The sequence below is a fragment of the Mytilus californianus genome, unplaced genomic scaffold (assembly GCF_021869535.1).
Source record: "Mytilus californianus isolate M0D057914Y unplaced genomic scaffold, xbMytCali1.0.p SCAF_12, whole genome shotgun sequence".
NCBI lineage: Eukaryota > Metazoa > Mollusca > Bivalvia > Mytilida > Mytilidae > Mytilus > Mytilus californianus.
Genome location: NW_026262604.1, coordinates 26932054 through 27004142, shown reverse-complemented (window position 1 = coordinate 27004142; position 72089 = coordinate 26932054). Strand labels below are relative to the sequence as shown.

The 72089-nt window shown below is 33.7% G+C and overlaps 2 protein-coding genes, 3 long non-coding RNA genes and 1 pseudogene across 5 annotated transcripts; 3 read left to right on the top strand and 3 right to left on the bottom strand.

Moving 5' to 3' along the window:
* Positions 1-10685: 10685 nt before the first annotated feature.
* On the bottom strand, positions 10686-16352 carry LOC127721624 (uncharacterized). Its single transcript, XR_007991363.1, has 3 exons — positions 16093-16352; positions 14179-15947; positions 10686-10788 (listed from the first exon to the last, which is right to left on the bottom strand). It is a non-coding gene; the product is annotated as an uncharacterized LOC127721624 (long non-coding RNA).
* A 2994-nt stretch (positions 16353-19346) lies between these two features.
* On the bottom strand, positions 19347-20453 carry LOC127721629 (uncharacterized). Its single transcript, XR_007991367.1, has 2 exons — positions 20117-20453; positions 19347-19430 (listed from the first exon to the last, which is right to left on the bottom strand). It is a non-coding gene; the product is annotated as an uncharacterized LOC127721629 (long non-coding RNA).
* Positions 20454-21123: 670 nt separating this feature from the next.
* LOC127721626 (uncharacterized) lies at positions 21124-22496 on the top strand. The gene is made up of 2 exons (XR_007991365.1): positions 21124-21227; positions 21284-22496. It is a non-coding gene; the product is annotated as an uncharacterized LOC127721626 (long non-coding RNA).
* Positions 22497-31298: 8802 nt separating this feature from the next.
* Positions 31299-32177, top strand: LOC127722370 (uncharacterized; annotated as a pseudogene).
* Positions 32178-53960: 21783 nt separating this feature from the next.
* LOC127722369 (uncharacterized) lies at positions 53961-55301 on the bottom strand. The gene is made up of 2 exons (XM_052229251.1): positions 54276-55301; positions 53961-53976 (listed from the first exon to the last, which is right to left on the bottom strand). The coding sequence occupies exons 1-2, from the start codon at positions 55265-55267 to the stop codon at positions 53961-53963; spliced, it is 1008 nt and encodes a 335-aa protein (XP_052085211.1). The 5' UTR covers positions 55268-55301.
* Positions 55302-56807: 1506 nt separating this feature from the next.
* On the top strand, positions 56808-57718 carry LOC127721617 (uncharacterized). The gene has a single exon (XM_052228401.1). The coding sequence runs from the start codon at positions 56837-56839 to the stop codon at positions 57596-57598; it is 762 nt and encodes a 253-aa protein (XP_052084361.1). The 5' UTR covers positions 56808-56836; the 3' UTR covers positions 57599-57718.
* The last annotated feature ends 14371 nt before the right edge of the window (positions 57719-72089 follow it).

The following is a 72089-nucleotide window of genomic DNA, read 5'->3' as shown; positions in this document are numbered from 1 at the left end:
TTTTATGCATACTGGAATTTTTAAGCCAAACCTTCGATTGGATACTGGGCATGACCTTTGACGCGGTGATAAGGAATCCAACGTAGCGAGGAAGAATATCGAAATATTGATCTATAAACTGAAGTTATCATTTCTGTATCGTGCGGAACTGTTATTTTTATAGGCAATACCGTTGGAAAAACTGTAAATAGCAAACATTACCCAAACTTTAGGAATCAAACAAAATACAGATGTAAATAACATAGGAGAAAACGTATACCGTGACGTTGAAATGAGCCAAAATGCTTCAACTGGAAGGGGATGTCACGAATATGCAGAAATAGACGAGCTAGAAATGTCATATTTCGTTCTATCACCACCTGCACACCGAAATCTTACTAATGCCGACAATTGATTCGTCAGACTGGTTTCGGATACCAAGCGATGGTTATTTGAATCCGCACCTGTCATTGTTGCCTGCATTACAGCAGTCTGAAAACATTCAGGAGGATTCTGATAAAAATAGAAATGCAGGTTAAAAAGAACAGGATGTTTTAAAATCAATACCAATCTCTTCAATCGAGTAGAAAGGAAGAATTAAGACCATATTCAAGAAATCTGTATCAATCTCTAAAAACAATTAGACCTGACGAATTATGACTATATTCAAGACGTACCAGTGCACAGTGTTTAGAATTCGTGGCTGAACCCATCTAAAACAAGAACAATCCTAATAAAAAAAAACAGAGAAACGAAATACGTGTTATTTTTCATTTTTTATATCAATGGGTCGATACAACTGATGGGTGACTATTAGGGTTTCTTCATTTCAGTAGTCAGTGCTTCAGTACTAGCATTCTTTATCATATACCTTTTCTTAAATTCTTTTTTCGATAAATGTAGATAATATTATGACACTCAAGTTCCAACTCATTCAGCCAAAATACAGTTGTAAATAACATCGGAGCTAACGTAGACCTAAACTTTTAAATGAGCCAAACTGCTTGAACTGAAAGAGGAAGTGGTCACGAATATGCAGAAATCGACGAGCTGGAAATGCCGTATTTCGTTTCATCACCACCCGCACAATAAGATCTTACTAATGCCAACAAGTGATTCGTCAGATTGGTTTCGGCTACTAAGCGATGATTATTTGAATCCATACCAGTCATTGTTGTCTGCATTACAGCAGTCTGAAAACATTCAGGAAGATTCTGATGAAAATAGTAATGCCTCTTAAGAGAACAGGATGTATTTAAATATGTATCAATCTCTTCAATCGAGTAGACTGGACAAATTAAGACTCTTTTAAAGAAATCTGTATAAATCTCTTCAATCGAATAGACCGGACGAATTAAGACTATATTCAGGGTGTACCAGTTTAGTCTTTCGAAGTCGTGAATGACCCCATCTGAATCAAAAGAACAATCCTAAAATAAAGGACAAAAGGAAACGGTCGACAAAGTGTTATTTTTCATTTTCTATATCAATGGGTCGATACAACTGATGGTTGCTATCAGGGTATCTTCATTTCAGTAGTGAGTGTTACGGTACAGGCATTCTTCATCATATACCATTTCTTGAATTCTTCTTTGACAAATTAGGAATTATTATGACACTAATGTTCGAACTCATTTAGCCAAAATACAGATTAAATGACATCCGAGCTAACGTAGACCGTGACGTTGAGATGAGCCAAAATACTTCAACTGGAAGAGGAAGTGGTCACGAATATGCAGAAATCGACGAGCTTGAAATGTCATACCCGCACAACGAGATCTCACTAATGCCCACAGCTCAAGTGATTCGTCAGATTGGTTTCGACTACCAATCGACGGTTATTTGAATCCATACCTGTCAATGATGCCATTACAGCAGTATGAAAACATTCAGGAGGATCCTGGTGAAAATAGCCATCCCTCTTTAGAAAACAGGATGTATACACTATCTGTATCAATCTCTTCAATCCAGTAGACAGGACGAATTAAGACTAAATTCAAGAAATTTGTATCGATATCTTCAATCGGGTCAACAGGAAGAATTAAAACTAAATAAAATAAATCTGTATCAATGTCTCCAATCAAAAAGTCAGGACGAATTAAATCTATATGCAATATGTACCAGTGAACAGTGTTTAGAAGTCGTGGATGAACCCATGTAAAACAAGAACAATCCTTATACAAAGTACAATAGGAAACGGTATGCAAAGTGCTTTTTTTATTTCTGTATCAGTAGGTCAAAACAAATGATGGGTGAATATTAGTCCATTTTTTATCATCTAGCTTCGTTCCTTATGAAGGTCAATCAAGATTGATTGTTGGTTGCTTAACGTCCAGTGGCAAATATTTCATGCATATTCAGGACGAGAACAAGTTCACAATAAATACAATAGGTAGGTTCTGTAATAGATTAAGGGATTAAGGTCGGAGAAATTTAGACTGCCACGGGAAATGAGGGTATATTGGACAGGGACAGAAATTTAGCCTTGCAACAGGTCACCTACGGACCCCTCTAAGAGTTGTTGCAAGGGTTCTTAACGTGCAAAGAGCGTGGCACTCTCTTTACACGAGGCATCGGATTTAACGTCCCCATTCTGACCGGACGTGGCTGCAAATTTGTACATCCCGCACAGCCAAACGGACGCCCCACTTAAGCACGGGTTTCACTGCCGGTCGGAGGAAGACCAATGGTGACCATACTTCTATTCCCCAGTCACCCTTGGGGGGGGGGGGGGGGGGGGGGGGGTCAATCAAGAAAATAGCTTCCAAGGCATATTACAACTTATGTAGTATTATTTCTTTTTTTTCAAAATGTGTTGAAATGAATACTGAAGTTATCATGTCTGCATCATGTGGGTCTGTTGTTATTTTGGCTGCAATATCGTTAGCTATTGTGTAACAAAAAAACAACAAACATTACTTAAAATTTAGGAATCAATCAAAATACAGATGTAAATAACCTCCAAGCTAACGTAGACAGACCTTGACGCTCAAATGAACCGAATTGCATTAACTGGAAGGGAATGTTTGTCACGAATATGTAGAAATCGAATTATAGATATGTAATATTTCTTTTTATAGCCATTCGCAGAATGAGGTCTTATTAATGCCGACATGTGATTTCATTTGTCAGATTGATTTTGACTACCAAGCGATGATTATTTGAACCCATATCAGTCATTGCTGCCTGCTTGCATCACAGCAGCCTGAAAACATTCAGGAGGATTCTGATCAATATAGAAATGCTTCTTAATAGAACAGGATGATTAAAAATCTATATCAATCTCTTCAATCGAGTAGGCAGGACGAATTAAGACCATATTCAGGAAATATGGGTCAATCTTTTCATACAAATAGACTGGACGAATAAAGACTTTATTCGAGACGTACCAGTGTACAGTGTTAAGATTTCGAGGATGAACACATTTAAAACAAAAGAAAAATCCTAATACAAAGGACAGTAGGAAACGGTATACAAAGTGTTATTTTTCATTTTCTATATCAATGGGTCGAAACAATTGATTGGCAACTATAAGGTATCCTCATTTCAGTAGTCAGTGCTTCGGTACTGGCATTCTTTATGATTCAGCTTTTTTAAATTCTTCTTTGATAAATTTCGGAATTATTATGACACTAATGTTTCAACTCATTCAGTCAAAATACAGATTAAATGACATCGGAGCTAACGTAGACCGTGACGTTGAAATCAGCCAAAATGTTTCAACTGGAAGGGGAGGTTGTCACGAATATGCAGAAATAGACGAACTAGAAATGTCATTTTACGATCTAGACCTACCTGCGCTACAAGATCTTACTAAAGCCTACAAGTTATTCGTCAAATTGGTAACGGATCCCAGGCGATGGTTATTTGAATCCGCACCTGTCATTGTTGCCTGCATTACAGCAGTCTGAAAACATTCAGGAGGATTCTGATAAAAATAGAAATGCAGGTTAAAAAGAACAGGATGTTTTAAAATCAATACCAATCTCTTCAATCGAGTAGAGAGGAAGAATTAAGACCATATTTAAGAAATCTGTATCAATCTCTTTAAACAAATAGACCTGACGAATTATGACTTTATCCAAGACGTACCAGTGCACAGTGTTTAGAATTCGTGGATGAACCCATCTAAAACAAGAACAATCCTAATAAAAAAACATAGAAACGATATACGTGTTATTTTTCATTTTTTATATCAATGGGTCGATACAACTGATGGGTGACTATTAGGGTTTCTTCATTTCAGTAGTCAGTGCTTCAGTACTAGCATTCTTTATCATATACCATTTCTTAAATTCTTTTTTCGATAAATGTAGATAATAGTATGACACTCAAGTTCCAATTCATTCAGCCAAAATACAGTTGTAAATAACATCGGAGCTTACATAGACCTAAACTTTGAAATGAGCCAAACTGCTTGAACTGGAAGAGGAAGTGGTCACGAATATGCAGAAATCGACGAGCTAGAAATGCCATATTTCGTTTCATCACCACCCGCACAATAAGATCTTACTAATGCCAACAAGTGATTCGTCAGATTGGTTTCGGCTACTAAGCGATGATTATTTGAATCCATACCAGTCATTGTTGTCTGCATCACAGCAGTCTGAAAACATTCAGGAAGATTCTGATGAAAATATTAATGCCTCTTAAGAGAACAGGATGTATTTAAATCTGTATCAATCTCTTCAATCGAGTAGACAGGACAAATTAAGACTCTTTTCAAGAAATCTGTATATATCTCTTTAATCAAATAGACCGGACGAATTAAGACTATATTCAGGATGTACCAGTTTAGTCTTTCGAAGTCGTGAATGACCCCATCTGAAACAAAAACAATCCTAAAATAAAGGACAAAAGGAAACGGTAGACAAAGCGTTATTTTTCATTATCTATATCAATTGGTCGATACAACTGATGGTTGCTATTACGGTATCTTCATTTCAGTAGTGAGTGTTTCGGTACAGGCATTCTTTATCATATACCATTTCTTGAATTCTTCTTTGATAAATAAATTTAGGAATTATTATGACACTAATGTTTGAACTCATTCAGCCAAAATACAGATTAAATGACATCGGAGTTAACGTAGACCGTGACGTTGAGATGAGCCAAAATACTTCAACTGGAAGAGGAAGTGGTCACGAATATGCAGAAATTGACGAGCTTGAAATGTCATACCCGCACAACGAGATCTAACTAATGCCCACAGCTCAAGTGATTCGTCAGATTGGTTTCGGCTACCAATCGATGGTTATTTGATTCTATACCAGTCATTGCTGCATACATTACAGCAGCCTGAAAACATTCAGTAGGATTCTGATGAAAATAGTAATGCCTCTGAAGAAAACAGGACGTATACAAATCTGTATCAATCTCCTCAATCAAATAGACAGGACGAAATAAGACTATATGCAAGATGTACCAGTGAACAGTGGGACGAAATAAGACTATATGCAAGATGTACCAGTGAACAGTGTTTATATTTTGGGGATGAACCCATCTATAACAAGAACAATCCTAATATAAAGGACATAAGGAAAAAGTAAAATCACAAAAATACCGAACTCGCGAGAAAAATTCAAACCGGAAAGTCCCTAATCAAATGGCAAAATCAAAAGCTCAAACGAATGGACAACAACTGTCATATTCTTGACTTGGTACAGGCATTTTCTTATGTAGATTGGTTGATTGATTGTTGGTTGCTTAACGTCCAGAACAAATTAACAAATTCAATAGGTAGGTCCGGTAATAGAGGTCAACTGGGTTGCAGGTGAGGAAAATTTGGACTGCCACGGGAAAATGAGGGTATATTGGATAGGGACAGAAATTTAGCCTTGCAACAGGCCACCTACGGACCCCTCAAATAGTTGTTGCAAGGGTCCTTAACATGCAGAGAGCGTGACACTCTACACGAGGCATCGGATTTAACGTCCCCATTCTGACCGGACGTGGCTGCGTACTTGATACATCCCGCGCAGCCAAACGGACGCCCCACTTTGGCAAGGGTTTTACTGATGGTTGGAAGAAGACCTGTAGTGACCATATTTCTATTCCCCAGTCACCCTTCGGGACTATTCACTTTTGAATCATTGCGGATAAAGTGACAAAGTTGCGTTACTTGCCCTGTGGATTATTGTGTATCAACACCCTATCGATAGTTTCGCAGGGTAAAGTTAATGTGTACATCTTTCTGGCAAATAAAAACATTGTATGCTTGCATGTAATAAATGTCTTACCAAGAAACTTCGAAAAGTGTGGCAACTATTTATTCTTTCTTTCTTTCTACAAGTTTTGATCGCATTTCTATATCGACGCACTTCTACAGTGTTAGATAGCTAATGCGTTTTATACAAATATACACCCGCACCCACTAAAACTTCGTATCAACAAAAAAACATGCAATTGATCACCAATTCATGCATATATATCTATATATATATTATGTGAAAAATTATATGATGATCAGGAGTACGCCAATTGGACAAATAAAAGTGCCTCAGGGAATGATACATTGTATCACCTACCTGTACGAGGTTCGAAATGTCAGTTGTTTTCCCGGTCGTTGGAAGATATGGTCGATTGTTCTGTTGTGTACATGCTGTAATTTCGTACAAATTATATTTTGTACAGGGTTTTTGTTCAATTTGTCAGTAATTTGACACACAACTTCTGTCATCAGGTAATACAAGTTTATCTCCAATAATTATCCAGTTCGATGTTTTACTCACAAATTTATATACTTCAACCTAACATTAAGGACTGTCCTCTATGTCATAAAACTACAAATAAGGACACCTGGTTGGTTTAGATTCTATTATTATTTTTTTTACTACTACCAAATTATATGTTCACAAAATATATTTTAGTGTTTTTATATAAACTTTGTGTCAATTCTTTGTGCCAGACTATAGCATATAACTGTGGAAATAAAACAGTAATAAGCTGAACCAAAACACTGTGCTTAATTTATCTGTTTACGTAAAGAGATTCACAAAATACTGATGACTTGTACAAAAATACTGTATAATTTGTACAATATTACAATTTGTACACTACATATATATAATGTGAATAAACTATGATGCTCAGGAGTCTGCCGATTTGACAAATAAAAGTGCCTCAGGGAATAATACGATTTATCCTTTACCTGTACGAAGTTACAAACGTCGGAAGAAATAGTCGATTGTTTTGATCGGTCAGATAAAATAGTCCTTCTCGCTATACCGATTGATTCTGCTTTCGAAATGGTAAATACATCAATAATGCTTTGATAACAAGTACTTGTTATATAGCCTTAGAAAATGCTATAGTAAATATAATGAATTCTGCCATTAGGAGAATATTAAGTCGGAACGTAATTTGTTTAGTGAATTTTAGTTTAAAGTGAAAAAATGATTGGACACATTCAACGTTAATAGGTTTCTGGTTCACTGTCTAGGCATTCATGAATTTTATTTCATAATTAAATAATTCGTGATCTAGTTTCTGATGAGTTTTGAAAAGCCGTTGCATTTTTTTGTAATTGATGTTAAGCCATTGCAGGGAAATGGATTTAAACGTGCCAATTAATCACTTCCGGGTTCAAGTTACAGTTTTCTTCTTAAAAACACATTAATATTGTAACTACTTTTTCATGCTGTCCGCTACAGAATAATATTGTTTAACCGCCTTATTATATTCATCAAACACCAATAAATTAATTTATACATTCAGTCAAATTTATACACACTTAGAAATTACTTTCGAACCACATCGTCACGACTAATTGAATATAATACTAAGTACTAGCAATGACAATTTTTTTCTGTCTACCTGTAGAAGTTGCTTATCAATCGTATACAATAAGATTTAATTTTCCGTCCAACGATTAGTGTCCTAAGTTTTCCAGCAGGACGTCAAATATTACATTCGTACTAACAGCATCTTAATTTTTAAGAAGTACCATAAAAGAATATAAAGTTTGGATACCGATTTACAATTCGAACACTTCGTACTAATAATGTCAAAAATATTTTCAACTTCCTGTGTGAAGTGGCTAAAAATAAATCATTGCCAACACACGAATGATTGGAATAGTAACGACGATGGTGGTTTTTAACGACCTTGACTTCTCATGAGGGACTTGCACGTTCTGCCAATGACCATTCGACGTTTACGATTATTTTATTAAATTCGTAAGAGGCGTATTGCATTACTTGTACATCGCAAAGCGGTAACTGACAAAATTATTTCTCCTCATTTTAATGAAAATGAATTTTATTATAGAAAATTAAATACAAATGATTTATATTAAGTGATGATAATTCGAAATAAAATAAGTTAATTTCAAGGAATCCTAAATTTTACTTTTAACCCGATCATATGCTTGTATGGTATAGGAATAGTTGTGCACACCACTTACAGGCTACCGGATAGAGGTGTCTGTGTCAGAAATGGTTTTCTAGATAATGTGGACTGTAAAATTTCACTGACTTGATAGACAACCAAGCCACCTTAGTTACCCTGATATTTGGGAGTAAAAAGGGGTCTGGTAAAGAACATTTGAACTTTAACTAAATAGAATTAAACCCTTAATTAATTCCGTAACCTAGACATATGTTGTTTACACAACAACTTTCTATCTGTACACTTGGCTTGGAGCTAAAATAAGTCAACACATAGTTTTTAAAATATAAGTTAATTGTGTAATATATTGATAAGAATTCTACTTTACAAAGAGAAATATAAAGTGACAAATTCCTAAAAAAAATAACTGCTATAATCCTTTTTCTCAAGTAAATTATATGGGAATATTTTACAATTATCTTTGAGAATTTTAACTAAATGAATTTCAAAAATAATTAAGAAAACACAAATTAAATATAAGACTTTAGGTATATCTTTTTATTTTTGCTGAAAACTATATTTTCACAAAATATTTGTTAGGTCTAAATTGACTATGACAACTCCCCCTACTTCAGCTGATTTCGTTTCGAAATTATGAACCTTGTACATCTGGAAAACACTAATATAAACGGTTCTATTTAGTGAAAAAAAGATCACATTATTCGGTTTTATACATCCTTGCAACTAGCTGTCAAATATTCGGCTTTCAGCGTTCCCGATGAAGGTAAATCCAGAAAAGCGCTTTGGACGCCTTTATTTATACGTGTTGTTTTCATTTTTATTAAACTTCACACATGAAAATATATACACATAAATACTAGTATACAAAAATATACAATCAATTGAGTCGTAAGTAATAAGGTCATCTAAAAATATTGCCCATTGCATCATTTGACAAAAAAAACTCGATTTATATCAGAAAAAAATGTATATCACATATAGCGATTATCGGAGATTAAACTTGCTGGGTTTAATACTAAATAGCAAATTATTGATGAGTTACTAGTACATACGCATTGAATGCTTGCATTAAAATCTTGTTGATCTTGCTGCGAGTGAAATATCCAATATTGACAGAAGTAGGTATTTGTACAGTTTTCATGGTTAATTTATTCTTATAACAAATGAGGAACATATAAAAAATAAGTTACTTCGAGGTAAGGCTGACACTGTAATGTCTTCCAATGAAGGTGTTGTAAAATCACAGTATGATGCACATACTGATAAGCTAATTATTGGAATAGTAACACCATCACCAACGGAAGTTATTTCTAAATAAACCTGAATACATTTGGAATTTCTTTTGCGATACAGGTATCAAACAAATACTGATAATAATATAAGTACAAAACAACTTAGTACAACCAAAGCATGAGGCCATGTAAATTCTGATGCCAGAAATTTCTCAACAGCATTGGTTGTAGGTGTTTCAGTAACTTTGTGGTAAATGAATGAGGATATGTTGTCTGATTTGCTTAAACAACTAAAATGGCAGTTGTCATTTGACGAAACTTCTAAAACATGAAAATAAGAAATAAACAATCAAAGTATGACTTAACATACAAAGGATTTTACAGAAAAAAATACGATAACAAGAAAACGAAAAAAAAAAACTTCCCAAAGAGAAAAAAAAAAAATGAAAGTACAAACAGAAACAAATTAAAAGGTGTAAGTAAAACAAAATGATATATAAAGCATTTGTCAAATTTTTCAATATTTTCGCAGAAAAAAAAGTACCATAAAAACAAAATGCTTACCTGAGCGAAACACTGCTTTAAAAATTTCAAGTTTGGTCTCAACTTGATAAGAGCATCTAATTCGTCTAACCCAAGACCGATCTGTTCTGCCGCCCAAACTTTGTTCTGAACTGCATTAGCCCTTTAGAATTTACACGCAGCTTAAAAAATAAAGATTTCCTGATCCATTTTGAATGAAAGTTTTCAAGAAATAAAAGTTTGTTATACAGTGGAAAAAGTAAATTCACTAAAATACCGAACTCGGAGGAAAATTCAAAACGGCAAGTCCCTAATCAAATGGCAAAATCAAAAGCTCAAACACATCAAACGAATGGACAACAACTGTCATATTCCTGACTTGTTACAGGCATTTTCCTATGTAGAAAATGGTGGATTAAACCTGGTTTTATAGCTAGCTAAACCTCTCACTATAGCATGGATTGCAACTACAGTTACCACTGTTACAGGTACAATGACTTTAAAATATATAAATATTCTTTCTCTGTTCATATTTATAATGATAATAGTGCTAAGTTTTATCTTACTAAGTTTGTCAATACATTACATATTTGGAGAAGATAATATGTATTCTAAGTTATCAGTCCGTGAAATTGAAGACATATTATAATCAATGTAACATTTTACAGTGTTTTCTATTTATAGGAAAATGTAAGTTAATAAAAGCCTTCATCAAAGAAAGAAAAGTTCGACACATGTATTAAAATGTCCTGGTTTTCTCTCATTGCTCATATTTGTTTACCCCTATTTAAAAAAAAAAATTCTCTTTCATCTTTCATGTAGTACATTTTCATATATTTATTTCAGTTTTGTTGGGTTTGTTGGTGTGTTTGTGTAAAAAGACTAGATGGTTTTGCAAGAGGGGTGGTAGGGGTCAAAATGTGGAAAGTGGCATCTTTCTTCCTATGCAGGAAGTCCCCAGTCATTTTAAAAATTATTAATTTTTTTCAACTGATTTAGGTCTTCCCTTTTCTTTCTTACAGTTATAACAATCGTATTGTTGATATCTATATGGATTTGGAGAAAAAAAAGGAAAGTTACAACTATAGATACAGATTTTGATGTGGTATATATTCAGACTTGGCAAAATTAAAAAAACTCCATTGAAATAACTGAATTTTAAGAATTTAAATTTCAGACTATTTAGAAGTCGTCCTTATAGTGCTGGTTACAATTATATACAGTGGGCGACAACTGTTAGAAATTATTCAGAGAAACCCTTTAATGCCACCCCTGCCACTCCCTCCTGCACAGCCAGTTCTACAACCAAACCCTCCTGCACAACCTGTTCAACAACCAAAGCCTCCTGCACAACCTGTTCAACAACCGAACCATCCTGTACGACAGCATAGACAGAGGAGAGCACTACAACCTATACCTCAGATAAGAAGGGGCAGCGTGTAAGAAGGCGTCCAGACAGATTTCAAATTTATGAACTGTAATTACAACAGGTTTATGTTTTAAATTGGAAAATTGTTGTTTTTTTTATATTTTTAATTGCTTACCTGTCATTTGCTACATTAACTATAACCTCCATTACCTGACGGCTAATACTGGTATCCATCCTTTTGTATATGGTAAAAAGACTTTCCAAAAACTGGTCGCCTCTCTTAAACAGGTGGAAGAACCACATGTGCCCCGGTGAATGAATTATACAGTGAAAAGTCTCAACTAATGAGTCTATGAAAAGTCTTTGAATGACTAGTGGAACACAGTCTATAAATTTATCCATTTCCTCCTTAAACATATTGCATGAATTACAAAGTTTGCATTGTTTCAATGCATCCAAGTGAAATGTGAAAGGAACAGACATTCTTAAAAAAAAATATTAATGGTTGTTTCAAAGTAAAATTAAAATTTGTCAAGTTATGACATCTTGGTTCCCATGTGAACATTTTTCTATATTAAATAAGATTTTCAAAGTAACAATCACCAAGGTTATCATCACTGTTATCTTAAAGGTAGATAAACAGATTCTACAAATATTAGTAGTATATGATTACTGAACACCCACAACTTTGGGGTCATAAAATATGGGAGGGTTACTTGGGGTCATAAAATATGGGATGGTTACTAAACACCCACACCCCCCACAACATTTGGGTCATAAAATATGAGATGATTACTGAATACCCACACCCCAACAACTTTGGGGTCATAAAATATGAGTTGATTACTGAACACCAACAACACCACAACTTTGGGGTCATAAAAAAAAAATGCATATATCGAAACACCCACAACTTTCAGCGCATGTCTTTTTTTTCTCAAAAATTGCTAAAAAATTTAAAATTTAAAAATTTTTGCTAAATTTCTGTCCCTATCCAATATACCCTCATTTCCCGTGGCAGTCTAAATTTCTCCGACCTTAATCCCTTAATCTATTACAGAACCCACCTATTGTATTTATTGTGAACTTGTTCTCGTCCTGAATATGCATGAAATATTTGCCACTGGACGTTAAGCAACCAACAATCAATCAATCAATCTTCTATTTCTCCTCTTCTGTTTCTTCTTCTTCTCTTTTTTTTCATTAGTTTGCTAAAAAAAAATTCATATACAATATTTAAACTCGTACAAAAAAGAATTTCCTTACTGTATATTTATCTCCACTTGTAAAAAGTTTGTTTTTCTTTTTATTTCTCAATGTTTTCTTTTTATTCTATTTCTCTTTACCCCCTTAAAAAAAGAAAGGAACAGCAACAACAACAAATGACTAAAATATCGATTTTATGATTTTAGTGAGTCCAAAATACTTTTCATGAATAACCTTCATTAGGAACATTCATCCTACGTACAAACATTGATTATCTAAGAGTTATGGGGATTGGGGGTTTTTGCACATGTGAAGAGTTACATATTCGACTGAGGGTCTAAAAAAAAAGGAAAAGAAAAAAACGAACCAACAATAAAAAAGTCATATGAATCAATACTTACCTACCTGAAGGTGGTGTCTTAAATATATTGTCCTCGTAGAATCCCTTTCCACGACTGTAAAAATAAAAAACAAGTTCTGAATATCTACAACTGGTTAATTTCCAAGTTTATTCTCGGAATGAAAATAAACTAAATACAACATTTTTTTTTATACCAACACGTTAACAAAGTGATCATTCTTTCTTTTATTTCTAGTTTTCAGTTTTTTGGAAGATAAAGTTGTATATAGTATTGTGTAAAATCATGAAAATAAGAAATAAACAATCAAAGTATGACTTAACATACAAAGGATTTTACAGAAAAAATACGATAACAAGAAAACGAAAAAAAAAAACTTCCCAAAGAGACAAAAAAAAAATGAAAGTACAAACAGAAACAAATTAAAAGGTGTAAGTAAAACAAAATGATATTTAAAGCATTTGTCAAATTTTTCAATATTTTCGCAGAAAAAAAAGTACCATAAAAACATAATGCTTACCTGAGCGAAACACTGCTTTAAAGATTTCAAGTTTGGTCTCACCTTGATAAGAGCATCTAATTCGTCTAACCCAAGACCGATCTGTTCTGCCGCCCAAACTTTGTTCTGAACTGCATTAGCCCTTTAGAATTTACACGCAGCTTAAACAATAAAGATTTCCTGATCCATTTTGAATGAAAGTTTTCAAGAAATAAAAGTTTGTTATACAGTGTAAAAAGTAAATTCACTAAAATACCGAACTCAGAGGAAAATTCAAAACGGCAAGTCCCTAATCAAATGGCAAAATCAAAAGCTCAAACACATCAAACGAATGGACAACAACTGTCATATTCCTGACCTGGTACAGGCATTTTCTTATGTAGAAAATGGTGGATTAAACCTGGTTTTATAGCTAGCTAAACCTCTCACTATAGCATGGATTGCAACTACAGTTACCACTGTTACAGGTACAATGACTTTAAAATATATAAATATTCTTTCTCTGTTCATATTTATAATGATAAAAGTTTGTCAATACATTACATATTTGGAGAAGATAATATGTATTCTAAGTTATCAGTCCGTGAAATTGAAGACATATTATAATCAATGTAACATTTTACAATGTTTTCTATTTATAGGAAAATGTAAGTTAATAAAAACCTTCATCAAAGAATGAAAAGTTCTACACATGTATTAAAATGTCCTGGTTTTCTCTCATTGCTCATATTTGTTTACCCCTATTTAAAAAAAAAAAATTCTCTTTCATCTTTCATGTAGTACATTTTCATATATTTATTTCAGTTTTGTTGGGTTTGTTGGTGTGTTTGTGTAAAAAGACTAGATGTTTTTGCAAGAGGGGTGGTAGGGGTCAAAATATGGAAAGTGGCATCTTTCTTCCTATGCAGGAAGTCCCCAGTCATTTTAAAAATTATAATTTTTTTTCCATTTTTTATGTTTTAAATTGGAAAATTGTTTTTTTTTTATATTTTTAATTGCTTACCTGTCATTTGCTACATTAACATATAACCTCCATTATCTGACGTCTAATACTGGTATCCATCCTTTTGCATATGGTAAAAAGACTCCAAAAACTGGTCGCCTCTCTTAAACAGGTGGAAGAACCACATGTGCCCCGGTGAATGAATAATACAGTGAAAAGTCTCAACTAATGAGTCTATGAAAAGTCTTTGAATGACTAGTGGAACACAGTCTATAAATTTATCCATTTCCTCCTTAAACATATTGCATGAATTACAAAGTTTGCATTGTTTCAATGCATCCAAGTGAAACGTGAAAGGTACAGACATTCTTAAAAAAAAATTATTAATGTTTGTTTCAAAGTAAAATTTAAAATACACGTTATAGAAATGATAATTCACCTGTCGAAGCATCTTGGGTAGTGTTGCAAGGTCCAATAACGTTCAGGTCACTTTGACCTTCATATTACGCTTCATTGACTCTGGTTAAGTTTATTGGTTATGTCCACATGGTATAGTAATGATACTTCAACCATGGAAGAGTCTTGGGTAGTGTTCCATGGTCCACTTCTTGGTTTTTGTTCATATCTCGGAACATAGACATGTTAAAGTAAGATAGCACCATAGCCCAATAAACACTCTGAACTATATATTATTACTTTTAATTGTCCTAGATTTTGTCTGGACTGGCTATACATTGACAGGGCTATAGCTATTTGTCTGTACTGGCATGACATTGACAGGGCTTTTTGTCTTGGTTTCCCCCTGATCCTCACTCTCTACATTGGACGTGTCTAAAACTAACTTCGACTTCTACTATAGGGGGTTCTTGGACCCCCCAAAATAAAATTAAGACCCCCAAGTTATATCATCTTACATAATCTCAAATGACATAATATGACATAATATGACATAAAATGATATAATATAGGGGTCATAAATAAATTATATGAATTAAAACACCCATTATGACAACTTATGACACCCACTTCTAACCTATCATGACGTCAAACCTATCATGACGTCATAATGCCATACATTTTTATAGCACCCATACATTTTAATGCTGACTCATCCTTTTATAACACCTAATGACAGATTTTTTTTCGCTTGTGAAACAGGTGATTAATTTTAACACTGACAATGATTAAACACTGTGTAGGCGACAAAATCATGAATCAATGATGATTGCAATCTTTATAAAATAAATGACTAAATACAATATTATTCTTAATTTATTGATATGTTCAATTACTAAACATTTTTTGTACTTTAAGGTACAACAGGCGATTTTCTATCTTATCACCATCTTTAATTTCTTTCTCCAATTTTTTTTCAGTTCTTTTAAATATGATGTTGTGGTAGTTCATTTTCACTTGCAAGTTCATTATCTTTTTATTGGTTATTCTGTCCACCTTTTCCAAATAAGTAATCTCATCTTGTTCATTTGATCTGAAAAATTATTTTAATATTTATGTTAAAAGGTATCTAAAACATGACAATGAAAATCACCTCTCTCTCTCTCTCTCTCTCAAATTTTTAATTCGATAAATTAATCCAACAATATTGTAAAACATAAAAAAAAAAAAAAACTTACATTTGTTGGGTATGAGGGTGTTGTTTCGTCCTAATCTCCACGGATGGAGCAAGTGGAGGTGGAGCAGTGTATCTAAATAATAAATATAAATAAATATATAATCCCAGCGAGGGAAGAACATAACATCATGTATCTTTTGGAAAATATTGTTTGTGCTGTATTTAGACCCCTCTAACATGAAATTTAATTGTTTTGCATGCACACGTATAAAAATTGCGGTTTTTATCCAACCCAATCATAGGTTTGAACGTTGTTTTCAATTTAGACTTGTATGTATATATATGTATATATGAGTATATTTAAATCACGACTGAATACAAAGTATGCATTTTTTATTGTGTGATAATGACGTTCCGTACTTCTATATATAGACTAAGTGTAATACGATTTATCTCCTTTAATATATACAATTTATGTAGGTGTATATGATTATTTTGTGGTTTGTAACTGCTGTAATGCCCAATGATGCCCAATCCTATCAGCAATCATACCATATCTCATTAATTTGATAAATTAATCCAACAATATTGTAAAACATAAAAAAAAAGAATAAACTTACATTTGTTAGATATGTGGGTATGTTTCCGTCTTGATCTCCACGGATGGAGCAAGTGGAGGTGGAGCAGTGTATCTAAATATTAAATATAAATAAATCCTATATAATCCCGGCGAGGGAAGAACAAAAAGTTGCCACCACAAATTTGCATATTTATCATTATTTTGCTGACATTAGAGGAATCATGAATATTATATATATATTACACGGGAAGTAAAGGAGAAGTTTTTTTATTTCAAAATTAAAATCACGACTGAATACAAAGTATGCATTTTCTATTGTGTGATAATGACGTTCCGTACTTCTATATATAGACTAAGTGTAATTCGATTTATCTCCCTTAATATACTCAACAACTATGACGTTACATACCTACCGTTACATAGTTACGTTGTATAGTTTCACCTGAAGATTGTTTTAAAAAAAAACATGAAAGTACTTGTGAAGTAAAACTATTTATACAGGAAATGTTGGATTTAATAGTAATCAATATATATTTCTATACACAAGAACTTATTGCATCTCCTTATTGCTTATATATTAATTTAACTTGTGACAATATATGTGAAACATAAAACTATAAAACTTACATTTTAGTGATGCTAGGTTTGGTTTCCATTCTATCCTTTTGTAGGTTATCAAGATTAAATATAGAGTACCACCATTAGCAATATATCTATATATTTATATATAAAAATGTCCTGTTTTTAAACAACTGTCTAAATTAATATTATATGTTGTTTAGTTTAAGGATAAATTCCAATGTCAGCTTGTAAACGTATTTTTAATTTTAAAATCCTTAAGGCATCCATTATTAATCAATTTTTGTGAAGTTTTAGTCAGATAAATTTCATCAATGAAATATGGTATTAATTTTACATGAGATTAATTAAAACAATCATTGTTTTAGTCTTCAGGGTACAAAAGCAATATGTTACCATTTCAAGACAACAATTTAAAAGTGCAACGACACAATTTTTAACAAAAACAATTATTATTCAATAAGTAATTAAGTTTTTATGAAATTGTTCTCATTTTAATAGTAATTGTTTAACGAATTTATTGAAAATACATGGACCATTTGTGTCTGAAATAAGAGATTATCTTATCTTATCTTAATAGGATTCCAATACAATAGGATCGAACAATCTAATTTATATGTGGCGAATAGGCCAGGGTCGAAAGATTATCGTTCCACAGGTACGCATGAGCGGCCATTTGCAGAAAATATGAAGACGTTTTTAGCGGTGATTGTTTTTACTTTGTATTTTTTGATGTACACAGATGCTTGTTTGCCATGTACAAAATTTGGAATCACGACAGAGTGTCTATGTGAAGAAGGAATATGTTTACACATTGAAGATGACAACATATACCTTGTCAAAATGACTGGATCGTGTAACTGTAATGTTACGTATATATCCAAATAATTCTTATATGATTTGCATATCTATAAATACTTGAAACGGATTGGTTAATTAGAATTTTTTACCTTGGTTTACACTTCGATAAACCATGTTTCTGAAACTACTTTCGTACCATCTATTCATGCGCGATACACATGCATATGCAGGGAGTCCGGGATTTTCAGCAAATTGAGATTGAAAAACAAAAACATAACAGTTTTTTTCTATTTCAATGCATATGTAACAAAAAAAAATATTGCATTAAAGCTCTGAAAATGCATAAAATTAAAATTCATGAAAAATTCCGCGAAATTTCATGAATGATTTAGCGCATTTACGTCATGGCAAAACACGACGTCATACAAATGAAAACTTTCAAGCGAAAGATTATTTCGTTACTTGTACGCTTCAAATTCGGATAATATCTCATTAAAATACAGTTTTTGAGGTAGGTGCTATTTCATTTTAGATTCTGTTGCATTTATCGAACATGTACGGATATTAGAAATTCAATATGGCGACTAACTCCTTAGTTACGACATGTGCATTTGATGGTAGTAGCCATCAAACAAAAAATCTTAACTAAAAATCGCGAATGTTTGACTGAAGAATTATAAGGATTAAACACATTTTTTCTAGAGGTTATTGATGTGTAAACCGGGGCTCTTACTCACAAACTTAACATAAAAGTCCTTCGGACTTTTATTCAGTTTGTGAGTTAATCGCCCCGGTTTACACATCAATAACCTCTAGAAAAAATGTGTTTAATCCTATAGAAACCCCCACGGGTCCAAAATAGGAACGATGCATCTTGTTCCTGGACATGTTCAAGTTTTCTTTGTTGCAAGTTTTTATAGAAACTATACCAATATATTATCTAACACTCCTCTGATTATAATAATGTTTTTAAATCTTACATGTAATATAACATATGTTTATTTCAAATACAGTTACGTTAATTTTGTCATCCATTATATAATTTCTTGTCCCGCTTTTTGTCCTACATACAGAAAATGTAGATGCAAACTATTTCATGATTGTGGTTGATTCTGCATATACACATTCTAATAGCTGTAATTACAGTTAATGATAAATGTAAATTTCAATCAGTGATAGTGTGTGTGTGTGTGTGTGTGTGTGTGTGTGTGTGTGTGTGAAACAGAATTGGAAAGTATCAAGGATATTGTGTTAATAGAAAAAAAGAAAGAAAAAACTGTCAATACATCATAAAGTATTCCTTCAAAATACAACATTTACAAAAATATGAATGAAATCTTGTGTTTATTTTACAGTTCCCAATAATGCAACAGTTACAACCAAAATAAATCTGTTACTTACCACACTGACAACAGGTGCAGTACCTCAAAAGACAGAAGCTACAACAGAAAAGACACCAATAACAACAGGAGTAACAACATCAACTATCACCATAGGAGAAGCAACAGACACAACACAGACAATATCCATGACAGTAACAACAACAGATATAAATTCTACCATTACAGGTACAAAAAAAAAAAAAAAATTGTATTACCTTTTTTGTACATTAAATTTTGTTGTGTAAAAAATAGATGTAGATCAAGATTTTTGTTTGATTTATGAAATACATTGTTGAAGTGAGCCAAGTTTGTAATGTCCATTGGCCAATATTTCAAAGATTTTAAGGACAGTGTCACATTATAAACTTTATCTTTCCTGTACCTTTTTTTTCAGAGTTCACCTCTATAATTTGAAAAGTAACTTGATCTAAAAGGTGTTTCATTGAGCAAATATTTATATAAATGCCCCAAAAAAAAAGTGTACAAAACAACACCAATATATATAAATATAAAAAAAGGAAACATTAAATATAAATATCTATGAATATTTTGGATAACAGATATCCTTTATCAGTATGATAATGATGTAAATTGAATCATATCAATCTATTCTGATTTAACTATAATAATTAATTTTTTTTTTATAGGATTGTGGATTTGGGCTGTAGTTTCCAGTGTATTCACTGTAGCTGCCTTAATGAAACTTATTCTTCAACTGCGAAAACAACAGAACCAATACTTACCACTACTTAGAAGCCTTAATTCTACCACAAATTCACATCTTTATAGCCAGACCATGCAGTCCTCATATTTAAGTATGGAATCATCCCAAACACCATCAGCACAGGGAAATATTAGCACGCCTGAACCATTCAATCGTAGCATCTACACGCCACCACAGTCATCAAGCCCAAAACATGATACACTACCATCACCACCTCCAGCATTTCATATCAATGACCAAGAGGAATCACCTGAACCTTCTGCATCACCAATTGAATTGATGTCAATATCTCCCATTGCCAGTAGAACAAGAACCAAAACAAAAAAAAAGATCATGTTTGAGGAAATTAATTTGTAAAAAAAAATTACTTGGACATTTTGAATCAAAGTCAGAAAAAAAAAATCATAACTATTGAATTAATTATTATGTCTTTCGATAAAAAAAAGACCATAATTGTCTTAATATTTTGTAGTGTATCAGTTTGTTCAAGAAAGAAAAATAGCAACAACAAAAAATCAGAAATACTACTACTCTGGAATTGGTAAATGTAAAATTTGGAAAAACACCATTATTACAAAATAATAAGAGATAATAAAGATGTGTTTAAATGTATATTCCAGTAAATGTTTATAAATATTTTGTTTGTTTTACATATAAAGAATCTCAATCTATGCAATATTAGTATATATATTTTTTAACTGTGCACATGTGTTCATATACAATTATTTAGAAGTAGTTTTTAATCCCTGCATTTTTTTAGATTGGTTTTATACCTATGAAATTGTTTAATTTAAAATACCTCCTTTAAAAAATTATGATATTGTTATGTTTTTATCAAATTTTATTCAACTTCCTGATGTATTTTTTGACAAAAATCCAAATGTGAAGTGTTGTTATAGAAAAGCTGAAATACCTCCCTTTAAAAAGATTTATGATGTTTATATATATATATATATATTCAAATTTTATACAGTTATTGTTGAAACTACTGCATTTCATACTACAAATTCCAAACAAGTTGTTTTATTGTCATTTTTTATATTCATGAAGGTTTAGACTACACATTCCAAATAGGCTGTTTTGTTGTCAATTTTTATTTTCATGAATGTTTAGACTACAATTCCAAATAGGTTGTTTTGTTGTCAATTTTTATGTCCATGAAGGTTTAGCCTACAATTCCAAATAGGTTGTTTTGTTGTCAATTTTTATATTCATGAAGGTTTAGACTACAAATTCTAAATAGGTTTGTTTTATTGTCAACTTTTATATTCATTAGGGTTTAGAAAAGCATGTCTGTCATTATTATTAGATTAGATTTACAGTAGATGTAGCATTTTTCCCATTGTTGAATCTAGATTTTTGTTGTAGTTGATTTTTTTGTTTTAATTTAGATATGCAGTTTAGAAAAAAAAATGTCAGTCATTTTTACTAGATTTAATTTACAGTAGATGTAGTTATTTTTTTTACATTGTTAAATCTAAATTTTTGTTTTTAATTTAGATATTCAATTGTGTGTATTAACTAGTCATTTTGTATTTGTGCCAATGAATTTTATTTACAAAACACTCAATATATGTGCCATTAATAGCATTATTACAATACATCATAAATTAGGTAAACTTATAGAAATCTTAAAACATGCATACCCCCCTTTTTACTTTTTCATAAATATCACATATCATGTTTATATGTGCCTATAAACTGTGATAAATTTATTTTAAATACAACACTAAATAGCTGTATTGTTTGCTCATTATATGTGACCATATTATGTAGTTCTACTTATTATTTTAAAAAAAATAATACTTATGGTGCTTATTTGAACAATACTCTTTTTTTTTTAATATTTGTTATAGATGCATTTCTTTATAATGTAGATCATTGATAAATTTTTTTATTGTCTAGTTTTATACTTATGATGTTATTATTATTATGTTTTTATAAAATTTTATATACCATTATTATTAAACTACCTCATTTCATTGCTGATGGTTTTTTTGGACAAAAATTCAAATGCAAAGTGTTGTTGCCACTTCTGTTATATAAAATTTATACACTGTTATTGTTTAAACTACTGCATTTTATACAGATTATGACATTATGTACCTTATTTAATTCCTCTGATGTTTTTACTACAAATTCCAGATGTGAAATGTTTTTGAAAGAACCGAAATATATCCCATATCAAGAACACTTTGATATCATTGTTTTTGTTTGAATGTTTTAATACACTATTAATGTTAAACTACTACATTTTAATCCAAATGCTTTCATACAGAAATCCAAATCCAAATCTGGTGTTGATTTAATATGATCATTTTAAATACTTTTTTTTGTTTTTGTTGTTGTTGTATATTTTGTTATAATTACTGTTTCAAATAATAAAAATGTTTATTAAATGTTTTTCTTTTCACTAAGCAGCTGTTGATGTCAGGGGAGGAGGGTCTTAATTTGTGGTAAAAAAGGTTTAGATTTTTTTTGTATGAGATATGAAGGGAGTAAATGTACATGAGACAAAATACACAATAAATACAGGAAAAAAACAAAACACTGAAACAATGTCTTTATTGTAATTCTATTACAGTCACCATGAGGCCTAACAATGAGCATTTACACTTTTATGATGGTACATCTTTGCATGTACAATATCATGACAAAACCAATGTGTCTTGCAATGTCCTTTGTTAGATTTTTTTTTTTTTTTTTTAACTAACCAGTTTGAAATAAACTCCAACATATTGACTTTAAATTCTATTATTTTTTTTTCTTGCTGACAAACATGAGTGGGCGTATGAGATCAAAATTCAACATTAATGAAAGAAAAAAGAGTGACTCTTATTACACCTTAGTAAAGCACAAAGAAGATATGATAGGGAAATATAAATATTAATCAGTCAGTCCACCCATATAAACAGGCTTTAGGTACAAACTAGACTGTTGTTCACTTTAGACCTTTTTTTTTTGAAAACATAGACAACAAAAATACCACATTAATACACGTGATGTCATTACTTGTGTCCTTAATAATAACATTAGTAACATTTTTTTTTTATCATAGTGAATTAGAGTTTTGTTCAGGACACATCAAAATGGAAAAAATTGTTGAAGAGGAAACTGACAGTTTGGCCATTCCTATGGCATACTCACACCCGAGCATGAGATCTAGTATTAGTTCTTTGTTTAGGAACTATGACATTCATTTCGACATTTTGAAAATGACAGGAATTTTGGTACTTTTATCTATAATGAGTGCTACTTTGGCAATGATCCATCATATTTATGCTTGTGACAATTCTCAAAACAGAACTGATTGTCTTCCATTATTCACTACTGACTCTTTGGACCAACAACAAAATTTTAGTTTGTGTACTTACATGAAACAATTTCAATTACCAGGACATTACTATGTCACAATATGTACCTATCAAGCAGACATCAGAGTTGATGTCCGAATGTATCTTAATGATAGACCTACAATCAAAGGATTCTTTCTGAACACAAATCAATATGAATATTTAAAAAGGTTGATACCACATATTGACAAATCTATAAGCAACGCAAGAGCAAGAATAGGACAATGATAAAAGAGAACCTGGTGGAATTTTCATGTACTATATACTTTTATGTATATATATATATATATATATATATAGGAAATAATCATATAACTATAGATCAGACTGATATCGCTATGAGTGACGAAAAGACGCTTCTCCCCTTTTCTTCCCCGACAACACTGTATATTGCCGGTCCGACGCAATCTGGAAAATCGATGTTCACCAAAAAACTCATCGAGAATGCTTCAAAAATGTTTACGGAAACACCAGATAGAATCTTGTATGCTTATTCCGAATATCAGACATTGTTCGACGACATGCAGAATATTCCAAATTTAACTTTTCAAGAAGGACTACTAGACAAACAGGAAATAGACGAGTTTACCCTAAATACGAAACATGCTTTAATTATACTCGATGATTTAGTATCTAAAATTGTGCAATCCTCCGACCAATTGCATTTGTTTTCTGTAACCAGTCACCACAAAAAGGCATCAGTGGTGCTGATTTCTCAATCTTTGTATCCGCCAGGGAAGTTTTCGAAAAGTATATCCCTGAACTGTGCTAATTTTGTCTTGTTTCGTAATCCACGAGATATGCGTCAATTGACAACATTTGCCTCTCAGATACTTCCTGGCATGACAAAATATTTTAATGATTCTTATAGGAGGGCAACTCGGGAAAGATTTAACTACCTTTTTGTCGACCTGTCGAATCAAAGAGAGGACAGAGAAAAGTTTATGTTACGCACGGGAATTTTCCCCAACGATACTTGTGTGGTTTACAGACCAGTATAAAATAGACACCAACCCATCTTGACTTTTAATTCTGTTTTTGCTGACAAACATGAGCGGTCGTATGAGATCCAACTCAGTGTTATTGAAGTTTCTGTACAAGACAAACAAAAAGCAAAGAGTGACTGTCTTATCACACCTTAGTAAAGCAGAAATAGAAGTTTTTTCTGAGATAGCTCAGAACATTTATAAAGGAGTGTTTCCAAACAAAACGAAATACGTGAACACTTTAAAACCGTTTAAATCGATCGTTTTCAGACTGGGATCAAAGTCGGTGAGTAGTCAAAAGAAGAAGAAAATTCTGATCCGATACCAAAAAATAATTCCACTCTTAATACGACCTGTTTTGGAATTTCTGTAGCACGATCATAATGGCTAAAGAACTGATATTATTAGCAAAGAGAAAATACGAAGAATTATTGGCATCGCAACCTTCAGCTAATGAAGACAATCAAGAAGACATGAAATATTCATCTGACCCTCCAGTAGATGTTTCAACACAAATTGGAAACGGCTTATTTGTTGAAAAAAAATGATGATATTTATGCAGGCACGCCTGGAGTTCTCGAACATCCCTCACCTAAAATAAAAAATGCGAGACGGAGAAAGAAAAACGTAAAATGGATACCGTATTGACTCTATTTTTTTTTGTGTATCTGTGTAAAATAGTAATAATAAAACAATAGAAATTGACAAGTATTTTATTTATTCGCTACAATAACCAAACGGTAAAGTACTAAAGTCATTCAAGAGCCGTCTCTTGGTGTACACCATTTTGTATTCTTTTTGCTCTGGTCTGTTATACAATTTTCGTTTGCAACCAAGTCTAGAAATTTTTCGGGGATTAGTGGTTAGGATCGAATTTCTGTTTTTGTCAACTACAATATCTCTAATCGCCGAAAAATTGATAAGCTCTTCATTCGCTTTAGTTTGGAGAGAAAATCCTCTTACTTTACACTTTTCCTTTCCTGATACCATCCTGTAGGCGTAATTTTTAGGGCCACCGGATACGAAATGAGTAATATACCCGTCTTCAGTCGAAATTTCGTTGGTCAGTTCACCCTAGTAGTTTCCTATCGGTAGTGTATTTGTGATTTGTTTGTTTCTATCTACAAATATGACGGAATCAGTATCCACGTAAAGAGTGTTCTCGTCCGTCTTCTCGAGTACTTTATAGAGACTAATTCTAGCCCAACAAGTGGTAAAAGAGGCAATAAACACGTTGGTTTTGTAGTCTATAGGTATGAAAGACGGGTAATCGAAATGTTCCGTCTGTACGGTATTTTCATTGATGATGTGAAAGTCCCTTACGTCCTTTTTTGGATCTGAAAGTAACTGAAAGAATTTTTCGGCTGCATTTTCGGTAAAAAATGTGGTCTGTTTCATGTTTAACCGTTGTCCAAACTTTCCCCAAAAACTATTCAAACAAATTTTGGCGAGGCTACGAAGACCTGGATTTTTTCTTATTTGATCGTAATCCAAGAGAATTTCTTCCTTTTGGGCATAGTCTGCTATGTAATCCATCTTTTGTTGTTCCGTTTCACACTCTGAGGGAAATCCGGAAGCTTCCTGTTTTAATTTCAAAAACAAATTAACATACCCGTCAAAAAGACCACCTTTCCCTGTTTGTCTGTCGTAGATTTTGGTTTCTGCGAAATCATATATTTCATAAATTTTGAGTATTCGATACCCTTTTGAACGAGCCAATTCTAACTCCGGTGTACACCAAGTTCCTATCATAGATCTGTTTGAATCTGTACATATACAACTACGCTGATTTTCTGTATCTGCACATTGTTTACATAAAGGAAACTTTAATTTTCCGTTCGATAAGGACGGTAAAACAGGATGGTACAGACGTCTCGGTGGAAGAACTTTCACCTTTGCGATACCGAAATAATGTGAGAGATCGGAGAAATTGGACGTGACAATGGTTGGATGTCCGATAGGATATTTTGCATGTTTATTAACGCTAGGATACAAACTGTAAGAAAAAGAAAAAAGGAGATAGGGTTACAGACATATAGGTTATTATTTTCTTTTCTTTTTTTTTCTTTCTTTTATTTACCAACTTAAAAACTCTTTTAAAGATAAAGGGGGTGTGAATTTGAGTTAATAGTTTACCACCAGTCGAGTAGTCAACACGTTGACATGAAATATCAATGCTATTGTCATATTTTTTTAAAAATAAATTTACTGTTTGATTGAAAACTATAAATTATTCAAAATACTAAGGATTTTTCTACCTTCAGACACAGATTACTGTAGCCATATTTGGCACATAACCTTTTTGGAATTTTTTTTTTTGGTCCACAATGGCTCTTCAACTTTGCCTTTTTTTTTGTTGGTCTTTTCAATTATTTCCGCTTCTAGCGTCACTTATGGAGTCTTATATATATATATATATATACGAAACGCGGGTGTCTGGTGGTGTAGTAAAAAAATTATAAGCCTGATTAGTATTTTACCTCGTAAAATCGTAATATTCAATCGTCTCCCCAGGTTCCGTGGTTTCATGGTACAATCTTGTGGCATTTGTTCTTCCACCGAAAAAACTGTCTCTCGGGTCAAGGCGATCAGTTACCTCGATAGAAGACACATCAGCTCTAATTTCCTCATCTTGCTCCAGTTGTTCCATAAACTCATGTTCCCAGACACTGACGTATTCGTACCCTCGACGTTTTAATTCCGTTTCTTTGTTTTTGGTAAGGTAGTATAGTTCGTTGAGAGAGTGTTTGGTGAGAGGATCGGTGGTACGTGTTCTTTCGTGTGGAAAACAGGACGGACAACCATGGAAACGACATCCTTGAAAAATAAATAAATAAAAAATTATAAAAAAAAAAACTTCCCGCGACTCATTAAAAAAAAAAGACCGCGCCGCGGACTGGAAGACCGCGGGCGCGCGCGCGCCGCCGCCGCGGTTTTCAACACATCCAAAAACACACACACACACAAAACAAAACAAACAAAAACACACACACAAATAAACAAACACACACAAACAAACAAACAAACTCACCGTGAAATTCGTATGCTATCCTTCTTGTACCTCGTTCTTCATATCCGTCCAATCTGTAATTCGTACCCTGTACTCTATGTTCTCCTCTTCCATTTAGAGCATGTTGTATATGAATCGTCGGTTGAACATCTTTTCGTCTGGCGGATTCCATGGTCCATTCTAACCATTGAATTGATATCTTGCTAAAATTGTCTCTCGATACGTAACCTTGCGAAGGGACCAACGCAAGAGGGGTTTTGAGGAAGACAGTCATCGGTTTACCATATCTGTCAGAATCTATCGTATCTTTAGTCACCCAATCACCTTCAGGTATTTTGAAATGTACAACGTTGTTTTCGTCAAATTTCGTTTGACACCTTACAGTCTCATTGTTTCGTCTGTCTATAAGGCGAGTTTCATATTCCTCGTCCAAAAACAATTCCCGGTAAATTGCTTGACACGCAGAGGCTATCGTAACGTAATCAAAGGGGTCTATACCTTCCTTATGAGTTACCATTTCACCATTTGCGTTTAATTTTCTCTCCGACGTGACCTCCGTCATTAACTGACGAAATTTCATGCAACCACGTCGTAAAATATCTACGTCGGAGACACAGTAGTCGTACATTTCCGATTGAAAGTCAAAAATAGCATTTTGCTTAGACGCATACCATTCCCGGAATTTCTGGACATCCTTCTTAGACATGTTTTCGATTCCGTAATAACTTACATCGGGATACGGACCTCGATACGATTGATTTTCCTGTGTGTTTAACAAATGCGGAAAATAACCTTTCGTCACTTCTCTCAAACCAAAACATTCTAGTATTTTGGAGAGTTTCATTTGAATGAAATTAAGCGAATCTAGGAAGGTCAGATCCAGTCCTTTAGAAACGTGCATGTAGTTGATTTTGGAACCGTCAAAAATAATTTTGTTCGGTTTGACGCCGTATTTGTCCAGGAGACAGTTAAGTATGGGATAGTTATCGAATCCCTTGGCATTATGTGCCATCAACACGGTATTTTTATAACAGGGAGTCATGATATGAGAACAAAACTGTTGTGGTACGTCGTTCCTTCTAAATACCCGTTGTCTAAACCCACAACGGTTCTCGCATGGTAACGGTATTAATTTCTTTCGGAGGACGCTACATGTGTCGCAACGGCTACCACAAGAGTTACACTTCGAGTCTTTGGTCAATTCTTCGTTCTGGCATTTGACACATGAAGACTGCAGCACGGCAAAGTATTCCTTGTGTTCCGTTAGTCCACACCACGATTGATCGCATTTCACGCAAAGACGACATTTATCACACCTTGTCTCCAGATTACATTTCACTTCACCACCTCTTGGTACATATCCATCCGAACACGATGCTTTGGGTTCACCCGCCTCAGAACGTGCACATATTTCATTTCTCATAGGAAATTGTCTTCCACAAGGTACTCTTGGTGCGTAGCCATCTGTGCAAACCATCAATTCGTTTTGCGTAGTTTCAAAATCGAAAAAAAAATATTTTCTAGGTTCGTCTGTGGTCGACTCTCTATTTTTTTGCCGGCGTTGAAAACACAAATGGTTTCCGAATTGGTATTCGAAACAATTTTTGCATTTCCATTCACCGCACTTGTGATCCTCCGGACTTCTTTTTTGTCTGCAGAGGACTTTTTTGCAGGTTCTACACTGATAAAATCTCTCGCACATGGACTTCTCTGTGTCCCTTCCTCTGGTGTCTTTCCTCTCGCAATGGCTAATGTAACAATCTTGATTGCGACATGTTCGATTGCAATAAACGCACTGCTTTTGGTCTGCACTTGACTTGCAATTTTGACTACCACATACGTCGCACGTATTTATGCAAGAGTGTCTCCCTTTGTTTTTGTAAGGTATTAAACAAGAAGCACAGAAGTACCCGAATCCAAAAAATCCATTAATGCTACCTATTCCGTCGAAATGCCCTCCTCCATCTTTGGTGGAATTTTCGGTAAGGTACAGGTAAATATTTTTTCGGTCTGGGTTATTTGCGACTCGACAGAACTTGTTACCAAGTTTGGCAGACAAAACCAAAATATTGACCTCAAGCAACTCTTCTAGAGCGTCGATGTCTCTGATCGTTAATGGTTTATTGATTGAAAGGTTGGCCTCTTTACACAAGGTCAATGCCATTGTTTTTCCGTAGGACTTCTTCCCACCACAAACATGCTTGTAGTAGCTCTTCGTTGTCATCCCATGTTTTATGACCTTCATGAACGTGTTCATATAGGGGGGATCGTTCTTGGTTACGTCCTTCCATTTGTCTCCGTGTACCATTTCGCACAGTTTTAGAAAACACCTTCCCACGGCAGTGTCCAAACACAAATGGTCGTCGTTGGATATCCGAAGCATGGATCTTTTCAGAGCTATAGAGCTATTCGGACCACTTAATCTGATGATCGGTAGTGTACGCCCGCTACCGCTTGGTATGGCTATGCGTCCAACAACGACCTTCATCTGCGTATCCAAAGGTAAATTTTCTTCGCTATTTAAGACATTTTCCACAGCTGTCATAACTCTGTTAGAGTCGATGTTGGACCATTTGTCCAATGGTACAACGATGGCATTGTTGAGATCGGGGTGAGTTACGATGACTCTTCCGAGGTCGCTCTCGTTGTTACCTCGAGCTCTGTTAAGAATGCGTCAAACATTTCGCGTACTTCTTTCAAAATATCTCTAATCTTTTTCCCTTTCCATTGATCGTTGAATTTGATTTTGTACGTCGTTTCTCTCGCCAAATTTTTAGAAAATATTTTTTCCCCTGTTTTTTCAAAGATGTACGGTAACGATTCATCCGTTGCCCCATACCCCTTTTGACTGGACTCACCCAAATGGTTGGTCTGCTTTGTTTGCACCTCTGGTGTGCGAGAAGCTTTCAGTATAGAGATGTTGGGGTTCTGCCTACTTGTTTGTGGAGGATAACTGACTATTTGATTATTTACCGATTCGTGTACTGTCTGATGTTCCCGTAATTTGGATGGGAGATCGATTTTTATACCGCAATGTTTACATGTTTGTAGAAATGTGAGTCTGTCTATCACTAATTGGTTCGTCAAAAGTAGATTTTCTATAGCCCAAACGATTAAACTGTTTGCATCCGTAAAGGTCTGTAAAATATTTGTTATGAAATATGTTATTCGCTGTTGTATGACAGGATGGCTCGTTAGATAGTTTTCTTCTGCCCATTGGCGGAGTTCCGGTAAGGAGGCAATGGTACTTACGAAATCCGACAAACTTGGATATTTCTGGCTCATTTCCCTTATTTTTTTCTGTAACAAACAAACAAACTAAAAAGATCATGTTTAATATCAATAATTTAAAAAAAAAATCAATGCATATAATTTATAGACCCTATTTTTTTCTGCTGCGTCATGATGACAAACCATTTAAGAATTTAAGCACCCAGATCGATTTGCCATGCCTTTTAGCAGAGGTATTTCATCACCTACTCGTTCGCGATTGGTCATGTTGAAAAAGTAAAAATAACGTATAAATATTTTGTTTCATAACAGTATTTTCATACTCACGGTATAACATGATGGGATTCGATAGAGAACGTACCAAATACAGATGCGGTTGCTATTCCGAATACTATTCGCACGATTCCTTTTTTTACAACGATTCCAGAGGTGGTTTTGTCAATGTTTGCGGGAAACACGACCATGAAGATACAGCACGAAGTGATCATTTTGAAAATATCAAAGCCGAACGTGTAATAGGAAAAGCTGAAGACGTTTTAACGACACAAATGAAACCCGTCCCGATTATTCGGTATCTAAAGGAACAGAGAATGATTTCCGAGGATATTGCAAACAGGCTGCTAAAATATGATTCAAAGTCTATAATGGTAAAGGAGCTGTTACAGATTTTCATTCAGCGTATATCATTAAATCAATTGAGGTTGACATTAATAAAAACTGAACAGACACAGTTACTTAGATATTTGACAGATTCGGAGCAAAATGAAGAAGAAGACGGTAGTGAAGATATTGAAAAAAGCTACGAAGGAAGATGTATGTTACATCTCGAGGGAGACTGCTATGTCGTTGGCAACGACTATAAAGGCTGTATTTACATCCACATTCGCAAATACATGACAAAAGGATCTAAGAAATTTCCAACTAAACAAGGTGCGAGTCTTACGCTCTCCAGATGGCTGATGTTAAAATCTAAGAAGGATGAGATCGACCTAACGTTTAAAAACGGACTTGATGGCAAACTTAAAGAAGAAGATTTGATTCATCTAGGAGGTGGTGTATACATTACAATAAATCCAGAATTCCCTACTGTAGATATTAGACATTTTTGGAGGCCTCAAGATGCACCTAAAACAGTCGCTACAAAACGCGGTGTAGCTTGAATAAATTTAAATGGGAACGTCTCTGTTATGTAATGGATTTGATGATAGATTTCCTACCAGAATTGAATAGTGGTGTCATCTGTGAGTTTACCCACGACAACGAAATGGGTATTTTGGCCTGTAAAGAATGTAATCCCTTCCCAGAAACTGATGAAGACCATCCCGTCCCAGAAGCTGAAAACGACACTTTACCACTACCACCACTTCTAGACAACCAAGAGGGGAATCCTGAAATTGCTAACTGAGTTGTGTAAAGAAAAGAACCGTATATTATATATATTATTAAATTATACATCGATTCATCAGGCGTTATGTGTTGTTTTTTTTTAATTTTTATTCTCTCCTTCTGGAGTTTTTTTGGTTTATTATGAACAAAATGTATCGCTACTTCCTAAGGGAACGATTCTTGCTCCGATTGGAGGTAGCACTTTGGTATGTGAGACATTCCCATTCCAGATTTAAAAAAAAAAAGATCATATCATAAAACGAAATAGGGTAATCGTGTCTGCTATCGATGCGCAATGGGACGGTGACCTCGCATCCATGGAAAATGTATCGAAATACAATAAATACAAATTTTTACTGATACTGATAGATATATTTTCCAGGTATCTAATAGTCAGACCGTTAAAGGATAAAAAAAAGTACTACAGTTGCAACGGCATTAAAGTCTATTTTTAATCAAAGTAACAGAAGACCATCAACTATTCGTTTCGATCAGGGAGGAGAGTTCAAAGCGAGTGTAAAACAAAATTTGAAGAAAACAGGGATTCATGTTTTTTACACCCATAACTCTCAGATAAAGAGTAACTATGCGGAAAGAGTTATCAGAACGTTAAAAAATCGTATATATTCCTATTTCATGGAAAACCAAACGTACAAATATATAGATGTACTTCAGGATCTCGTAACTAGTTATAATAATACTCCACATCAGTCGTTAGGAGGTGCAACACCAACTTCGGTGACGAAAAAAAACGAGGATGAAATTCGGTACGTCCAATACCTAGCAAGGCACAAAAATCAAAAACCAATGAAAACGACAGAGCAAAAAAACCAAAAACCAATAAAAATGACAAAAGAAGAAACGACCTTTCTATAAATTTAATTTGGGTGATCACGTCAGAGTTTCTCAATTAAAAAGAGTATTCGAGAAAGGATATCAGGAAAATTGGACATTGGAATATTTTATGATTTCAAAAAGATTTAAAAGAGATAATCTTGACATTTATGTTTTATTTGATGCCTTAGGTGATAGAATTAAAGGAACATTTTACCGAAATGAACTTCAGAAAATAGAAAAATCTGATACTGAACTATATAAAATCGAAAAAATTATCAAGAAAAGAAAGATAGCGGGGAAGGACCAAGTTTTAGTTAAATGGTTGGGATGGCCTTCTAAATTTAACTCGTGGGTATCCAAGGATGAAGTAAAAGAATTCAAATAGACAGTTTCATTCGTTATTCGGTCATTGTGTATTCAAGATGAGTCTGAGAGTTGTGGTCTCTTCAGCAGACGGGATTGACTAATTTTCCGATAATCAAACTTTTAATTTCAGAGTCAAATTGAATAGAACAATACAGTTAGATGGATATTGGGTTGTGGCACTAACGGAGTTTACTTCTACAGAACAAGTTGAATTACACAAATCATTATTTATTTTTTCGGATATGTGTCAACAAAGTTTTATAGGAAACAACGAGCAACCATTACTTAGAAGAATACAATTTGAGAGAAGAAATCAACGCAATATGATATTTTACAATCCTTATTACATCCCTGTTCGATCAGGCTCCATGGAACATATCCATGTATATATAACAGATGATAAAGGAGTATTTGCTTCATTTCTCAAACGGCCGGTTACACTGACACTTCATTTTAAAAAGTTTCCTTTTGTCCTTTAAGATGAACAGTTTGACATATGTAACAGATCCTAGTATGTGGGAGAAATTTTATAAAAATATGGTAAACAGAAATTTTAATCCATACAAATACAAAAACAGTAAAAGAATAAATCAGACAGGGCGTGGTTTACATGGCAGATATAGGGGTTCCTACATGATTCCTGTTAACGTAAATGCTGTGGAGGAGACTGAGCCGATGCAGGGCCCTACTACTATGGTGTCACCAGTTGCTGCTGCAGAAGAGAGAGCATTTTCACAAATGAAAACAGAAACGGCTAAACCACATGTTAAGATACAGAAACATATAAAACGGTCAAGGAAACATAAAATAGTCAGTAGAAAAAAATCGAACAAGCAGTCAACATCTAAACCGAAAAAGAAAAAAACTTTCAAAAGGAAAAAATCAGAAACGATTATTCTGATAGTGTGTGGAAAATCAAAAAGAAAAAGAAGTAATCATGTCTTTTTTGAGCGGGGATAATAAGGATATTGGACAACCTCAGGAATTATCTATTTTTGCATCTCCTCCTAATCAAGTAGCTGTTGAAAAAGTAACATACACGGAGGAACGACCTATTTCGAATTTAATCAATGATTCTACCCCCATAGAAATAGTTGTTTCTGGAGCTGGAAATGATTATATAGATTTAAGAAAAAGTCGTCTATATGTCAAAATGCAAATTTTAAAATCAGATGGAACTAAGCTAGTAGATAATGAAAAAACAGGTATCATTAATTTGCCGTTGCAGAGTATGTTTTCACACATTGATATTTACATGAACAATAAGCTTATATCAATAAATTCCAACAATTATCCTTGGAAAGCCTATTTCAAGACGATACTTTCTTCTGGAAACGATGAACAGAATTCACAACTTCAAAGCCAACTCTTCATGAAAGACGATGACCCTATGGACTCTGTGAGTCTCAATTCCGGTATAGTTAACAGAATACAATTTACACAAGATTCAAGAGTATTCGAGTTAGAAGGGAATTTATTGGAAGATGCACTTCAACTGGATAAATATCTAATAAGTGGTGTCGATATCTACATGAAACTTTTCAGATCAAATGTTCCCTTTCTACTCATGTCTGAAGAAATTTCGCCAAGTTACAAAGTCAAAATTTTGGATGTGTTTTATAGAACCGCTAGAGTCAAATTGGACCCGGGAGTTATAATGAACCATCGAAACGAAATACAAAAATCACCAGCCCAATACATGATCACTAGAAGTCACGTTATACAAAATGTAATTCCTAAGGGGTCAACTGATTTTTTTTGGGATGCAATGTTTCCGAAAGCTCTTCCATCAAAAGTAGTAATTGGGCTAGTTTCACAAAAAGCTGCAAATGGTGATTATACTGCTAATCCGTTTAATTTTCAACATTTCAACATGACTAACGTTACTATGAAAGTGAATGGCGTGGAGGTTTATGGGTCTCCATTGAGTTTGGATTTTGGAGTAAACAGAAATTACGCAGCAGCATACGTCAGACTTTTCGAAATCAGTGATAAATGGCTTAAAGACATGGGATTGAACATATCATTAGCAGACTTTGGTAAAGGATACACATTCATTGTGTTCTCTTTAGATCCATGTGATTTTCAGGAAGATTATCTGAATTTAGTGAAACACGGTAATGCACGCTTAGAAATCAGATTCGGAGCGGCTACATCAGAGATTATAAATTGTCTGTGCTATTATCAATCCCAAGCAATTTTAACTTGTGACGAGACAAGAGACATCAAGATAGTGGAACCATGAATACAGAACAGTTGTCAAAGCTACTAAGAACATATAAAGGTTTAAATGAAACAGTGATTAACATTACAGCGGTAAATGTACTCCCCGTTGCAATCATTAAACATTTTCCACAACTATATATCATTAATACGGATCCATTTCCCAATCCAGGAAAACACTGGATATGCGTTATTTTCTATAATACATCAACATCAGAATATTTTGATAGTCTTGGAAAAGACCCTGGAACCTACAGTAAAGACCTTGTGAGATTTATTGAAAACAACAGTAACAACGACGGGTGTATTTTTATTCGGAAACAAGTTCAATCTAATTCGTCTGATATTTGTGGACTTTATGTTGTTTTTTTTGGAATAATGAGAATTTGTTTTAACATTTCTATCAATAATGTATATCATATGTTTTTTTCGGAAAATTTTTATGTCAACGATGACTTTGTCAAATCATATTTTAAACAGCTTTAAATAAATACATATATACATATATTCTTATTTTTTCTCCCTGTTGAAGACAGCATGCATAATATTTCTCATTACTTACCTATTAATATCTAGTTTTCGTCGTCATTGCTTGAATTAATGTTGTGGGAGTCCAATTTATACTGCAGTTCCAAATGTTAAAATTAACCTGAGGGTTATATGTAGGGGGGCTTGAATTTATATTGTGTATTACACATGTTACAATTAGCCAGCGGTTAGATGACACGATTACAGCGTTATGATGAGTCATCATATAATACATGACGTCAATGGGGGTTATTGGCATGTAACAATTAGACATCGAGTTAGGTGACACAAGTTTTTTTTAACTCATGTATGACGTCAAAGGGTGCTATAAAAAGATGAGTCAGCATTAATATATGGGTGCTATAAAATATATGATGTCATGACTTCATGATAGGAACATGGGTGATAAAGATTAGGATGAGTCAGCATAAATGTATGGGTGCTATAAAATGAATGACGTCATGACATCATGATGGGTTAGGCGTCGTTAGGATGAGTCAGCATTAATGTATGGGTGCTATAAAATGTATGGCGTCATGACATCATGATGGGTTACATTTTGACCCCCATCTTCAATTTATGACCCCTATATTATATCATATTATGTCATATTATGTCATTTGAGATTATGTAAGATGATATAACTTGGGGGTCTTAATTTGTTTTTGGGGGGTCCAAGAACCCCCTATAGTAGTGACTTCATTACAGCCATTTCAAATGAATCTGCAAATTCAAATTTTAGTTATAATTTTGTTAATACATAAAACAAACTTGTATACAATGTATAGTTACGTGTGTTATAAAAAGTAAAGGCCAATCGGTTTTCTAGTTTTGGCTAAAGATGTGTTATTTAATTTTCAAAGCAATCAATAAATTTATATTTTTAAAGTTCAATATAAAATCTAAGGCACCCAAACCACTTTCAAGTGGCACGGTTCTGACATAACAATAGCTTTCATTAATTTACATTATAAAACAGTTTCATTTAGCTTGTATGCTCAAAATAAAGGGGTTCAGCTCTTATAGTCTAACCATTGTTGTGTTTTTAACTTCTTAATAAGATAAAATTTCTTTACCTGTAGAGGTAAATATACGGACAGAATAAATCATCCACCTTTCCTCGTCAGATACTTCCCCTTTTCTTGCTCTGGCACTCTGGTTGTTAAAGGGCCAGTAACATGCAGGTTCCTTTAAAAAAAATATCAACAATGATAATAACATCTTAACACTCAATATTTCTAAAAAGTTATATGTTAATGCATATAGAAAAATTTCGGCGGGAAATAAAAATGTTTGTTTGCTGTTTGCTCTCTTAAAATATTGGCCCCTACACAAATAATTATATTCCGTGTTTTCCTACAAATGTTTTATTTATCGATGAATTAGAAATTTTATCATTTTATGCTTGTGACGATGATGTGTTTGTTTCAATCTACATATGTTAAATTGTTTATATTTTAATTACCGGTATCAAAAATATGTTCCTACCTAATTCAGGCAACTGTTTTTGTTTTTGTTTTATATTTTGTAAATGTGAGTCCCTTTCGCAAAGTAGTAGATTTATATTTGCCTAAATTTACATCAATTGGTTTTGGGTGGATAGCAGTCAGTGCTTTAACTAGCTTAAATAATGTATTGTGTCAGTTCTTACCCCTTCCTTTGTTTCTCATAGCCACTTTTTGTGTGCCACTGCCACTGAATTATCCGAAAAACCTACAATTACATACTGCTTTAACATCTGAAATGAAGAAAATAATTTTAACTTGGTTTAATCACCAATTAGAAATACTCCTGAATAATTAAAGTTCATTTTCATTATCCTAGACAACAAATAGAATGTACAAAAATGTAAATGTGAGCTACAATGTAGTGTTCAACTAAATATTCATTTTGTCAATACATGTACATTGTACATTTTAAAAATAAAATTTCATCTCAGATGAAACCTGTTGTCGGGGTCTGAACCCCGAAATTTGGATATGGCACATGTGTATTTTTATTTGATTTACATGTGAAGCATACAAATTGATACTGGAAAAATCAATCACATGAAATGCAACTGGTTTTCATATGCTTAAGAACTCTAATGTAATATTAAAAGTATGCTGCATGATGTTGATTTAGTAGATATAGGAAGATGTGGTATGAGTGCCAATGAGACAACTCTCCATCCAAGTTACAATTTATAAAAGTAAACCATTATAGGTCAAGGTACGGCCTTCAACACGGAGCCTTGGCTCACACCGAACAGCAAGCTATAAAGGGCCCCAAACAAAAAATTACTAGTTAGGTCTATTAAGGAAAAATATGTTTTCAATTGGTTGTTGTCTCTTTGACACATTCCCTTAACTTCCATTCTTTATCCTACTTTTGAATACTCATTATTATATATGTTCCCTTAAATTACATGCAGAATGTTTTGTGCAACAATGTTAGTTTTTCAAATACATTTACATCAGATTCAACTCATTCAAGTTACAAATTTTTGTTAAGCTTAACTTACCTCTAAAAGTCATGCAGAATTGCTAAAAAGGTGACATTCATTTCAACATCTTTGCTTGACGATTAAGCAGTCTAACATCAAGCATTTTCATCTGGGAATAACGTTTTTGGAATTTGTATCCTCCAACAATTCTCGAGTCACAAGGAATATTAAAAATAGCTTCTCCTCTTGAATACACACGACACAAAATTGATTTATCTCCAGTTATCTCAGATTCCTGTCTGGCACCAACAACTTCACAACAAGTGTGATTGTTCAAAACAAAAGCATTATTTGGTTTCTTGTTGCAAATGTTGGAAATGACTGTTTCAAACCTTTTTTCGATCGTAAATTATCTAGCTCACTAATTCTTTTAACAATTTGGGATAGCGGATTTTTTCCAGATCTTATCATTTTTTTTAAGTGTTGCATATGATTTTCAAAGGAAAATGCTGCACAGTTATCTAACCAGCCATATTCCTTTGCATCATCAGCCAAATGCACCAAGCTGTGAACATTGTAGACTAGTATCTCTTCTCCATATAAAATTTGAGCCTGTGCTACGAAATACACCAATAATTCCTTCGCATACTCTACATAATTTTCAACTAAAACTGGAATTACGAGTATAGTCAAGGCAACTGAAAAACTCAAGAAATGTTCATATAGCTCTTTCTTTAGTACACCTATTAACCACAGCTTACCAGTGTAAAGTAAGAACTGCCTGTATTCTGTGGCCTTCCAATAGTCAATTGCATCCAAGCCTCTTGGTTTCCTTGCAATTTTTTTTGGAAGGAATTTAGACAATTGGACAAGTCGTGTACTGATTTCTTCATTATGACCAAATGATATTTTAGTCTCCTTCTTTTTACCACGCATCCAAATTCATAGTAATCTTTTCATAACACCAAGACAAGCCTGATGCATGTAGTCAATAGGAAATGATTTTATCATATCTATTGGAAGATCACAGAACGGGGATCCGGTACGGTGATGTTCTGGCTAAATTTGGTTACGAAAAAATAAGTCTGTTCTATATGGTAAGTTTTCTATTGCTGGATAAGTCATCCTGCCTTTCCATACACCTCTCTGTCCACATCTATCACACCCGCAATAACCACTGTAAAGTTTAACTCCTTTAATCATTGCCTTTGCTGGAGCATCACAAACAATGCATTTTAAACCTATGTTGATATGTTTTTCGTTTAACATTATTCCTCTTTGTAGCAGTATATCTAATTCATTAATTACTTCATTCAAAAAGTCTAAGCTGTGAGGTTTGGAAGTTCCCACTGTTAATGTAACTGCAAAAACTTTCATTGGTTTCAAATTTATACCACACAAGACTGGCCAAAGTGCTATTTTTTTTAACTTTTAAATAATGGCAAACCATCAATATTTAAACTTATTTCTACCCTGTTAACCTGGCTAATTAACTCACATGGATACTTTTCCAGATTTGTTTTTAGTCCTTTCTCCAAACCAAAATTATAGTATTCCATATCTGATACAACTTGTGTGTCAATATGTCTTTTTGTTTGTAACAAAGTCCTTGCAGTGGAAGGAAGATTTGTGTGTCCATTCTTAATTAAAATCTTGAGCAACTTGTCAAGAGCATTTTGTTTAATAAGATTTTCAGTCGCCCACTCTGACAGATCAGTTAAAATAGTTGAACCGTCACCTTCACCTTCTGAATCTGTTATTTCAACGTGTTGATCAATCATATCCCAATTCCATTCTTCATTTATACCATCCTCATTTTGGTTCAATGATACTCTTGTATCAGAGTCATCTGATATATCTTGAGTAATGTTAATGTCAGGGAAACTGGAAGATTCTACAAATTCTTGTCCCGGTCCACAGGTTTCCACACTTGTGTTTTGACTAAAATATTTCAAACATTTTAAAGACGAATCTTGGGCCTCGTCATCATCAGAACTTGTTGTGTAATTAGCATTATTTGGGGGTAAACGGGTAGATAAAGTAGCCATCCATATATTTCATTATTACTAGCATAATATACGACGCATTGACTAACTTCCTGAATCCTTTTGAATTATATTTACATATAATTACTAAAAATTTAAAAAAAATCCAATTGAATGGAATTATTAAATGATATATACCACGCACTTCCTTACAAGGGTTTGAGTGACTACCTTATCTTTGATTGTTGTTGTTGTTGGTTGCTTAACGTCCAGTGGCAAATATTTCATGCATGTTCAGGACGAGAACAAATTAACAATAAATACAATAGGTAGGTCTTGTAATAGAGGCCTTCCGGGATGATGGTTGGAGAAATTTAGACTGCCACGGGAAATGAGGGTATATTGGATAGGGACAGAAATTTAGCCTTGCAACAGGTCACCTACGGACCCCTCAAAGAGTTGTTGCAAGGGTTCTTTACGTGCAAAGAGCGTGGCACTCTCTTTACACGAGGCATCGGATTTAACGTCCCAATTCTGCCCGGACGTGGCTGCAAATTTGTACATCCCGCACAGCCAAACGGACGCCCCACTTTAGCAAGGGTTTTACTGCCGGTCGGAGGAAGACCAATGGTGACCATACTTCTATTCCCCAGTCACCCTTGGGGAAACCTTATCTTTTGACCTAAATTAATTGGACAATTAACTTCAAGAATATCTCTAGTACATAGATTTGGGATATACAATCGCCAAATGATCTAATGTGAAAATATTAAGCATTTGTTTTGATATTTTATATGTTTATTGGCCCAAATGTACTGTTGTCTTATATTAACAAAAGTTGTACTGTTATTTATGTTTGAGATATTTTTAATTTTAAACCAACTTTTAACTATTTCTCAGTAGAAAAGAGGGAGTGATTTACTAAGGTTTGGAATTGCGTTTATGCTACCTGGATTCATGTTGAATAAAGAACAGTTTTCTCCAAATGTATTAAAAAAGAAAAGGGGAATGACTTTCCAGTTTGCAAAGTGTTTTGATGTTAATCGTTTGACCCAGGATAATTGTATAGCTGATAGGAAATTGTCAATATTAATCATTTTAAGGCCTCCTTCCAAGTAATCTTTACATAAAGTTATCCGTTTAACTTTTTCTTTTTTATTACCCCAAATGAAGTTGTAAATTAGTTTTTTAAATTCATTCAAAAATTCTTTGGATATAGTAGTAACTGATGCCAAGAAAGTTAAATTTGGTAGTATAAGAGATTTAATTACTGTTATTCTACCTATCATTGTGAGATTTCTTCTGTTCGTTCCACTAATTGATTGCATCTTGAGATTTTTTTAAATTTCTTTCTGTATTTAATCTGTCACATTCATCTTTGTTAAGTCCAAAGTATAGCCCTAGGCTTTTAATACGTTCTTTATTCAAGTCTATATTTTCGTATTTATCTTTGCAACTTTTTAGTTTGCCTAGCCATATGCCCTCTGTTTTAGATCGGTTAAGTTTAAGACCTGAGAGTTTTCCAAATATTTCAATCAAGGTTAAAGCGTAGCTTATTACCTGCTTGCATTTTAAAAAAAGAGTAGTGTCAACTGCAAGTTGAGAGATTTTCAAACTATGTGTTTTAGAGTCTAATTTGATTTGAAATCCCTTAATACCAGTACTTTGCCTTATTCTGCATGCAAGAATTTCTACTGCTTTAGTGAAAATTAGAGAGCTGCATGGACACCCTTGTCGTATCCCACGATATACATTATAAGTTTCTGAAATCCAACCGTTATTAAGCTTACAGCCTTTAATAGTCTTATATAATGTTTTAACCCATTTAATGAATGAGTTTGGGAGACCAAATTTTATAAGGGCTTCATACATAAAGCTCCATTCTAATGAATCAAAAGCTTTTGAAAAGTCAATAAAAAGTAATGCACCACTACTATAGGGGGTTCTTGGACCCCCCAAAATAAAATTAAGACCCCCAAGTTATATCATCTTACATAATCTCAAATGACATAATATGACATAATATGACATAAAATGATATAATATAGGGGTCATAAATAAATTATATGAATTAAAAAACCCATTATGACAACTTATGACACCCACTTCTAACCTATCATGACGTCAAACCTATCATGACGTCATAATGCCATACATTTTTATAGCACCCATACATTTTAATGCTGACTCATCCTTTTATAACACCTAATGACAGATTTTTTTTCGCTTGTGAAACAGGTGATTAATTTTAACACTGACAATGATTAAACACTGTGTAGGCGACAAAATCATGAATCAATGATGATTGCAATCTTTATAAAATAAATGACTAAATACAATATTATTCTTAATTTATTGATATGTTCAATTACTAAACATTTTTTGTACTTTAAGGTACAACAGGCGATTTTCTATCTTATCACCATCTTTAATTTCTTTTTCCAATTTTTTTTTAGTTCTTTTAAATATGATGTTGTGGTGGTTCATTTTCAGTTGCAAGTTCATTATCTTTTTATTGGTTATTCTGTCCACCTTTTCCAAATAAGTAATCTCATCTTGTTCATTTGATCTGAAAAATTAATTTTAATATTTATGTTAAAAGGTATATAAAACATGACAATGACAATCACCTCTCTCTCTCTCTCTCGCTCTCTCTCTCTCTCTCTGAAATTTTTAATTCGATAAATTAATCCAACAATATTGTAAAACATAAAAAAAAAAAAAAAACAAACTTACATTTGTTGGGTATGAGGGTGTTGTTTCGTCCTAATCTCCACGGATGGAGCAAGTGGAGGTGGAGCAGTGTATTTAAATAATAAATATAAATAAATATATAATCCCAGCGAGGGAAGAACATAACATCATATATCTTTTGGAAAATATTGTTTGTGCTGTATTTAGACCCCTCTAACATGAAATTTAATTGTTTTGCTACACGTATAAAAATTGCGGTTTTTATCCAACCCAATCATAGGTTTGAACGTTGTTTTCAATTTAGACTTGTATGTATATATATGTATATATGAGTATATTAAAATCACGACTGAATACAAAGTATGCATTTTCTATTGTGTGATAATGACGTTCCGTACTTCTATATATAGACTAAGTGTAATACGATTTATCTCCTTTAATATATACAATTTATGTAGGTGTATATGATTATTTTGTGGTTTGTAACTGCTGTAATGCCCAATGATGCCCAATCCATCAGCAATCATACCATATCTCATTAATTTGATAAATTAATCCAACAATATTGTAAAACATAAAAAAAAAGAATAAACTTACATTTGTTGGATATGTGGGTATGTTTCCGTCTTGATCTCCACGGATGGAGCAAGTGGAGGTGGAGCAGTGTATCTAAATATTAAATATAAATCAATCCTATATAATCCCGGCGAGGGAAGAACAAAAAGTTGCCACCACAAGTTTGCATATTTATCATTATTTTGCTGACATTAGATTGATTGATTGATTGTTGGTTGCTTAACGTCCAGTGGCAAATATTTCATGCATATTCAGGACGAGAACAAGTTCACAATAAATACAATAGGTAGGTTCTGTAATAGATTAAGGGATTAAGGTCGGAGAAATTTAGACTGCCACGGGAAATTAGGGTATATTGGATAGGGACAGAAATTTAGCCTTGCAACAGGTCACCTACGGACCCCTCAAAGAGTTGTTGGAAGGGTTCTTAACGTGCAAAGAGCATGGCACTCTCTTTACACGAGGCATCGGATTTAACGTCCCCATTCTGACCGGACGTGGCTGCAAATTTGTACATCCCGCACAGCCAAACGGACGCCCCACTTTAGCACGGGTTTTACTGCCGGTCGGAGGAAGACCAATGGTGACCATACTTCTATTCCCCAGTCACCCTTGGGGGTGCTGACATTAGAGGAATCATGAATATTATATATATATTACACGGGAAGTAAAGGAGAAGTTTTTTTATTTCAAAATTAAAATCACGACTGAATACAAAGTATGCATTTTCTATTGTGTGATAATGACGTTCCGTACTTCTATATATAGATTAAGTGTAATTCGATTTATCTCCCTTAATATACTCAACAACAACTATGACGTTACATACCTACCGTTACATAGTTACGTTGTATAGTTTCACCTGAAGATTGTTTTAAAAAAAACATGAAAGTACTTGTGAAGTAAAACTATTTATACAGGAAATGTTGGATTTAATAGTAATCTATATATATTTCTATACACAAGAACTTATTGCATCTCCTTATTGCTTATATATTAATTTAACTTGTGACAATATATGTGAAACATAAAACTATAAAACTTACATTTTAGTGATGCTAGGTTTGGTTTCCATTCTATCCTTTTGTAGGTTATCAAGATTAAATATAGAGTACCACCATTAGCAATATATCTATATATTTATATATAAAAATGTCCTGTTTTTAAACAACTGTCTAAATTAATATTATATGTTGTATAGTTTAAGGATAAATTCCAATGTCAGCTTGTAAACGTATTTTTAATTTTAAAATCCTTAAGGCATCCATTATTAATCAATTTTTGTGAAGTTTTAGTCAGATAAATTTCATAAATGAAATATGGTATTAATTTTACATGAGATTAATTAAAACAATCATTGTTTTAGTCTTCAGGGTACAAAAGCAATATGTTACCATTTCAAGACAACAATTTAAAAGTGCAACGACACAATTTTTAACAAAAACAATTATTATTCAATAAGTAATTAAGTTTTTATGAAATTGTTCTCATTTTAATAGTAATTGTTTAACGAATTTATTGAAAATACATGGACCATTTGTGTCTGAAATAAGAGATTATCTTATCTTATCTTCATAGGATTCCAATACAATAGGATCGAACAATCTAATTTATATGTGGCGAATAGGCCAGGGTCGAAAGATTATCGTTCCACAGGTACGCATGAGCGGCCATTTGCAGAAAATATGAAGACGTTTTTAGCGGTGATTGTTTTTACTTTGTATTTTTTGATGTACACAGATGCTTGTTTGCCATGTACAAAATTTGGAATCACGACAGAGTGTCTATGTGAAGAAGGAATATGTTTACTCATTGAAGATGACAACATATACCTTGTCAAAATGACTGGATCGTGTAACTGTAATGTTACGTATATATCCAAGAAACCCCCACGGGTCCAAAATAGGAACGATGCATCTTGTTCCTGGACATGTTCAAGTTTTCTTTGTTGTAAGTTTTTATAGAAACTATACCAATATATTATCTAACACTCCTCTGATTATAATAATGTTTTTAAATCTTACATGTAATATAACATATGTTTATTTCAAATACAGTTACGTTAATTTTGTCATCCATTATATAATTTCTTGTCCCGCTTTTTGTCCTACTTACAGAAAATGTAGATGCAAACTATTTCATGATTGTGGTTGATTCTGCATATACACATTCTAATAGCTGTAATTACAGTTAATGATAAATGTAAATTTCAATCAGTAATAGTGTGTGTGAAACAGAATTGGAAAGTATCAAGGATATTGTGTTAATAGAAAAAAAGAAAGAAAAAACTGTCAATACATCATAAAGTATTCCTTCAAAATACAACATTTACAAAAATATGAATGAAATCTTGTGTTTATTTTACAGTTCCCAATAATGCAACAGTTACAACCAAAATAAATCTGTAACTTACCACACTGACAACAGGTGCAGTACCTCAAAAGACAGAAGCTACAACAGAAAAGACACCAATAACAACAGGAGTAACAACATCAACTATCACCATAGGAGAAGCAACAGTCACAACACAGACAATATCCATGACAGTAACAACAACAGATATAAATTCTACCATTACAGGTACAAAAAAAAAAAAATTGTATTACCTTTTTTTGTACATTAAATTTTGTTGTGTAAAAAATAGATGTAGATCAAGATTTTTGTTTGATTTATGAAATACATTGTTGAAGTGAGCCAAGTTTGTAATGTCCATTGGCCAATATTTCAAAGATTTTAAGGACAGTGTCACATTATAAACTTTATCTTTCCTGTACCTTTTTTTTTCAGAGTTCACCTCTATAATTTGAAAAGTAACTTGATCTAAAAGGTGTTTCATTGAGCAAATATTTATATAAATGCCCCAAAAAAAAAGTGTACAAAACAACACCAATATATATAAATATAAAAAAAGGAAACATTAAATATAAATATCTATGAATATTTTGGATAACAGATATCCTTTATCAGTATGATAATGATGTAAATTGAATCATATCAATCTATTCTGATTTAACTATAATAATTAATTTTTTTTTATAGGATTGTGGATTTGGGCTGTAGTTTTCAGTGTTTTCACTGTAGCTGCCTTAATGAAACTTATTCTTCAACTGCGAAAACAACAGAACCAATACTTTCCACTACTTAGAAGCCTTAATTCTACCACAAATTCACATCTTTATAGCTAGACCATGCAGTCCTCATATTTAAGTATAGAATCATCCCAAACACCATCAGCACAGGGAAATATTAGCACGCCTGAACCATTCAATCGTAGCATCTACACGCCACCACAGTCATCAAGCCCAAAACATGATACACTACCATCACCACCTCCAGCATTTCATATCAATGACCAAGAGGAATCACCTGAACCTTCTGCATCACCAATTGAATTGATGTCAATATCTCCCATTGCCAGTAGAACAAGAACCAAAACAAAAAAAAAGATCATGTTTGAGGAAATTAATTTGTAAAAAAAATTACTTGGACATTTTGAATCAAAGTCAGAAAAAAAAAATCATAACTATTGAATTAATTTTTTCATGTCTTTGGATAAAAAAAAGACCATAATTGTCTTAATATTTTGTAGTGTATCAGTTTGTTCAAGAAAGAAAAATAGCAACAACAAAAAATCAGAAATACTACTACTCTGGAATTGGTAAATGTAAAATTTGGAAAAACACCATTATTACAAAATAATAAGAGATAATAAAGATGTGTTTAAATCTATATTCCAGTAAATTTTTATAAATATTTTGTTTGTTTTACATATAAAGAATCTCAATCTATCCAATATTAGTATATATATTTTTTAACTGTGCACATGTGTTCATATACAATTATTTAGAAGTAGTTTTTAATTCCTGCATTTTTTTAGATTGGTTTTATACCTATGAAATTGTTTAATTTAAAATACCTCCTTTAAAAAATTATGATATTATTATGTTTTTATCAAATTTTATTCAACTTCCTGATGTATTTTTTGACAAAAATCCAAATGTGAAGTGTTGTTATAGAAAAGCTGAAATACCTCCCTTTAAAAAGATTTATGATGTTTATATATATATATATATTCAAATTTTATACAGTTTATGTTGAAACTACTGCATTTCATACTACAAATTCCAAATAAGTTGTTTTATTGTCATTTTTTATATTCATGAAGGTTTAGACTACACATTCCAAATAGGCTGTTTTGTTGTCAATTTTTATTTTCATGAATGTTTAGACTACAATTCCAAATAGGTTGTTTTGTTGTCAATTTTTATGTCCATGAAGGTTTAGCCTACAATTCCAAATAGGTTGTTTTGTTGTCAATTTTTATATTCATGAAGGTTTAGACTACAAATTCTAAATAGGTTTGTTTTATTGTCAACTTTTATATTCACTAAGCAGCTGTTGATGTCAGGGGAGGAGGGTCTTAATTTGTGGTAAAAAAGGTTTAGATTTTTTTTTGTATGAGATATGAAGGGAGTAAATGTACATGAGACAAAATACACAATAAATACAGGAAAAAAACAAAACACTGAAACAATGTCTTTATTGTAATTCTATTACAGTCACCATGAGGCCTAACAATGAGCATTTACACTTTTATGATGGTACATCTTTGCATGTACAATATCATGACAAAACCAATGTGTCTTGCAATGTCCTTTGTTAGATTTTTTTTTTTTTTTTTTTAACTAACCAGTTTGAAATAAACTCCAACATATTGACTTTAAATTCTATTATTTTTTTTTCTTGCTGACAAACATGAGTGGGCGTATGAGATCAAAATTCAACATTAATGAAAGAAAAAAGAGTGACTCTTATTACACCTTAGTAAAGCACAAAGAAGATATGATAGGGAAATATAAATATTAATCAGTCAGTCCACCCATATAAACAGGCTTTAGGTACAAACTAGACTGTTGTTCACTTTAGACCTTTTTTTTTTGAAAACATAGACAACAAAAATACCACATTAATACACGTGATGTCATTACTTGTGTCCTTAATAAAAACATTAGTAACATTTTTTTTTTTATCATAGTGAATTAGGGTTTTGTTCAGGACACATCAAAATGGAAAAAAATGTTGAAGAGGAAACTGACAGTTTGGCCATTCCTATGGCATACTCACACTCGAGCATGAGATCTAGTATTAGTTCTTTGTTTAGGAACTATGACATTCATTTCGACATTTTGAAAATGACAGGAATTTTGGTACTTTTATCTATAATGAGTGCTACTTTGGCAATGACCCATCATATTTATGCTTGTGACACTTCTCAAAACAGAACTGATTGTATTCCATTATTCACTACTGACTCTTTGGACCAACAACAAAATTTTAGTTTGTGTACTTACATGAAACAATTTCAATTACCAGGACATTACTATGTCACAATATGTACCTATCAAGCAGACATAAGAGTTGATGTCCGAATGTATCTTAATGATAGACCTACAATCAAAGGACTCTTTCTGAACACAAATCAATATGAATATTTAAAAAGGTTGATACCACATATTGACAAATCTATAAGCAACGCAAGAGCAAGAATAGGACAATGATAAAAGAGAACCTGGTGGAATTTTCATGTACTATATACTTTTATGTATGTATATATATATATATATAGGAAATAATCATATAACTATAGATCAGACTGATATCGCTATGAGTGACGAAAAGACGCTTCTCCCCTTTTCTTCCCCGACAACACTGTATATTGCCGGTCCGACGCAATCTAGAAAATCGATGTTCACCAAAAAACTCATCGAGAATGCTTCAAAAATGTTTACGGAAACACCAGATAGAATCTTGTATGCTTATTCCGAATATCAGACATTGTTCGACGACATGCAGAATATTCCAAATTTAACTTTTCAAGAAGGACTACCAGACAAACAGGAAATAGACGAGTTTACCCTAAATACGAAACATGCTTTAATTATACTCGATGATTTAGTATCTAAAATTGTGCAATCCTCCGACCAATTGCATTTGTTTTCTGTAACCAGTCACCACAAAAAGGCATCAGTGGTGCTGATTTCTCAATCTTTGTATCCGCCAGGGAAGTTTTCGAAAAGTATATCCCTGAACTGTGCTAATTTTGTCTTGTTTCGTAATCCACGAGATATGCGTCAATTGACAACATTTGCCTCTCAGATACTTCCTGGCATGACAAAATATTTTAATGATTCTTATAGGAGGGCAACTCGGGAAAGATTTAACTACCTTTTTGTCGACCTGTCGAATCAAAGAGAGGACAGAGAAAAGTTTATGTTACGCACGGGAATTTTCCCCAACGATACTTGTGTGGTTTACAGACCAGTATAAAATAGACACCAACCCATCTTGACTTTTAATTCTGTTTTTGCTGACAAACATGAGCGGTCGTATGAGATCCAACTCAGTGTTATTGAAGTTTCTGTACAAGACAAACAAAAAGCAAAGAGTGACTGTCCTATCACACCTTAGTAAAGCAGAAATAGAAGTTTTTTCTGAGATAGCTCTGAACATTTATAAAGGAGTGTTTCCAAACAAAACGAAATACGTGAACACTTTAAAACCGTTTAAATCGATCGTTTTCAGACTGGGATCAAAGTCGGTGAGTAGTCAAAAGAAGAAGAAAATTCTGATCCGATACCAAAAAATAATTCCACTCTTAATACGACCTGTTTTGGAATTTCTGTAGCACGATCATAATGGCTAAAGAACTGATATTATTAGCAAAGAGAAAATACGAAGAATTATTGGCATCGCAACCTTCAGCTAATGAAGACAATCAAGAGGACATGAAATATTCATCTGACCCTCCAGTAGATGTTTCATCACAAATTGGAAACGGCTTATTTGTTGAAAAAAATGATGATAATTATGCAGGCACGCCTGGAGTTCTCAAACATCCCTCACCTAAAATAAAAAATGCGAGACGGAGAAAGAAAAACGTAAAATGGATACCGAATTGACTCTATTTTTTTTTTTGTATCTGTGTAAAATAGTAATAATAAAACAATAGAAATTGACAAGTATTTTATTTATTTGCTACAATAACCAAACGGTAAAGTACTAAAGTCATTCAAGAGCCGTCTCTTGGTGTACACCATTTTGTATTCTTTTTGCTCTGGTCTGTTATACAATTTTCGTTTGCAACCAAGTCTAGAAATTTTTCGGGGATTAGTGGTTAGGATCGAATTTCTGTTTTTGTCAACTACAATATCTCTAATCGCCGAAAAATTGATAAGCTCTTCATTCGCTTTAGTTTGGAGAGAAAATCCTCTTACTTTACACTTTTCCTTTCCTGATACCATCCTGTAGGCGTAATTTTTAGGGCCACCGGATACGAAATGAGTAATATACCCGTCTTCAGTCGAAATTTCGTTGGTCAGTTCACCCAATTTGTGATTTGTTTGTTTCTATCTACAAATATGGCGGAATCAGTATCCACGTAAAGAGTGTTCTCGTCCGTCTTCTCGAGTACTTTATAGAGACTAATTCTAGCCCAACAAGTGGTAAAAGAGGCAATAAACACGTTGGTTTTGTAGTCTATAGGTATGAAAGACGGGTAATCGAAATGTTCCGTCTGTACGGTATTTTCATTGATGATGTGAAAGTCCCTTACGTCCTTTTTTGGATCTGAAAGTAACTGAAAGAATTTTTCGGCTTCATTTTCGGTAAAAAATGTGGTCTGTTTCATGTTTAACCGTTGTCCAAACTTTCCCCAAAAACTATTCAAACAAATTTTGGCGAGGCTACGAAGACCTGGATTTTTTTCTTATTTGATCGTAATCCAAGAGAATTCCTTCCTTTTGGGCATAGTCTGCTATGTAATCCATCTTTTGTTGTTCCGTTTCACACTCTGAGGGAAATCCAGAAGCTTCCTGTTTTAATTTCAAAAACAAATTAACATACCCGTCAAAAAGACCACCTTTCCCTGTTTGTCTGTCGTAGATTTTGGTTTCTGCGAAATCATATATTTCATAAATTTTGAGTATTCGATACCCTTTTGAACGAGCCAATTCTAACTCCGGTGTACACCAAGTTCCTATCATAGATCTGTTTGAATCTGTACATATACAACTACGCTGATTTTCTGTATCTGCACATTGTTTACATAAAGGAAACTTTAATTTTCCGTTCGATAAGTACGGTAAAACAGGATGGTACAGACGTCTCGGTGGAAGAACTTTCACCTTTGCGATACCGAAATAATGTGAGAGATCGGAGAAATTGGACGTGACAATGGTTGGATGTCCGATAGGATATTTTGCATATTTATTAACGCTAGGATACAAACTGTAAGAAAAAGAAAAAAGGAGATAGGGTTACAGACATATAGGTTATTATTTTCTTTTCTTTTTTTTTTTTTCTTTCTTTTATTTACCAACTTAAAAACTCTTTTAAAGATAAAGGGGGTGTGAATTTGAGTTAATAGTTTACCTCCAGTCGAGTAGTCAACACGTTGACATGAAATATCAATGCTATTGTCATATTTTTTTTTTAAATAAATTTACTGTTTGATTGAAAACTATAAATTATTGAAAATACTAAGGATTTTTCTACCTTCAGACACAGATTACTGTAGCCATATTTGGCACACAACCTTTTTGGAATTTTTTTTTTGGTCCACAATGGCTCTTCAACTTTGCCTTTTTTTTTTTTTGGTCTTTTCAATTATTTCCGCTTCTAGCGTCACTTATGGAGTCTTATATATATATATATATATATATAGACGAAACGCGGGTGTAGTAAAAAAATTATAAGCCTGATTAGTATTTTACCTCGTAAAATCGTAATATTCAATCGTCTCCCCAGGTTCCGTGGTTTCATGGTACAATCTTATGGCATTTGTTCTTCCACCGAAAAAACTGTCTCTCGGGTCAAGGCGATCAGTTACCTCGATAGAAGACACATAAGCTCTAATTTCCTCATCTTGCTCCAGTTGTTCCATAAACTCATGTTCCCAGACACTGACGTATTCGTACCCTCGACGCTTTAATTCCGTTTCTTTGTTTTTGGTAAGGTAGTATAGTTCGTTGAGAGAGTGTTTGGTGAGAGGATCGGTGGTACGTGTTCTTTCGTGTGGAAAACAGGACGGACAACCATGGAAACGACATCCTTGTGAAATAAATAAATAAAAAATTAAAAAAAAAAAAAAAACTTCCCGCGACTCATTAAAAAAAAAAGACCGCGGGCGCGCGCGCGCGCCGCTTTCAACACATCCAAAAACACACACACACACACCCTCACAAAACAAACAAACACACACACACAAACAAACAAACAAACTCACCGTGAAATTCGTATGCTATCCTTCTTGTACCTCGTTCTTCATATCCGTCCAATCTGTAATTCGTACCCTGTACTCTATGTTCTCCACTTCCATTTAGAGCATGTTGTATATGAATCGTCGGTTGACCATCTTTTCGTCTGGCGGATTCCATGGTCCATTCTAACCATTGAATTGATATCTTGCTAAAATTGTCTCTCGATACGTAACCTTGCGAAGGGACCAACGCAAGAGGGGTTTTGAGGAAGACAGTCATCGGTTTACCATATCTGTCAGAATCTATCGTATCTTTAGTCACCCAATCACCTTCAGGTATTTTGAAATGTACAACGTTGTTTTCATCAAATTTCGTTTGACACCTTACAGTCTCATTGTTTCGTCTGTCTATAAGGCGAGTTTCATATTCCTCGTCCAAAAACAATTCCCGGTAAATTGCTTGACACGCAGAGGCTATCGTAACGTAATCAAAGGGGTCTATACCTTCCTTATGAGTTACCATTTCACCATTTGCGTTTAATTTTCTCTCCGACGTGACCTCCATCATTAACTGACGAAATTTCATGCAACCACGTCGTAAAATATCTACGTCGGAGACACAGTAGTCGTACATTTCCGATTGAAAGTCAAAAATAGCATTTTGCTTAGACGCATACCATTCCCGGAATTTCTGGACATCCTTCCCAGACATGTTTTCGATTCCGTAATAACTTACTTCGGGATACGGACCTCGATACGATTGATTTTCCTGTGTGTTAAACAAATGCGGAAAATAACCTTTCGTCACCTCTCTCAAACCAAAACATTCTGGTATTTTGGAGAGTTTCATTTGAATGAAATTAAGCGAATCTAGGAAGGTCAGATCCAGTCCTTTAGAAACGTGCATGTAGTTGATTTTGGAACCGTCAAAAATAATTTTGTTCGGTTTGACGCCGTGTTTGTCCAGGAGACAGTTAAGTATGGGATAGTTATCGAATCCCTTGGCATTATGTGCCATCAACACTGTATTTTTATAACAGGGAGTCATGATATGAGAACAAAACTGTTGTGGTACGTCGTTCCCTCTAAATACCCGTTGTCTAAACCCACAACGGTTCTCGCATGGTAACGGTATTAATTTCTTTCGGAGGACGCTACATGTGTCGCAACGGCTACCACAAGAGTTACACTTCGAGTCTTTGGTCAATTCTTCGTTCTGGCATTTGACACATGAAGACTGCAGCACGGCAAAGTTTACCTTGTGTTCCGTTAGTCCACACCACGATTGATCGCATTTCACGCAAAGACGACATTTATCACACCTTGTCTCCAGATTACATTTCACTTCACCGCCTCTTGGTACATATCCATCCGAACACGATGCTTTGGGTTCACCCGCCTCAGAACGTGCACATATTTCATTTCTCATAGGAAATTGTCTTCCACAAGGTACTCTTGGTGCGTAGCCATCTGTGCAAACCATCAATTCGTTTTGCGTAGTTTCAAAATCGAAAAAAAAATATTTTCTAGGTTCGTCTGTGGTCGACTCTCTATTTTTTTGCCGGCGTTGAAAACACAAATGGTTTCCGAATTGGTATTCGAAACAATTTTTGCATTTCCATTCACCGCACTTGTGATCCTCCGGACTTCTTTTTTGTCTGCAGAGGACTTTTTTGCAGGTTCTACACTGATAAAATCTCTCGCACATGGACTTCTCTGTGTCCCTTCCTCTGGTGTCTTTCCTCTCGCGATGGCTAATGTAACAATCTTGATTGCGACATGTTCGATTGCAATAAACGCTCTGCTTTTGGTCTGCACTTGACTTGCAATTTTGACTACCACATACGTCGCACGTATTTATGCAAGAGTGTCTCCCTTTGTTTTTGTAAGGTATTAAACAAGAAGCACAGAAGTACCCGAATCCAAAAAATCCATTAATGCTACCTATTCCGTCGAAATGCCATCCTCCATCTTTGGTGGAATTTTCGGTAAGGTACAGGTAAATATTTTTACGGTCTGGGTTATTTGCGACTCGACAGAACTTGTTACCAAGTTTGGCAGACAAAACCAAAATATTGACCTCAAGCAACTCTTCTAGAGCGTCGATGTCTCTGATCGTTAATGGTTTATTGATTGAAAGGTTGGCCTCTTTACACAAGGTCAATGCCATTGTTTTTCCGTAGGACTTCTTCCCACCACCAACATGCTTGTAGTAGCTCTTCGTTGTCATCCCATGTTTTATGACCTTCATGAACGTGTTCATATAGGGGGGATCGTTCTTGGTTACGTCCTTCCATTTGTCTCCGTGTACCATTTCGCACAGTTTTAGAAAACACCTTCCCACGGCAGTGGCCAAACACAAATGGTCGTCGTTGGATATCCGAAGCATGGATCTTTTCAGAGCTATAGAGCTATTCGGACCACTTAATCTGATGATCGGTAGTGTACGCCCGCTACCGCTTGGTATGGCTATGCGTCCAACAACGACCTTCATCTGCGTATCCAAAGGTAAATTTTCTTCGCTATTTAAGACATTTTCCACAGCTGTCATAACTCTGTTAGAGTCGATGTTGGACCATTTGTCCAATGGTACAACGATGGCATTGTTGAGATCGGGGTGAGTTACGATGACTCTTCCGAGGTCGCTCTCGTTGTTACCTCGAGCTCTGTTAAGAACGTCGTCAAACATTTCGCGTACTTCTTTCAAAATATCTCTAATCTTTTTCCCTTTCCATTGATCGTTGAATTTGATTTTGTACGTCGTTTCTCTCGCCAAATTGTTAGAAAATATTTTTTCCCCTGTTTTTTCAAAGATGTACAGTAACGATTCATCCGTTGCCCCATACCCCTTTTGACTGGACTCACCCAAATGGTTGGTCTGCTTTGTTTGCACCTCTGGTGTGCGAGAAGCTTTCAGTATAGAGATGTTGGGGTTCTGCCTACTTGTTTGTGGAGGATAACTGACTATTTGATTATTTACCGATTCGTGTACTGTCTGATGTTCCCGTAATTTGGATGGGAGATCGATTTTTATACCGCAATGTTTACATGTTTGTAGATATGTGAGTCTGTCTATCACTAATTGGTTCGTCAAAAGTAGATTTTCTATTGCCCAAACGATTAAACTGTTTGCATCCGTAAAGTTCTGTAAAATATTTGTTATGAAATATGTTATTCGCTGTTGTATGACAGGATGGCTCGTTAGATAGTTTTCTTCTGCCCATTGGCGGAGTTCCGGTAAGGAGGCAATGGTACTTACGAAATCCGACAAACTTGGATATTTCTGGCTCATTTCCCTTATTTTTTTCTGTAACAAACAAACAAACTAAAAAGATCATGTTTAATATCAATAATTTAAAAAAAAAAATCAATGCATATAATTTATAGACCCTATTTTTTTCTGCTGCGTCATGATGACAAACCATTTAAGAATTTAAGCACCCAGATCGATTTGCCATGCCTTTTAGCAGAGGTATTTCATCACCTACTCGTTCGCGATTGGTCATGTTGAAAAAGTAAAAATAACGTATAAATATTTTGTTTCATGACAGTATTTTCATACTCACGGTATAACATGATGGGATTCGATAGAGAACGTACCGAATACAGATGCGGTTGCTATTCCGAATACTATTCGCACGATTCATTTGTTTACAACGATTCCAGAGGTGGTTTTGTCAATGTTTGCGGGAAACACGACCATGAAGATACAGCACGAAGTGATCATTTTGAAAATATCAAAGCCGAACGTGTAATAGGAAAAGCTGAAGACGTTTTAACGACACAAATGAAACCCGTCCCGATTATTCGGTATCTAAAGGAACAGAGAATGATTTCCGAGGATGATGCAAACAAGCTGCTAAAATATGATTCAAAGTCTATAATGGTAAAGGAGCTGTTACAGATTTTCATTCAGCGTATATCATTAAATCAATTGAGGTTGACATTAATAAAAACTGAACAGACACAGTTACTTAGATATTTGACAGATTCGGAGCAAAATGAAGAAGAAGACGGTAGTGAAGATATTGAAAAAAGCTACGAAGGAAGATGTATGTTACATCTCGAGGGAGACTGCTATGTCGTTGCCAACGACTATAAAGGCTGTATTTACATCCACATTCGCAAATACATGACAAAAGGATCTAAGAAATTTCCAACTAAACAAGGTGGGAGTCTTACGCTCTCCAGATGGCTGATGTTAAAATCTAAGAAGGATGAGATCGACCTAAAGTTTAAAAACGGACTTGATGGCAAACTTGAAGAAGAAGATTTGATTCATCTAGGAGGTGGTGTATACATTACAATAAATCCAGAATTCCCTACTGTAGAAATTAGACATTTTTGGAGGCCTCAAGATGCACCTAAAGCAGTCGCTACAAAACGCGGTGTAGCCTTGAATAAATTTAAATGGGAACGTCTCTGTTATGTAATGGATTTGATGATAGATTTCGTACCAGAATTGAATAGTGGTGTCATCTGTGAGTCTACCCACGACAACGAAATGGGTATTTTGGCCTGTAAAGAATGTAATCCCTTCCCGGAAACTGATGAAGACCATCCCGTCCCAGAAGCTGAAAACGACACTTTACCACTACCACCACTTCTAGACAACCAAGAGGGGAATCCTGAAATTGCTAACTGAGTTGTGTAAAGAAAAGAACCGTATATTATATATATTATTAAATTATACATCGATTCATCAGGCGTTATGTGTTTTTTTTTTTTTTTTTTATTCTCTCCTTCTGGAGTCATCCCTTTTTTTTTTGTTACAAAGTATATAACACACAAAAGGTATGCACCGTTTAAGGGTTTATTATGAACAAAATGTATCGCTACTTCCTAAGGGAAAGATTCTTGCTCCGATTGGAGGTAGCACTTTGGTATGTGAGACATTCCCATTCCAGATTTAAAAAAAAAGATCAAATCATAAAACGAGTATTAACATGAAAGGTATAAAAACATATTTAATACGTGATTCATTGGTATAACATTTATTACGTTGGTGACTCTTGAATGGGCTAATGAAAATGAGTAAAAAAAAACAAAAAGAAGATTACATCAGAGGTATATGAGACATTCTCATTCCAGATTTAAAAAAAAGATCAAATCATAAAACGAGTATTAACATGAAAGGTATAAAAACATATTTAATACGTGATTCATTGGTATAACATTTATTATGTTGGTGACTCTTGAATGGGCTAATGAAAATGAGTAAAAAACAAAAAGAAGATTACATCAGAAAAATATGGACTGATCCCAGTCATCCTGCAGCATTTGCCGGTCCTGATAAACTTTATAAAATAATTCAAAAAGAGGGGAAGTTCGACATAGGTCGCGGCAGCGTTAAAAGAATTTTAGCCAAAATAGATACTTATAGTGTTCAGAGACCTACTAGAAAAAAGTTTAAAAGAAATAGGGTAATCGTGTCTGGTATGTATCGATGCGCAATGGGACGGTGACCTCGCATCCATGGAAAATGTATCGAAATACAATAAATACAAATTTTTACTGATACTGATAGATATATTTTCCAGGTATCTAATAGTCAGACCGTTAAAGGATAAAAAAAGTACTACAGTTGCAACGGCATTAAAGTCTATTTTTAATCAAAGTAACAGAAGACCATCAACTATTCGTTTCGATCAGGGAGGAGAGTTCAAAGCGAGTGTAAAACAATATTTGAAGAAAACAGGGATTCATGTTTTTTACACCCATAACTCTCAGATAAAGAGTAACTATGCGGAAAGAGTTATCAGAACGTTAAAAAATCGTATATATTCCTATTTCATGGAAAACCAAACGTACAAATATATAGATGTACTTCAGGATGTCGTAACTAGTTATAATAATACTCCACATCAGTCGTTAGGAGGTGCAACACCAACTTCGGTGACGAAAAAAAAACGAGGATGAAATTCGGTACGTCCAATACCTAGCAAGGCAAAAAAATCAAAAACCAATGAAAACGACAGAGCAAAAAAACCAAAAACCAATAAAAATGACAAAATCCAAGAAGAAGAAACGACCTTTCTATAAATTTAATTTGGGTGATCACGTCAGAGTTTCTCAATTAAAAAGAGTATTCGAGAAAGGATATCAGGAAAATTGGACATTGGAATATTTTATGATTTCAAAAAGATTTAAAAGAGATAATCTTGACATTTATGTTTTATTTGATGCCTTAGGTGATAGAATTAAAGGAACATTTTACCGAAATGAACTTCAGAAAATAGAAAAATCTGATACTAAACTATATAAAATCGAAAAAATTATCAAGAAAAGAAAGATAGCGGGGAAGGACGAAGTTTTAGTTAAATGGTTGGGATGGCCTTCTAAATTTAACTCGTGGGTATCCAAGGATGAAGTAAAAGAATTCAAATAGACAGTTTCATTCGTTATTCGGTCATTGTGTATTCAAGATGAGTCTGAGAGTTGTGGTCTCTTCAGCAGACGGGATTGACTTATTTTCCGATAATCAAACTTTTAATTTCAGAGTCAAATTGAATAGAACAATACAGTTAGATGGATATTGGGTTGTGGCACTAACGGAGTTTACTTCTACAGAACAAGTTGAATTACACAAATCATTATTTATTTTTTCGGATATGTGTCAACAAAGTTTTATAGGAAACAACGAGCAACCATTACTTAGAAGAATACAATTTGAGAGAAGAAATCAACGCAATATGATATTTTACAATCCTTATTACATCCCTGTTCGAACAGGCTCAATGGAACATATCCATGTATATATAACAGATGATGAAGTAGTATTTGCTTCATTTCTCAACCGGCCGGTTACACTGACACTTCATTTTAAAAAGTTTCCTTTTGTCCTTTAAGATGAACAGATTGACATATGTAACAGATCCTAGTATGTGGGAGAAATTTTATAAAAATATGGTAAACAGAAATTTTAATCCATACAAATACAAAAACAGTAAAAGAATAAATCAGACAGGGCGTGGTTTACATGGCAGATATAGGGGTTCCTACATGATTCCTGTTAACGTAAATGCTGTGGAGGAGACTGAGCCGATGCAGGGCCCTACGACTATGGTGTCACCAGTTGCTGCTGCAGAAGAGAGAGCATTTTCACAAATGAAAACAGAAACGGCTAAACCACATGTTAAGATACAGAAACATATAAAACGGTCAAGGAAACATAAAATAGTCAGTAGAAAAAAATCGAACAAGCAGTCAACATCTAAACCGAAAAAGACAAAAACTTTCAAAAGGAAAATCAGAAACGATTATTCTGATAGTGTGTGGAAAATCAAAAAGAGAAAGAAGTATTCATGTCTTTTTTGAGCGGGGATAATAAGGATATTGGACAACCTCAGGAATTATCTATTTTTGCATCTCCTCCTAATCAAGTAGCTGTTGAAAAAGTAACATACACGGAAGAACGACCTATTTCGAATTTAATCAATGATTCTACCCCCATAGAAATAGTTGTTTCTGGAGCTGGAAATGATTATATAGATTTAAGAAAAAGTCGTCTATATGTCAAAATGCAAATTTTAAAATCAGATGGAACTAAGCTAGTAGATAATGAAAAAACATGTATCATTAATTTGCCGTTGCAGAGTATGTTTTCACACATTGATATTTACATGAACAATAAGCTTATATCAATAAATTCCAACAATTATCCTTGGAAAGCCTATTTCAAGACGATACTTTCTTCTGGAAACGATGAACAGAATTCACAACTTCAAAGCCAACTCTTCATGAAAGACGATGACCCTATGGACTCTGTGAGTCTCAATTCCGGTATAGTTAACAGAATACAATTTACACAAGATTCAAGAGTATTCGAGTTAGAAGGGAATTTATTGGAAGATGCACTTCAACTGGATAAATATCTAATAAGTGGTGTCGATATCTACATGAAACTTTTCAGATCAAATGTTCCCTTTCTACTCATGTCTGAAGAAATTTCGCCAAGTTACAAAGTCAAAATTTTGGATGTGTTTTATAGAACCGCTAGAGTCAAATTGGACCCGGGAGTTATAATGAACCATCGATACGAAATACAAAAATCACCAGCCCAATACATGATCACTAGAAGTCACGTTATACAAAATGTAATTCCTAAGGGGTCAACTGATTTTTTTTGGGATGTAATGTTTCCGAAAGCTCTTCCATCAAAAGTAGTAATTGGGCTAGTTTCACAAAAAGGTGCAAATGGTGATTATACTGCTAATCCGTTTAATTTTCAACATTTCAACATGACTAACGTTACTATGAAAGTGAATGGCGTGGAGGTTTATGGGTCTCCATTGAGTTTGGATTTTGGAGTAAACAGAAATTACGCAGCAGCATACGTCAGACTTTTCGAAATCAGTGATAAATGGCTTAAAGACATGGGATTGAACATATCATTAGCAGACTTTGGTAAAGGATACACATTCATTGTGTTCTCTTTAGATCCATGTGATTTTCAGGAAGATTATCTGAATTTAGTGAAACACGGTAATGCACGCTTAGAAATCAGATTCGGATCGGCTACATCAGAGATTATAAATTGTCTGTGCTATTATCAATCCCAAGCCATTTTAACTTGTGACGAGACAAGAGACATCAAGATAGTGGAACCATGAATACAGAACAATTGTCAAAGCTACTAAGAACATTTAAAGGTTTAAATGAAACAGTGATTAACATTACAGCGGTAAATGTACTCCCCGTTGCAATCATTAAACATTTTCCACAACTATATATCATTAATACGGATCCATTTCCCAATCCAGGAAAACACTGGATATGCGTTATTTTCTATAATACATCAACATCAGAATATTTTGATAGTCTTGGAAAAGACCCTGGAACCTACAGTAAAGACCTTGTGAGATTTATTGAAAACAACAGTAACAACGACGGGTGTATTTTTATTCGGAAACAAGTTCAATCTAATTCGTCTGATATTTGTGGACTTTATGTTGTTTTTTTTGGAATAATGAGAATTTGTTTTAACATTTCTATCAATTATGTATATCATATGTTTTTTTCGGAAAATTTTTATGTCAACGATGACTTTGTCAAATCATATTTTAAACAGCTTTAAATAAATACATATATACATATATTCTTGGTTTTTTCTCCCTGTTGAAGACAGCATGAATAATATTTCTCATTACTTACATATTAATATCTAGTTTTCGTCGTCATTGCTTTAATTAATGTTGTGGGAGTCCAATTTATACTGTAGTTCCAAATGTTAAAATTAACCTGAGGGTAATATGTAGTGGGGCTTGAATTTATATTGTGTATTACACATGTTACAATTAGCCAGCGGTTAGATGACACGATTACAGCGTTATGATGAGTCATCATATAATACATGACGTCAATGGGGGTTATTGGCATGTAACAATTAGACATCGAGTTAGGTGACACAAGTTTTTTTTAACTCATGTATGACGTCAATGGGTGCTATAAAAAGATGAGTCAGCATTAATATATGGGTGCTATAAAATATATGATGTCATGACTTCATGATAGGAACATGGGTGATAAAGATTAGGATGAGTCAGCATAAATGTATGGGTGCTATAAAATGTATGACGTCATGACATCATGATGGGTTAGGCGTCGTTAGGATGAGTCAGCATTAATGTATGGGTGCTATAAAATGTATGGCGTCATGACATCTTGATGGGTTACATTTTGACCCCTATCTTCAATTTATGACCCCTATATTATATCATATTATGTCATATTATGTCATTTGAGATTATGTAAGATGATATAACTTGGGGGTCTTAATTTGTTTTTGGGGGTCCAAGAACCCCCTATAGTAGTTGCACCATCGATATAAAAGGTTTCAGCATAATCTATAATGTCTTAGATTTGGCGTATATTAAAACTAATATATCTATTTTTGAAATAACCATTTTGATAGCTGTGAATTATTTTCAACAGTATTGGTTTTAAACGTTGGGCTATTGCATATGCAATCAGTTTTGTATCTACATTTAATAGCGAAATTGGTCTATAGTTATCTAGTGACAAAGGGTCTTTTTTGTAAATTAAGGATATTATACCTATATTTTGTATGGTTGTTAGTTCTCCTTCTTCATAGCATTTATTAAAAACTTCAACTGTAAGTTCCTTTAAATTACTCCAAAAAGTGCGATAAAATTCTACACTTAGCCGATCTATTCCTGGCGATTTATTTAATTTCATTTTAAATACTGCCTTAGTGCATCCTTCTACTGTTGGAAGAATTTAGTATTTTTCTCTCCTTCTTCTAACCATTGTACTCGAGATCTTATTTGTGCACCTTTAACTTTATTTGAATAGAGGTGTTCAAGTTCATTTTCGATGGTTTTAATTTCTCTTTTTCATAATTGGGCTTGCATTTGTTTTTTCATTTAATAAATTATTAATTTTATTTCTAAATTTTTTATATCATTTTTATTTTCAGATGATCTTTGTTTGCAGTAAGTAAGAGTTGCGGTTCTTACCTCTGATTTAAACATATTCCACAGTGTTTTTAAATTTTTGGTGAGTATTTGTTTTTTATAGTTTCCGATTAATTTATTTATGAGGTCAATATAATTTTGCTCTTTAAGTATACTATTGTTTATTTTGAAAAAATCCCCGGCCTCTTCCTTCTGAATTTTGTCTAACTTGTAAAGAAATGGCTTGGTGATCAGTATAAGAGATCATTGCTGGTCGAATATCTGCTTTCATAACATGCGGTCTTATATCAGGACTTACCAAGAAGAAGTCAATTCTACTGGCTACTTTTATATCATTTTTTCTTCTCCATGTGAATTGACTTGTATTTGGATTAAGTTCTCTCCATATATCTGTTAAATTATTTTTCTGTATTATTTTATTAAGAGAGTTTCGTTCATATCACCTCCTAGTATAAGAATACCCAAGCGATTGTTTTCAATTATATTTTGAACCTTTTTGAAAAATTTATGTCTGTTTTTGTGTTGATTTGGAGCATATACATTTTTTAAAGTGAAAATATTGTCATTTATTTCTATGTTTATCAAAATTATTCTGCCTTCAGTATCTTTTACCTCGTTTATTGTTTTACATTTTAAATTATGTTTTACATAGATTGATACCCCTCTTGAGTGTGTGTTACCATAACTATGAAACATTTTACCATCAAACTTATCATTTATTGTTTGTTCATATTTTTCTATAAAATGTGACTCTTGAGTGAATAGAATATTACTTTATTGATTTTTTGTCCATAGTTGTAATCTTTCTCTTTTTCCTTTTTGGCCTAAACCTTGACAGTTTAGTGATATTATATGAAGATTTTCACCCATTGTTAAATTTGGAGTTTAAATGTGTTGTTGACATAAGTGCAAAAAGAAGATATATTTGTTTCACCTCATATTCACAATATATTTTCATTAGTTGTTTGATTTTATGGTTACTATAAAAACATTGGTACATGATTATTTGTGAAATAAGTACATGTAGTAAACAAAATATAAACACAAACTTGACAATGTACACAAACATAAATAAAATATAACAATATAAGCATACATACATGTAGTTAAACACATAATTTTATTGATTTGTTCATATATATTAGATTTTGCAGTTGTTGTTTTTTTTTTACATTTTTTGAGACTATATTTATTAGTATATATTGAGAAAACAGATATATATTTTATTTATATCATGTATAATAATTTCATGGTTATTTATTTTAAGGTCTGATATTTTGACAGTAGGATGATATTGTTGGACTATATACATGGTGTAGGAATTAACAATAAATTTAGAAACAATCGAAATGTTTATAGTTTGCAGAAACGGTACTTGTATATTTCTATGGAGGAACATTCGGCAAATAATATGTGGCTTGCAGAGGATAGAAGGATGGTTTTTACCATTTGGATTAAATAGGACTTTTGAAGTATTCCTAATATGTTGATTAAACAAGATATCCAAATGCCTTTTACGTGAAATGAAAAAGGGCAGTGTAATAATTCTAATATGTGGTTTGAAACTGGTGGATAATTAGTTATAGAGCAAGCATATATCATATAGAGGTTATTGCTGTTAACTATAGAGATAAACAAAAAAATTGATTGTGGATATATATGATGATTAATGAATTGGTATTCATCAAGGATATATATTCTTCATGGACTATAATTTTGTTGGATTTATCTTATTCTTTTTATCTTTATTTCTACTTCGAGCGGCCAGTGGTTTTTTTAAACAGTTCAAGTATATGTGTAATTATTATGTTTATTGTATTACCATTCTTTATATGAGTAATATGCATCATAATAAATTTTATTACCAATACAGCTTTCAGTATATAATTTTTTAAACCTGAGAAAATTATTTTTGTGATTGTTTTATTACAACTTGACTTGTTCCTACATGTATCTGTTGGTTGTTGAAAGGCATATTCAGAACAGAGACATTTATATAGTGATTTTACGATATTCAGCAATGGGGTCATTTGAAAATCATCTTGTTTTAAAATATACAGTTTTATACACAATTTATTTCATACATATTTATTTTAATACTATTTTCAAGGTGTATATAATCTGAAATTATATCACACTCAGACTTATTTTATTTTGTGTTTTTTTCCTGGCTAAAAAGAGATATAGACAAACAAATAAAAAATATAATACAGTCTTTACAATGATTCATAGTTGTATTTTTTATTTTTGGACGATTATGTGTTTTCGGATCGTTATGTGTTATCAGATGTCCTTGGTTTTTTTGAGCCAATGTCACGATCATGTAGTGTATCAGTTGGTGTGGTAGCAGATCGTTTTTGCTGATTTCTGCTGAGAGGTTGTTCCAAGATATTTATCGAGTGGACCGTTAGTTGTTCCCTATGATTTGGATGCTTTTTTCTTTTTCTTTTTTTTCAATTTTTGTTTAGGAGATTGTTGTGCAGGTATGTCAGATTCAATTCAGAAGAGTTTTGTTCCTGAACATGTATGTTGTTTGTATCTTTGGGAAGCTTTTTTACTGGTTTCTTCAGTATGTGGTGTATCTAACAGATTTTCGGTCGATTGTGATAAAGCAATCTCCTCACCTTTCTCAGATTCATCTTCATTTGTTTCATCTGACTCTTCTGACGACACTTCTGAGTCAACTTGACTGTTCTCATTAAACTCAGCTGTGCAGTCTTTGGAGATGTTCCCATTTGCACCACATGTCTTGCATTTCCAGTCATTGTTACAGTCTGTTTTTATGACCTTTTTGCATGCATTTGGTACATTCAATTTCTGTGTTGTTCTGGTTTATTTGACCCTTATAGAAAATGAGTTCACGATATTTGCCAATTTTGACATTTCTTGGAATTGTGAAGAAGAAGGCAAATGCCCTGTATATACTGCGTTGAAGATGGGTTTGCACTGCTGGAAATGACACAAGTAAACAATGTTTTAGAGGACAATAGCACTTTTTCGAAATAATTTGTTGCGACGTATCATACGCTGTTACACAGACATTAGTAATGGATTACATTTACTTTATTGTAAAGACATTAAATACCATATTGGTATACAAATAATTGCCAAAAATGTGCATGGAAGGGATGGATTGATTGATTGATTGTTGGTTGCTTAACGTCCAGTGGCAAATATTTCATGCATATTCAGGACGAGAACAAATTAACAATAAATACAACAGGTAGGTTCTGTAAAAGGGGCGTCCGGGATTAAGGTCGGAGAAATTTAGACTGCCACGGGAAATGAGGGTATATTGGATAGAGACAGAAATTTAGCCTTGCAACAGGTCACCTACGGACCCCTCAAAGAGTTGTTGCAAGGGTTCTTAACGTGCAAAGAGCGTGGCACTCTCTTTACACGAGGCATCGGATTTAACGTCCCCATTCTGACCGGACGTGGCTGCAAATTTGTACATCCCGCACAGCCAAACGGACGCCCCACTTTAGCACGGGTTTTACTGCCGGTCGGAGGAAGACCAATGGTGACCATACTTCTATTCCCCAGTCACCCTTGGGGGGTGGAAGGGATGGAGACCAGGAGGATAACCTAATTTACTTAATGGTGACATATATCATCATCAAGAGGAATACAATTTCTTTACATTTGCCATTCTCCATAGCGATCAGGCGTATTCCTTATTCTTTGAGATCTTTGAGGAATAGGGATATTTTGTGATGGCCGTTCATTTATTTGTTGCATCCGCTGAGCATTCTGTTGGTCACCATTCATTAATTATATCTAATCCCGACGAAACCTGAACAGAGAGTTTTCTTTTTCTTTTGTTACGGAAACACTGATCTTATTCCACTCCCGATAACTTTAGTACACAAGTTAATTCTTCTATTCTTTAATCGATTTTGATATCATGTGACATGGTTATCATTCAGTTTTGGAGAAATTACAAGATTGTGTCGCCTTGGGACACGGTGCTCAACTGTGGAGAAAGTCACGTAGAAGAAACAGAAGGGAAATCCAGGAGAGAAAAAAATGAAAATTTCAATTCTATTCTTCGCTTTTCAAGCTCTTAGTGTGTTAATCACTAGTTCCATGTTTGTTAACATGACGAACAGGGACGTCTGCCAAATGGAAGAGGCTGTGATGACATGCAAATACATAAAGGACGCAGTATATACCAAGAAAAAGGCCGAACAGACTACAGCAGAGAAAATTAATTTCCCAAGACTAACAGTTTCCATGATGGTTCTCGCAGATAACCAGATTCCAAACTTGAAGACTGTATATGTTTGTAATGGGTGTTGTAACAGAATCATCGTTCCTGCAGCTGCGAAAGTCTTCATTGGTCAAATGGAATGTGTATGTCTTCTTCAATTTCTATGATATGCTGATTACCAACCCATGTTGAAGAATAAACCAAACATGTGCATGCATATGATAAACATTTAAATAACAAACATAGACATAATTTTCATGTAGGTTTTAACCTTTAAAAAGTAATTGCACTTTACATATTAAGTCTCATGTATATTTTTTGTATACACACAATTTGGATCGTATTTAGGCACACCAATTTTTTTATATTTCTGAAATTTATAACAGATGGATGAACTGAAATCAGATACTATGCTTAGTCTGCAATATTGACCCCGAATGTAGAAAAAAATGGGCATCATTTCCAGCGTGACTGACAATTCCAACTTTACAAAACTATTAGTTGGTTGACTGATTGTTGATTGTTGGTTGCTTAACGTCCAGTGGCAAATATGTCATACATTTTCAGGACGAGAATAAGTTAACAATAAATACAATAGGTAGGTCTTGTAATAGAGGCCATCTGGGATGATGGTCGGAGAAATTTGGACTGCCACTAGAAAATTAGGGTTTATTGGATAGGGACAGAAATTTTGCCTTGCAACAGGCCACCTACGGACCCCTCAACGAGTTGTTGCATGGGTTCTTAACGTGCAAAGAGCGTTGCACTTTCTATACACGAGGCATCGGATTAAACGTCCCCATTCTGATCGGACGTGGCTGAAAACTTGATACAACCCGCACAGCCAAACGGACGCCCCACTTTGGCAAGCGTTTTTTTTGCCGTTCGGAAGAAGACCAAATGACCATATTTCTATTCCCCAGTCACCCTTGGGGAGAATATTAGTTGGGGTATAGTTGGGGTATATCACTATACTTTGCATGGGAACCTGCAGAAATCAGAAGACTCCTTATACTATGGGGATGATTCTGTAGTCCGACTAACAGTGGGGGAGGTATGCATTCTCTAGATGTGTCAAAAGATACTGCGAAAAAGGTGACCCTTTTGTTTTTGCATATGTTCATGGTAATGGTCCGACTTATTTCTCAACCTGTTTGATCGCCTTAATGGTGCATGAGGGGGAGGTGCTTGAGGTCCATTAAGTCAATGAAAATCATATGTTCAACCGGATAACTGGTTATGGCACTCGATTAGATCTTCTCAAAGGAGTTTGTATTTGATTTTGAACACCTACGGGTTGAACATCTTTTTGATTTTGAACCCCTATTGGTTGAACATTTTCATGATTTTGAACACCTACTGGTTGTGCATTTTCTTGTTTTTGAACTCCTAGTGATTGAGCATTTGTCTTGATTTTGAACTTTTACTGGTTGTGCATTTCATACAGCAATATCATACATTTTTGTAGTGAGCAGTGATTGATGACGCATGGACACCCGACCCTCCTGCTAGGAAAAAAGGGGTTCGTGGTGTATTAAAATCTAGACATCACGTGAACTGCCTCAGTAGAATTAAAGATATGCCACATTCTCAGGTAGAGTGAAAATAATGTTGTCGTTGTTAGTTCAGAGTAAAACATCTCTTAATAATAACAAAGACAAAGTAATTTACCTGAAATCGTCTTAACATAGCAGCTGAAAATATATCACTGAATTACATTTTCAAGAAATAAGCAAGTTATATAATATGTAATTGTATGTGTTTTATTTAATAACAATCGACTGTGTTGCGTAAACTTGTTTAGGATATTTAACAACCTCAATTAATCAACGAAATTAATATAACACAATGTACATATAACAACAAAGTCTTTTTTCAATACCTGTGTGACTCACCGACCAACGTTTGAGTTTTCAGACAATTCTTAATTCTCTCTTTTGTTCTCACCATAAACATGTAGCACCCGGAGAAAAGAGCATAACAAGTGGTCCATCAATATTATAAGTCTGGAGGAATAGTGAAGTAATGTATAATAGACCACATGACTCAGGTAGATAAAATTTTGTCGTTGTTAGTTCTGAGTAAAATAACACTTGCTTAGTTCAACTACCCAGTAACTTTAACACTGAAAACACTTTTCAAGGTTTAAACACTATAAAATGTTTTGTATGTGTTTTATTTAATATTCGTGAACTGTTTTGTATTCACTTGTTTATGACATTAAACAAAGAAATTTATATATCACAATGTATTTTAAATAACAACAAAGTAATTTTTTTTATCCACATGTGTGACGTATGAATAGCCCTGCAAAATTCTTCAATTGTTGATATCATTACACACTGAATAAATCAACTGTTCAAAACACTTAAGTTCATCTTTACAACCAGTTTCATGACAACTTTACCAGTTTCCTCCACACAATACGGGGTACACCCTCGCGTATTGAACTGATTCCTATGAATCTTCGTACACTTCTTTCTGAATTAATGTCACATCTACATTTTTACTATTCACTTTTAAAGGTGGAACATACTTGTCTGGATTTAAATATGAAATGTTATGAGGTGCTTCTTCACTAGTCCTTGATTACTCTGACGTCCAACGGCTTTTCTGCCACAGCTGGTCTGCAAAACCGCATTTGGACGCCGAGTAATTTAGGACTACTCCTTCACCTTGTGCCGCCTAAAATAGCAATACACCAAATTCACGGAAATTCCAGGATGTTTTTTACAATGTGATCAACCCGTCGTGTTGCTCATGTTATTACAAACCCGGCAAATAGTCTTAATTCAGTAGGTCACATTCGTGAAAAGGGAAGGGGATTGTAGTTACGACATAAGGAAAATATCCGATATAATCTGTGAAACGGTTATTCCATAACGGTCATCCAATTCGAAATAGGTGGTCGTGCAATCCACTCCCCATTTATCCTAAAGATAATGCATAAAATATGTTATTATATTTTATTGACAAGTGTTGGGTAAAAGCTGCTTGAAATTAAAACAAATAGAGAATATTTACAGGAAAAACATATATATATTTTTAATTCTAGTGCACACATACGTAACACCAGAGGAAAATAACACACATAAAAAAGACCATACAGTCCAAATCGCCTGACAGTTTAAAATGTTGATGTGTGAAAGCAGTATACTAGTACATGCCTTTTCAACAAGTTTAAAGAAAAGTTAAAGGAAGGATACTATTCATCACTCTCCAATGTAGCACACTGACTAGGCTGGATATACGAGATACTGGCTGTATCCTATACCAAGCATGTGTGGGCTATTCTATTTCTCTACATACGGATTTATGATTAATGCCTTCAAATTAACAGGATTATCGCAATACATATGAAAATATGAATATGCTGCATGACTGCATACCAGACAACACTCAACAAGAAACTAAATGTCCTTGATATATTATTGCCTCACACCTATAATTGGTATAATCCATCACTCAAAAACAAATTTACTGAAGAACATTAACTATAGTAATACATTGATATCTCTTTTGATTGAAGATTAATTTTATAAATTCATTTGTTATATTTGTCTCTGTTGTCCTTTTTGCATGTCAACTTTCTTCCACCAACCCGAGTTTTTCTGTGGCAGAATCCAAGGACAAAGACGAACGCAATATGAAAATAAGAGACGGTAACTAAGACCAAGCGATGAATTATTTTATTAACATCGTATAATTTCCAGACATTGACCTGACATACGAAAGAGATCGGATGGATCCGTAAACTCTGTTATGTTATTTATTATCGAGATGAAAAGCACTTTTAAGGTCTTTAAGATATTAAGAAGATCTCTGATATCTAAATCTTTGAAGGTAACTTTGTATCTTGGTTAAGTTGTATTAACGTTTGGTCTTCTTTGCTCTCCAGTAACCATAATTGTGTACATATTTCCGGGATTATCGAAATTTCTTTATTTTCTTTTCATTGGGGTTCATTTCCTTTCATACCTGCACCAGACTGATTATGAAAATTTTGTTTATGTGACGTTAACAGAAATGGATGGCCAAACACCTTTGTACATGATAAAACTCTGAACTGCTGTATTGTGAAACCCCTTGTCACACACACGACACCTGTAGACGTCTTGATGTCCTAGTATTCTTTTGTGTTCATCATTTAACTGTTTAAATTAAGTATGTAATTAATAGAAAAAAAACTAGTTTAAAATTTTATATTTGATCACATATAGCGACAAAAAGATTTGGGAGAACATATGCTGTAAAATTAATGCAACAAACAACAGACCATACGCGTACGGTAGAGGAGATAAGGAAGAAGTAGACGACCTATATGATTATTGTAAAGACACACTCCAGTTTAAAATGTTATGTATGTCGGGAATGACGAGCTTTAAAACTCCCAGTTGCGACAAATCTCAAGTCAACCATAACTTTTAAAGGCAAAAAGAAAAGCCTCAGATCTCCTCGTTGGTCTTTGGAGATCAAGTTCAATCATT

Bases quoted from the DNA above. Each gene is read 5' to 3' on its own strand.
- LOC127722369 (XM_052229251.1), bottom strand. From the start codon at position 55,267: ATGGTACACGGAGACAAATGGAAGGACGTAACCAAGAACGATCCCCCC.
- LOC127721617 (XM_052228401.1), top strand. From the start codon at position 56,837: ATGGTAAAGGAGCTGTTACAGATTTTCATTCAGCGTATATCATTAAAT.